Source organism: Condylura cristata, unplaced genomic scaffold (genome assembly GCF_000260355.1).
Source record: "Condylura cristata isolate star-nosed mole 26May11 unplaced genomic scaffold, ConCri1.0 scaffold00004, whole genome shotgun sequence".
NCBI classification, from domain to species: Eukaryota; Metazoa; Chordata; class Mammalia; order Eulipotyphla; family Talpidae; genus Condylura; species Condylura cristata.
This window is the reverse complement of record NW_004567105.1, coordinates 61,776,372-61,838,747: the sequence shown is the minus strand read 5'-3', so window position 1 is coordinate 61,838,747 and position 62,376 is coordinate 61,776,372. Positions and strand designations below refer to the sequence as shown.

The 62,376-nt window shown below is 46.0% G+C and overlaps 3 protein-coding genes across 4 annotated transcripts in view; all 3 read right to left on the bottom strand.

Annotated features, from left to right (window-relative positions):
- Positions 1–2,412: 2,412 nt before the first annotated feature.
- NCKIPSD (NCK interacting protein with SH3 domain) lies at positions 2,413–13,203 on the bottom strand. The gene is made up of 13 exons (XM_004676198.2): positions 12,915–13,203; positions 10,228–10,337; positions 9,805–10,009; positions 9,523–9,613; positions 8,786–9,276; positions 7,441–7,611; positions 7,198–7,284; positions 6,975–7,113; positions 6,797–6,877; positions 6,479–6,607; positions 6,287–6,379; positions 5,984–6,156; positions 2,413–3,324 (listed from the first exon to the last, which is right to left on the bottom strand). The coding sequence occupies exons 1-13, from the start codon at positions 13,083–13,085 to the stop codon at positions 3,121–3,123; spliced, it is 2,145 nt and encodes a 714-aa protein (XP_004676255.1). The 5' UTR covers positions 13,086–13,203; the 3' UTR covers positions 2,413–3,120.
- Positions 13,204–15,124: 1,921 nt separating this feature from the next.
- On the bottom strand, positions 15,125–39,907 carry IP6K2 (inositol hexakisphosphate kinase 2). Of its 2 annotated transcripts, XM_004676196.1 has the most exons (6): positions 39,792–39,907; positions 21,874–22,210; positions 19,738–19,960; positions 18,293–18,468; positions 16,320–16,495; positions 15,125–15,898 (listed from the first exon to the last, which is right to left on the bottom strand). In XM_004676196.1, the coding sequence occupies exons 2-6, from the start codon at positions 22,073–22,075 to the stop codon at positions 15,398–15,400; spliced, it is 1,278 nt and encodes a 425-aa protein (XP_004676253.1). In that variant the 5' UTR covers positions 22,076–22,210; positions 39,792–39,907; the 3' UTR covers positions 15,125–15,397. The 2 variants fall into 2 exon arrangements, with proteins under 2 accessions (XP_004676253.1, XP_012576032.1); XM_012720578.1 differs by lacking the exons at positions 15,125–15,898; positions 16,320–16,495; positions 18,293–18,468; positions 19,738–19,960; positions 39,792–39,907 and adding an exon at positions 19,968–21,037 and having other exon boundaries at positions 21,874–22,172.
- Positions 39,908–50,352: 10,445 nt separating this feature from the next.
- The window catches only part of PRKAR2A (protein kinase, cAMP-dependent, regulatory, type II, alpha), a 63,746-nt gene continuing 51,722 nt past the window's right edge, over positions 50,353–62,376 (bottom strand). The window contains exons 7-11 of the mRNA XM_004676194.2: positions 60,337–60,438; positions 60,097–60,171; positions 58,532–58,597; positions 55,449–55,590; positions 50,353–54,181 (exon numbers count right to left, since the gene is read on the bottom strand). Coding sequence (XP_004676251.1) covers positions 54,048–54,181; positions 55,449–55,590; positions 58,532–58,597; positions 60,097–60,171; positions 60,337–60,438 — 519 coding nt within the window. The 3' untranslated portion in view covers positions 50,353–54,047. The remainder of the gene's footprint in view (positions 54,182–55,448; positions 55,591–58,531; positions 58,598–60,096; positions 60,172–60,336; positions 60,439–62,376) is intronic.

Below are 62,376 nucleotides of genomic sequence, written 5' to 3'. Positions count from 1 at the left end.
ATGGTGGTTATGGTAGGATACACAGGACAATGGAACAAAATGGAGATGGGCCTAGCTGTGTAGAGTTGCATTTTGCTAAAGGAGGGTCTTAAAAATTAGCTTGAGGAGGCCCTCCCTGGTGGCGCAGCGGGTTAAAGCACAGCACTGAGAATCTAAAGCCGCTTCCGCATGAGTTCGATTCCCGCCTGCCCCGGAGGTGACCACATGGCGCAGCAGACCTCTCCTGACCCGCCCGCTGCTCCCCTCAGCAGTGTACTTCGTCGATCTGCCTGTTCTGTTCTCCACTCTGTCTCTGGTGAAGCCTCTCGCCGTCCCTGAGCCTCTGGCCTGTACCCCAGTTCTGTATGCACAAATAAATAAAATCTTAAAAAAAAAAAATTAGCTTGAGGAAAGGGTAAGCTTTTCAATAAATGGTGATGGGTCACAGTTGGATATCCAAGTAGAAAAAAATCAAATGAAACCCCAACTTTATACTCCTGCATAATTCGTTCCAGATAAGTTTGATATCTGAATATGAAAGGAAAGACAATATGGTTTTTAGATGAGAATACAGATCTTCATGACTAAAGACTCTTGGATAGGACACTAAATGCGCTAACCATAGAAGAAAATACTGAAAAGCAAGATTTTACAATTAAGAACTTCTTTTCATCAAAAGACATTAAAGCCATCCCTGGTGGCACAGCAGGTTAAAGTGTAGCACAGTGAAGCTAGTCAAAGCTACTTCAGCACGAGTTCAATCCCTGACCTGGCAGGTGACCCACAGGGCACAGCAGACCTCTTCTGATCGGCCCACGGCTCCCCTCAGCAGTGTACTTTGTTGATCTGCCTATTCTTCCCACTCTGTCTTTGGTAAAGCCTCTCACCACCCCTGTACCTCTGGTCTGTCCCCCAGTTCTGTATGCACAAATAAATAAATCTTTAAAAGAAAAAAAAAAGAGGTAAATAAAACTAGCTGGAGCCTTTGTATGGATCTTTTGATAACTGAGCAGGCAAATGAGCTTCATCCGACCCTACTCCAGTGGCTCTATGTATGAGCAGCCTGTGATCACTAATGCACGTCTTAAACATGGTGCCGGCACTGCTAAGCACCCATTTCTAGCCCAGAGGTTAACCCAAACCCCCAACCTTAACTGCCCTCAAAATGAGTTTTTTTTCCTCTTAAATACTCTTCCCTGTTTGAGTGACTATTCTAGCTCCCACCCTCCCCCTTCTCCTACCTAGCCACACCCTGTGTCTATCATCCTTCTAAGCAACCTCTAAGAAAACAGGTGTTCCCTTGAATACAATTCCTTACCTGAGTTCTCTGGCTAATCATTGTTTCTGGTGGCTGGGGGGGGAGGGGCCTTCATCAAGGTGTCCTAGCATCCAAGAGTCTCTCAAAGTGTCTGTGTGATGGCCAGTATTTCACTCTGTCAGCTGGAGCACCTGCCTCCCTTATAAACACATGCCAAGGGCCTTGGAATATCCTGCAATAGAGGTAGGTGCTTCTGATCCTCCATCAGGCCACACTTGTTTTTCTTCGGTCCCAGCACTGAGACAAATTACACAGTACAGCCCTGCTCTTCCCATGAGGTCAGCAAGTGTTAAAAACACAGAACAGAGCAAGGCATAGAAACAAAGGTTCCTGCCTCAGCTTCCTGAGAATCTGTGCTTTTCACTGTTATACCATTTCGAAGAACAGTTCTCTGTTTCTGTAGTCCACTGAGAAAGGAAAATCAAGACTGGAAATCATAGTATCAGTGACTAGATGTGTGGAATCTAGCTGGATAAGAACTATCTTGAGTAAAAAATGAAAGGAATTGATGAAAACCACTCAGACCAGTTACTGACTCTCCTCTCCTCCTCACGGTGACAAGCTTGGTTAACGTGGGAGCCCACAAGGAATATTTTGTGCACACATCGGCCCCTGACTGCCCTCAAAGAGTACTAATAATCTGTCCCGTTTGTTGAGACACTCTTTTTGCCCTACTATAATTACCAAATTTCTGCTGAGGCTACCAAGTGGGGGAATCTTGGCCCAGTGACAAATGGGGAAGGGAAACAGAACCAGGCAGGGCCTAGCTGCATAGGGAGCCCAGGGCTAAGGGTGGGTCTACTTCATGCAGAACAGCTACTGAAGGATGAGAACATTTCAGTAGAGAGATAACATTCAAGGCAGAGGCAAAGAGGTGAGTGACACCTGGAGTGCATTTACTACAACACCACAGGGCTCTCCTGGCTCTGACTGTGGCCCAGGAAAGTGGGAACTCAGGGAAGGGAAGCTAGAGCAGGGCTCAAGGGCCCTTGAGGGACAAGCTCATCAGGAACCATTACGTCCTCAGGCCGGAGAGGGCAGGCCAAGCCAGTGATGAGCTGAGGCTCCAGTGCCTGCCTGCCTTTCCCACCACCACCTACGAGCAAAGGGAAGCCTGTTTCCAGATGCCTGTGATTTATTTCCAAAGGTGAAGTTGCAGCACATAGGAAAATACACATGGCTTGTCAGTCTACATTTTTACAGAGAAAATAGATTCTGTCATTGGCTTTCTGAGTGCCATCACCCCACTCTATGAGGCTCCAGGGTGGACAATCTAGCTCCAAGATCCTGCTTTCAAAGCAGGAGCTTGGCCAAGGTCCCTGGGGGTGGGAACAAGGGGCAGCGCATCCTCCCACCATGGGTGCGGGTGGGGGGCACATGAGCAGCACTCACTGCAAAGCTAAGGCAAAGAACAGAGCTGTTGGGAGGTGCCTCCCTCGCCCCAGGGACATGGCTTGCTGAAGCCCAGGACACAGACCAGGCAAGGGTGGGGATGGGGCCTCTGGCCCCGCCTGGCGCAGCAGCAGGACTCTATGCGCACGTGTGTATGGCAGGGGAGAAGGGGCATGCTGAAGAGGCAGCCTACGGGGAGGTGGTGGGGCCTCAGCTCACATAGTCTCTTTGCCCCAACACAGCTCCCAGGGCGTGGTCCCCAATCCTACACTTGGCCCCTCGAATTAACTCTATTTCAGGTAGGGAGGTCCAGCTCAGGTGCCTTCCACTACCACCTCCCCTCACACTGTCAGTGCAAAACATTCTTAGGGCCCAGCCTCCAAGTCCCTGCACCCTGCCCAGGGCTACAGGGAAGGGAGGAAAGGAAGGTGCTAGCTGGGGGCCTCGCCCAACAGTGGGAATTCTTTGCACATCTCCCGGACAATCATGCGGTCCATCTGGCACTGTGGTGAGGCTTCCTCCTCCATCAGGATGCGCCGCAGTGTGGCCTGCAGGTCTGGTAGCCGGTGGCGGTGCTGCAGGTAGGGTGTGGAGCGGACCACGGCATGCATCAGAGAGAGGTACTCCATGCGCAGCTGTGGGGAGAGCAGGCAAGCTCAGGGATCTCAGAAAGGCACTGCAACTGCTACCAGAGGGGCCATGACTGCCTCATGGGAGCCACATGGACTCCTGGACTATGGACCAGCTCACATCAGTGATCAGGGCTGCATCCCAGCACCCAAAATGCACCTGACATGGAACTGGCCTTTGATCGTTGTTGAATAAGTGAATGAATGAATCACTGCAGTCACAGATAGTTCCAGAATGTGGCTGACCCAAGGTGTGCTGACTTAGATTTGGCAAGAAGCAGTGCAGGGTGCCTACCCTTTAATGCTGGGCCCACATGGGGCTGCTGCCAGTGGGCCAGAGGCCCTCTGCTGCTCACCTTATCCTCTTCCTTGGAAGGTCTTATTCACACCCACAGCTTCAAATAGTGACTTCAAATAGTAAGTAGCTGTGAATATTCTAAATATTCACACCTACTTATAGCTCTCGCCTAGACCTCTCCAGGTGAAAATAGCCAAATGCTCACTTGATATCTCCTGCGTATCTCAGAGACCTCAAATCCGTATCTCCATCATCAAATTTATGACTATCCCCATCTTCCCAAAGGTGATTTCTTATGTTCTTTATCTTAATAAAGAACTGCTGTCCATTCAAATGCACAGGAAAAATAGAGAAGGGCGCCTATGAGCCTTCTTCCCTGCACCCCAAAACCAATCCATCTCTAGGACCCAGCCCTTAATCCACTTCCAGCAGCCCCACCCCCAACCCAGCCTTTCAGCACCTCGGGTGTTAAACAAGCTTCTACAAGACTCTCCAATTTGACACCTAACCCAGCAAGTTTTCTGTGTCAAATACTTTAGTCTGTGTCTGCCCTCATCACCATCCATTATTTCTCTCCTTATGTTTGACTACAGGAGTCAACACCAATTCTGTTAGCTGGCACCACCCTGTTAACAGTCAACCAAAACACCAGCAAATCCAATCCCAGTGTCTGCAGTAGTGACCCAAAGAAACTCACATGCCCCAACCTCAAAGGGACATGTGGCACTGTCTGGGACCCCCACCACTTTTGCCACTGTGAATGTTCCCTTAAAAGACCACTGCGACCTGCTGTAGGTGTCTAAACCCAAATTGCCTGGTTCCTGGCCTTGTGCTTCATGGAGAAAACAAGCAGTCTTTCAGAAACTCCTCTTCCCCGCTCAGCTGTGTGTCCTGCTGCTCCAGCTCACTGGGCCATCCCTCCCCACGGGCCTGGACCTGCTCATTTTCTTCACTGCTGCAATGGTCCATTCTCCCCAAACATGGACCATTTCTCTGTACATACTGGATCATTCCTTCTGGCTCAGACATATGAGGTGGTGGCATCTTCAGCCTTTACACACTTTCTCTGACCCATACCTACCTCCAGTAAATCCTTTTCTCTGTACCCTTCACAAAAAAATTCACAAATATTATCTCCATGCTGGCTTTCAACTTCTTCCTCATTTCCACTGCTTTCCAACTTAAACTCTTTCTTAAACTTCCCACTCAGGTCTCTCCCCTCCACTGACACTGCTTGTCAATCACCACTGACCTCTGTGTGGCAAATTCTGCCAAGTATCAGCTCTCATCTTACTCGGGGCCCTAACATGTAACAAACATGTGGCTCTGGTGGTTTTCCTCATGGGTTCCTCATGCTTGCCCCTGCTGTGCCCAGGCCGAGACCTGCACTTCCTCCTGCCCTGTGCATCTCACTCCCTAGATGAGTACCCAGTCACAGGCTTCCCATCACAGCTGTGTCCAGACAACTCTGCTCTCTCCAGTCCAAACTTGCAGCACACTGTCTCCCTGGTGTCCTGTTACAAGGGCGTCTATCAATACCTCCTTAATACTGACACAGCAAAACACAATGGTACTGTCCCCATAAATGTTCTTCCCAAGCCTCTCTGGTGGCACAAGGGATTAAATCTCAGCACTATGTAGCTATCCGCAGCCATGGCAGCATGAGTTTGATGCCCAGCCAGTGAGGTGACCCACATGGCGCAGCAGATGTCTCTTGACCTGCCCACTGCTCCCCTCAGCAGTGTACTTCAGTAGATCCATCTTCTGTGCTCCCCATTCTGACTCTGATGAATCCTCTCACCACTACCCTCCCCACTTTGGCCTGCACCTCAGTTCTTGTATGCATGCATGCACGCATGCATAAACAAACAAATGAACGAATGAATGAATGTCTTTCCCACTTCAGCAATCAGTACTGCGTCGACATAGTTGCTCCAGCTTCCTGCTGGAGCCACTTCTAACATGCCCCTAGCCTGACTCCATTTCCCATGGCCACGGCCTCTCCCCACCCCACCCGGCCACCTGCACAGCTGCACGCTGCAGCGGGCTCCTCCGCTCACTCGCAGACTGCATTCCACTTGGAATGCACTTCCTTTCCTCTGAGAAGAGAGCACAACCTCCCGGAGCTACTGCCAAGGCTTTGCATGAACTGTACTTCCCTTTCCTCACCCCCTCCACTCCACACAGCTCTCCTCCAGATCACCTCAAGGTTGGCTTCTTTGGTCTTGGCATGCCTGTCATCAGGGAGAAGTGCCCCACACTCATCTGTCTCCAGCAGCACCCCATCCCTCCTGTCTCTCCCCTGCCCTCCAATTTTGTTTCTCTTTCCATACTGCAACCACCCCTGCTGCAGCCACCTCCAGGCACCTTGTCTCCAGGTGACAGGTCCGCGATGTGCCGCACAGTGATGTCAATGAGCGCCATCATGTCTGTGTGGTAGAAGATGGCAGCTGTGGCAGAGCTGGCAAACACATCCTGCAGGAACTTGAGGATGGAGTGCGGCGGCTGTGGCTCGTGTTTGAAGATGCGCACGGGGTCATCTACAAAGCAGGGGAGAAGGGGTCAGAGTGTGAACTGTCTTGGATGTCCAGAGGCACCCCAGGGAATTTTATGGGAGTCATGGCGTCACGGGACACTGAAGTGGCAGAGCACAGACCCCTGGGTCCTTACCTCCTCTGTTCAGGAGCAGCAGCAGCTTCTCAGAGAAGATCTTGACATTGGCGTGTTTGCTCAGGGCAGCCATGATAACATTCTGGTCAGGAGCTAAGGAAGGATGTGGTGTAGAACAAGAGCAGAGGCTGGCTCTTTTTCTAGAGGGCTCCCAAGCTGGCTAGCTACCCCCTGCCAGGGTCCTGCCCCTACCTTGCAGGTGTAAGTTGAGAGCCAGAAGCAGGTTCATGCAGAGATCCGGTAGCTGCTCTGTGGTGTCCAAGGGCAGCCCATCCTCGACAATACTCAGCAGGAACTGGGCGAAGGGTGTGCCCAGGTGCTCTGGGAGGGAGGTACACAGAAGTCTGCAGCCCTGTCCCTTGTTCCCCCGCACCACCTAGTCTCCCTGGATTTTTGTGAGCCCTAGGACACCCTACCCTACCCATGGCCGGTGGGTCCCCAGGTCCTCAGGTCATGGGTCCCAGATGAGGGGTTTTCTGCAGCCAGCTGGTCAGTGACCTGCCTTCTTACCATAGTGTGCATAGGGCACTGCCTCCCCCATGGAGAACACCATGGCCAGGATGAGGGCAGAGTAACAGAGTTTCTGGTGATCTGGGAAAGCAAGGCAGGCAGTGAGAGCTCCTACAGACGGCAGGATCTCCCTCTCCCCACCAAATGGCAGGGCGCTCCCCCACCCCCCTCGCCTCACCCTGTGTGTCTGTCTGCATGTCCCGGGCCAGCTCCACAGGGAGAACAGACGACACCAGGGTGGAGATGATGGCTGCATCCAGGCTGCACATGGCACCGAAGCACTTGAGGAGCAGCAGCCGCAATGACACCCGGTGCTCCTGACAGGGAAGCCTGTGAGCTCAGTGCCCGGAATCCCAACCTGTACAGGTCCCTCCACAACACCTCCCCTGTGTCTCACACACCATTTGGTAATAGGCCACCAAGGCCAGGACAGACTCGAACTCATTTCTCTTGCACATTTTCTTGCAAACTTCAGGGTCTGCATCAGTCTGCAGGGAGAAGGAAGTACGGCAGTCACTGAGTGAGCGCTGAGACTACATGTGAGCGAGCTGAGTACTGTACAGGGGAGACTCATGAGCACTGGAAAGGGATGGAGGGGTGTCACTGCTCCTCATACTGGAAGACACACAGGCCCGCACCCGTACCAGAATATGCAGCAGCTCCTCCAGGTAGCAGCGGATGACACTCTCATCCTCGTACAGGGCCCAGCTGCGCTGCTGGGCATCGTCCTTCCGCCGAGCCAGGTCTGCAAAGATTACTTCCAGGCGCTGCTGGTCATGGCAGACCTGCCCTGAAGGCAAGGCAGTGCTCAGGTCCTGGGGGGAGAGGCAAGGCATAGCTGAGCACACTCCCTGCCCACCACCACCTCCACAGTCCCCAGGACCTGCAGCCCAATCCAGAGCCCAAGGCCAGGGCATGAGCTCCAGGCCAATGTCAGGCATTGGTCCTCCTAGGGCCTATGAGACAGACCCTGGCTTTCTCCCCCTCCCCCTCGAGCTCTCACAGAAGACCTGTTCCTATGGCTCATCCCTCAACTAAAAGGCCCTCAGTGACACTGGCCAGGTTCTACTCTCCCTTCTCCCAGTAACTCCAGTGAAGCCTGATCCTGATAACCGCCTGAGCCAGGTGTGTACATGAAACACATCTGTGGGGTGCTTTCTAACACCTGGCCTCTCAGCCCAGACCTGGACAAACATCTCCCATGAGGACACTCACTGTCACTGACTGGGTTTGCCCAACCTCCATTCCATTAAGTAGCAGCAGGCCTGTCATCTACCCAGCTCCTGTGTTTCCCTTAAACCTCACCAGCTTGGCCCACCACAGCCATCACAGGCAACACCACTGACCTGCTGCTGCCCCTACCCCCAACCAGCGCTGAGGGAGACGCAGAGCCCGAAGGAGAAACCTCTCTGCATCTGGCCCCCATGTATAGACTGGGCTCACAGCCCTCCAACTCTGCTCTCTGACCCAAATGTCCCAACCTTAGCAAAGAATTCCACCCACCCCATGATGCCAACACACTTCATTCACATCTGAGTCAGCATTTAAGCATCCGCCATAGATTTCAAAGCATCTACTTCTCTCCACTGCCAAGGCCAGCAGAGCACAGTCCTCACTCACTTCCTATGTGATTCCTTCCCTGCAGCTGGACAGAACTCCCAGCCACCCACCGCTGGTCTCACCTTCCCCATACTACATGGCCCCTCCCTTCCAGCCATGCTGGCCTTGTTCCCCTTCTTCCTGTGAGCCAAGCTCAGCCTGTCTCATGGCTCTCGTTCTGGCTGAGCCTCTCCCTGGAATGCTCTTCCTCCCTTTCTCTTTCAAAAATCAGCTCAAATGTCCCTAAAACCAGCACAATAAAGGTCCAGAGCTAAAGCTTAACAAATATTTGCAGGTAAAGCTGGACACAAGTGTGAGGGTGGGAATGGGGCAGGGGTGGCAGGGCGGCCTGAGAATGGGGACGCCCCTGGCCCTGCTGCCCACCCTCACCTTGCCCTCTACCAGCGAGAGGAGGACCTGCTCCATGACAGGCGAGCTGGCTGGCACGGAGGCCTGGATGTGGCCCACCACGACGCCAATGGCCACACGGCACAGCTCATGGCTCAGGCCAGTGTTTCTCCGCACGAGCTCCATCAGCTCTGCCCCGATGGTCTTGGGCACGGCCGTCTCAGCCACCGCCTTCTCCTCTGTGGTCCCCAGGCTCAGCGCACCCAGGGACTCCAGCTCATCGGGGACTGAGGTTGCATCAACTGCCACCTCCTCTGTAGGGGGCTTTGGGGCTGGTGCCTTGGAGGGAGGAGGCTGAGTCTGCGATACAGTGGTATGGGTGCCTCGGCGGGGCACGGGTGGGGGCGTGGGTGAGCAGCTGGGGCCCGGCTCAGATGAGCTGGAGCCAGTATAGAGCGTGTCAAGAGAGGTGCTGCTGACTGAGGAGCCGCTGGACACAGAACTGCCCCCCGAGGGCGTGGTGTTGCGGCCGCCTGTGGGCAGAGAGTGGAGGCTGTGCTGGGGCAGCCTCTGGAGCCCTTACCCCTCCAAGCCCAGGGCTTCTGTCCCCCGGTACAGGGCCCAGTTTCTCTGTCAGACCCTCCCCACCAAGCCCAAAGCCCCCAACTGCTCCAACACGTGCCCTGTTTCCCCCCGAGCCTGGAGCCCCTACCTTCCTGACAGGAGAGCAACCACTCCAAGCACAGGGTGACCCCAAGTCCCCCACCCTGCTTTCTCACCGCTCCCTGAGACCACCAGGGCCTCACGGTCTCGACGCTTCACAGGTGGAGGTGGCGTTGCAGGTGCTGCTCGGCGAGGTTGTGGTGGGATCTGGGAGGACAGAAATGGGACTGGGGAAACAGGCTGCCACCTGGGCCAGGAGCCTGGCTAGGGCCCTGAGCTCCTGGCCTAGGCAAGGCTATGGCTCTGGGCTGCTTTACTGATGCAAGGGGACCCTTCGAGCCTCTGGATGAAGTCTCATGCCCCACCCACCTCCCTTCTCCAGGATGTTCTCCATGTACCTGGTAGAGGCCTCCATCTGCCCCAAGATACTCAGAACTGGGCAGGCTGTGTTGCCGCTCGAACCCAGCTCGACACACCCCATTGGGCTGCCTGGCAGCAGCGGCATCCAAATGGTGGTCGCTGGTGGATGGTGTCATAGCTGCTGGGCTGGAGGCCGAGGGGCCCCTGCGAGACAGGGTCTCCTTCCGGTGGTGGATCAGCTTCCTGACAGAGGGGAAGATGAGTAGGGTGGCGGTGGAGGGGTTACCTCACGACTCCCAAAATTCTCACATGTTCCCTGTGGGATGCTGGCCCTCACAGCCCAGCCTTTCCCACCTCCCACAACTCAGTACCGCCCCAACCCGGCCTTCACACACCCCTAGTACTCACTGAAGGTCACAGCCTACCCCACGCTCACTGGGAAACCCCTTTTCCCCACTCACTGGAGGACTCCGCGCTGTTCCAAGCTGTACTTGCCGCCATCCCGCATGGCTGCATTGTGCACAGCCTCAATGGCCCGGTCAATGGCTTGGAGGACATCCTGCTCCAGGCCCTAGGTGGGGGGTGGGGCGGCAAGAGGCCAATTAGACCTAGGGTCCAAGTGGGGGTACTCAGCCCAGGGTGGAACCTGAGGCAGACAGAGAGCGACAGATGAGGCCTGAAATACTAGCTGTGAGTACAGAAAGCTGAACCGGAACATGAAATGAGGCTCTCAAACTGCATCCCAGAGCCCGAGTATGAACGGCCCCATGTTGCCGCTTCACATTTGGGGGTTCCGCTGGTATATGCTATGTCAGCGATGTCCTCAGCTAAGATGTCGCTGAAAACCAGGGGTCTAGAGCAAAAACATAGCCCAGGGATCACTAGCCTAAGGCCAGGAATACACGCTTCGTCTGTTCCCAGGCACAGGCTGAGATGCAAAACAGGGAGCCTCTAGTGTCTGGAACCCTTAAAAAATCACTTTGGATCTTGTAGGTCCTTCACAAAACCAAGGTCATGCTCCAGAATAGCCTTGTTCTCACAGAGCCTTCGCAGGCCCTGGAAGTTGAGGACCAGCTGAAAGGATTTCCTTTGTTGCCGGCCCTCATCCTCCCCCAAACTGTTCTAGGATTCTTCCAGCCCTGCCCTGTGAAACAGCAGTTTTGGGTTTGTGGCAAAAGACGGAAATGAAAGAGGGTCCTTGTCTCTGTCCCAGTTTCTGGGTTGCCATCCGCAGCAATTCTGGGGGTCCAATTTACCTTGTCTGTTTGGCAAGCGATTAGGATTGGGGGTGGCAGCCATGAGACCAGCTACCTCCATCCCTCCCCACCACTGGCACACATGGTCTGTCAGGCTACACAGAAGCCTCAGAATTGATGTGACATCACTCCAGAGCCGGTTTGAGAAGCTGACAGAAGGACACAGAAGTCAGCAAAGGCCCCCAGGTAGTATGGAGAATGCCAGAGTGCTGGGAGACAGGGGACAGAAAAGGGAGCTAAAGAGAAAGATTGAGACAAATACAGAAATTTAGGAAGACAGGCACAGGGGGGAGGGGAAGACAGGCTGAGGGAAACGACGCAGAAAGAAATGAGAGCCAAAGACAGAAGGGGAGAGAATGAGTGAAAAAAAGACACACACATGTGGAGAGTTGGGTTGACACAGAGTGGTTAAGGAAACAGACAGAGATAAACAGAGAAACCCAGGGACAGAGAGGATGGCAGCCTTTCTGTTCTCCCAAACATCCAGCCCCACGCAACTTGGCTAGAGAAGGCAGCCTTGCAGGTCCCTGGCAAGCGACAGACGGGACTTTCCCCAGAGGACTCCAACAAGCCCCCAGCCCCAGGAAGGAGGAATCTGACACACTCAGTCTAGGCACTCCTCTGACAGCTTCAGAGCACCCAGCACCCAGGGCTCGTTCCTTCTAGTAAGAGCAGATGACATCTCCAAATTTACCCTGCTATTTCTGTTCTGAACTTGGGATGTTTCCTAAAGGTTTCCTAAAGGATGGGGTGGAGGTGTCTGTCAGGAGGCTCCAATCCCTCCTTCCCACTGTGGTCTGACTAGAACAGCGGGAGCACTGCACCCCAGCCCCCACACCAGGGCTATTCTTGGGGAACAGGAACTGGAGCTGCCTCCACTGGAAGGAAATGGCCATAGTCAGACCAGAGGAGTCATGGAAAGACCTCACTTCCTCACCAGGGGAACAGCTCCCCTCCAGGCTAAGGATTCCAGTACTTTCAGAGAAAGACTGGAAGTCAGGGTCTGAGGCTTGAGAGAAGGAGGGGAGAATGGTATCAGGGCATGTCAGCAGGGACTGGAATCCTACACTCAAGAGTTGTGGGTGGGAATGGGGTCTAGACAAGCTTAGGGTGTGACTAAATACAGGAAGGTGAGAGACATGGAGATTTCAGGGCTTGGGGGGTCACCTAGGAAATGGGGGTGTCTAGGGATCCACAGTCCAAGTTGGAGAGGGGTGAGGACATGGATGATGGTTGGGAAAACAGGTGGCGTCTAAGGCGGCTGGATTTCCGTGGTGGAGGCAATGGCCTAGCTAAGGAGCTGAGCCCCACATCCCAGGACCCTCTACCAGAGTCCATGTTTGCCAACAGACCAGATTTGCTATGGAGTGACGTCACCTTAGCTCTGAAGCTTCCATGAAGCCTCATGGACCATGTGTGTCAGTGACAGGAGAAGGTTGGGGGTGGGTGGCCCTACAGTTGCCAACTCCTACTCTCCAGCCCCATGCCACGCAGACTGGGCAGTATGAGCCCTGAGTTGCTGGAGGTGGCAGGGCAGAAACTGGGCAAGTGAGCTGGACGCAGGGACAGGGTGGCAGGAACTGGTTAGAATTCGACGGGTCGGGAACCTCACAGCTGACTCCTGGATTCTACAGATATACTGGGTTCCAGTGGATCTGGGGTCGCGAGGAGTCTCAGTGTTTGGAAAGATTGGAGTCATCAGAGTTGGCTGTCATGGGCCTGCTCTGTGGGGGTGTTGGTTCTTGGGGTACCAGTCCGCATAGGCTGGGGTTTCAACTCCTTATCTTTTGGAGGTCCCGACGGGCTTAGGGTTTCGCGCTCGCGCCGACTGACCTGTAGTGGGATCCGGAACTAGCGACCACTGAGGTCGGGCCGGGGAGGGGCACACTCACCTGCAGGCGGTGCAGGTAGGCGGGCGGCACGTAGCCAGTCTCGCCACTGCGCGCCCGCGCCGCCAGCCACCAGTGCGCGCTGCTGCGTTCCAGCACCAGGAAGGTTTCCCCCGCGGCGAAAGCCAGCGCATTGGGCTCCGCCGAGCGGAACGCGTACAGCGCGCGGTACATGGAGACAGGACAGACCGGGCCGGGCAGGGTGGGCAACCGGGTCTGCGGAACCAGAGCGCCAGGCCGGGAGCGCGTCGCCGCGCTCGCCCCGCCCCGTAACACACTGCGCGTGCGCGCGCGCGCCTGGCGTGGCCCCGCCCCTGGGGCGTATCTGCCCACGCACGTGAGCGCAGCGCCCCCTCGTGGTCTCCCAGGCGGCGCGGTTCGGGAGTCCGCTGCCGTTTCAGCCCGCGCGGTACCTGCGACTGCAGGCCTCCTTGGAGCCCATTCACCTTCTCCCGCCCTCCATTCGCTTTCCCTGATGCAGCCGGGAGTGCTGCGGCCCGTCCTGCCTTTGGTAGGAGGGTTCCACACACAGCCCCAAAACACAGCCAGTGTCCCCACTTTGAAATCGACCCCATCAGAGTACTCCCATTGTTGGATCTCACCTGCGGGGATTTGGTCTCCAAGTCTCTGCTCTAACCACACGGTGCTGGAGTAGGCAATAGGGAGGAAGAGAAGGGGGCACTTAAAAACAGGAACCATAGCCCTGCTTGGTGGCGCAGTAGGTTAAAGCGCAGCACTATGAGGTATCCGCAGTTCCATTCCCTGGCCAGGGAGCTGACCCACATGGTGCAGCAGACCTCTCCTGTCCGGCCCACTGCTCCCCTCAATAGTGTTTCAGTTGATCTGCCTGTCCTGCTCCCCACTCTGGTGAATCCTCTCACACACCTCCCCCCCACCCACCCACACACACCTCTGATTGGTACCCCAGTTCTTGTATGCGTAAATAAATCTTTAAAAAAAAACAAAAAAACATGCATGAACCCAACTGGCTCACTCCCTGTTCCAAAGATTTTGAACATTCTCACTTTCTACCAGATCCCACCTCCTCTCTTCAACCACCAGCCTCTCCAGCCTAAGGTTGCCTGTTTCCTCTGCCTAGGTAACTCCCCTTCACTACAGCATTAAGGTCCTCCTGCCCCATCAGTCACTATACATCACTGCCCTTATAGGACAACCCCAAATGGAATTGACTCCCATCTAAGAGCAGACAGGCAAGCTGCAAAAGGATGAGGAGTGGGGGGCCGTTTGACCATGACAGCTCGTTTGACCCTTTCATCTTTTCAGTAAGCCCTGACCTCACGTCTTTGAAGCTCCTCAAGGCCTGGGGTTGCATGATGGGGCTGTAAAGCAGGGCCATTAACCCAGGGGAGAGGCAAACTCCTTTGGAGTTTCCCATTCCTGTCCAGGGTGTAGTCTAGTCACATCTCCCATTGCAAGTCTGAGCTCAGGGAGCCAGGTACGGGCACAACCAGGCCGTATATACAGGTAGTCGACTTGCCCACAGTAAATACTGAGCCTTAGAGAGGAGGACCTGGGCAGTTCCACTGCAGGTGGATTTGCTGCAGCTGGACACCCAGATTCTGCTTCTTGGAACGGGGTCTGTGCTCTTTTCCCTGCAGAGTGCAGTTCAAGACCTCCTGCCATTACCTCTTTCTCCCAGAAGCCCTCCTAGTATAGTTCCCTTAGGGTTTCGGCTAGAGCTGTGTGAAAGACTGATAAGGTTGTAGTGGTGACCAGAGCTGGAAAGGAGTGCAGACAAGAGGACCACCCAGACTAAAACATCCCCTTCCCGTTGAGCCCCACGAGCCCCACTTCCTGGGACTCTACTGCAGAGCTCGTAGTTGCCAACAGGCAAGAATCTGATTACCTGAGGTCTCAGTATTGATTCCAGGACACCCAACATCACAAAGTTTGCCAATCATCTGCTGCCAGTGGTGCCAAGGTTTGGCATGCCTCCTGCCCAACTTCAGCTTAAGCTGCACGAGGCTGGACAGAAACTAGACCAGTATATATATTCCAAAGGAATCTGGTATGTTATGTGTTGGAGTTCTTTTTGTGTGACCTTGGAAGTATTGATAGGGGATGAGGACAAAGCTAAGAAGCTCAGTCCATGGGGTAATAGCAGTGGCAAGAATGCTAATGCACAACAGCAGTCACATAGCATGTACAGTGAGGGTTCTAAGAGACAGCTTTAACAAGAATGACAGTAGCACTATATACAATTAACAAAAAGATCTGTATTAGAACATTTCACTCAGGGAAGAAAGAGGTATCTGCATCATCAAATGTGGAATGTTGAAGAAATAGTTAAAATAAATATACTCCGGGCGTGGTAGGGCTGGCTCAGGCTGGGACTCAGCGAGGCCTCTACACATCAGCTCCAGGCTGAGGGCCCACCACCTGGCCATACTGGCCTCCTTCCCGACGACGCAGCACAGCTGTGCCTGGGACACAGAGTCTCTCAGATGCTAGTGCAGCCAGCAAGCTCACTCCCCACTTTCCTCACTTATCTCTGTGACAATGTCTATCAGGCTTTGCAGCCCAAAGATATAGCCAGCATCCTGGCCCTCATGTACCACACTGTCCTCGCCATACAGCCTGCAGGTGGTGTGCGCGAAGTCGATCATACGCACATCCACTGAGCTGGTGCCAATAGGCTTGTAGGCATAGGCACCAGCGGACTCGTCAGCTGACTCCTCTGACAGGTCCTCTAAGTCCTCAGCATCTGAGTCCAGGGCCACCTCAGGCCACTCCTTGCCATCATAGATGACCAAGAGGGAGCTTGAGTAGAAGCGGTAGGACTCCTGTCTTTCCAACACCGCCTTGAGCTCAGTCAGCTTCTTAAGCACAGGGCCCAGGAGCTCACGGCGCAGGTACCGCCCATTGTGGAAGAACTGGAAAAGCGCCTCCTTGAAGCCTTGCACTGACAACTTCCGTCCGTGGTATTTGTTCATAAACATGAGCTGCCCACTGCCTGCCTGGTACACCTGTGGGAGCAAGACCAGCAGGTTAGATGCTGCAGCCATTCCAGACCCTAGACCCTGGGGTGTGGCAGCGATATGACAGCCTGAATCAGATCCTTGACTTTAAGTACACCAGATACCAACCTCTTGAAGCAACACCCACTCAGGATACAGCCCTCTGCTCTGGGTGCTGTCCCCAGCCCTGCCCAGTGGAAGGCCTAACCCTTTTGTTTTCCTCTACCTCCTGTCCATGGACTCTGGATTCAGCCACGCAGGCTAGCCCCTGAGGGGGACACCCAGGCATCCATGTTTTCTTTTCTAACTACAAAAGAAAGTTACTCAAGTCAAATCTGGACTCTTCTGAGAAAATAAGACTATGCCTAGGTGAAGGAGCGGCAGCTAACAGAGACACGTCAGCCCACACCATGGACAGCACGCCCCTCACCTGCATGCCACACACACGCACACCGATGACTGCAGACGTGCTCTGCTGGCATTTGCGGATCTGGTTGGCTGCCTTCTCCTCTGAAGCATCGTCACCATGCTGGCGTGTACCCATCTTGAGGTCCAGGACACAAGGCACCTCATAGCGGGAAGTCAGGTTCTCCAGTAAGATGAATTCTGAGTGATTAAGGAAGACTCTTCTACAGAGAAAGACTCCTGCATGGGCCTTGGCATCTAGTGCATACAGTGCTCCCAGAAGGCCTGTCAGTCCTGCTATGGCCCTTGAGAGAGTCCAAGCCTTTTTTTAGGCTGGAGGACATCTTTAATTCATGTCAGGAAACTGGCCTGAGAATGGCCTGGGTCCATAATGAACAGAGACCTAGGGGCCAGAGCATATTGTCCCTAAATTACAAACAACATTGAGTAAATTCAGTAGCTCCTAGGTGGCTTTTACTATGGAACTAATTTAAATAACAGTATGAACTCGTGAAAAGTTTTTCGTGCTGGGATAGGTGAACTATGGCTCACTGCTTGTTGCTATGCAACCTACAAGTTAGGAATGGTTCACTTGTATGTGTGTAAAAAAATTATTTTATTTACTTTTGCACAGAAGAACTGGGGTGTGGAGGGTGAGAAGATTCACCAGAGACACAGTGGGGAGCAGAACAGGTGGATTTACTGAAATATACTGCTGAGGGGAGCAGCAGGTGAGACAGGAGAGGTCTGCTGTGCCATACATGGGTCCTCTCCCTGGCTGGGGATCAAACTCAGGCTGTATGTAGAGGTGACAGTGATGATACTTAACCACAGGCCACCAGGGAGGCCCCTCTTACATTTTTAAAAGGTCAAAATATACATAATACTTCATGACTCAATAAAAATCAAACTCAGATCTGTGATCACAGCTTTACTGGAACACAGTTAACATGTTCATTTATACTGTTGTCTACGGCAGCTTTCATGCTACAACGGCAGAGTTGTGATACAATTTATGCCTTGTAAAGCCTAAAGCATTTGGCTCTATACTGAAAAGATTTATAAACTCTGCCTTAGTGAAATTCACATCTGGACTAGGAAACATTGGATTCACATCTGGACTAGGAAACATTCACATCCAGATGGCCTTGGCCCATCTTTTCACCCTGGAAAGATAACTATCATAGACTACTGTGATAGTGTCAAAATGATTTAGGAGCCTTGCCAAACATGTGACAACTTATCAGTAATGATAACTGGAATAGACAAAAATGTCAAATACACTTGAACTCATGGACTCCTAATGATATTGGTATTCATGTTTTAAAGTAACCCCATCTTTGAAAGATATGTGCAGAGGTGTAGACAGATGGAATGATACAGCTGGGAGTTGTTTCAAAGATCCCACTGTGGCATCTTGGGTATACAGACAGTCATCACCCAAGATTGAGAAGAGTGGCTCAACTGTAGAACCTAGGTCAACTGGTATTCAGAGATTCAATGTGCCATTCTATATTTAATGTTTAAAAGTTTCCCTACCAAAAAGTTAAAGACAAAAACATGCTCAATTCTGAGCAATTTTCCTCCATAAGGTTAAAAAAGGAATCAATGAAGCATAGCTTAACAGCTTAAAGAGGGAGGAGGGGAGTAGAAAGGACCCCACTGCTTTCACCATGTGCCAGTCTGGTGAAACAAGATTGAAAGACTGGTCTTTTATTCACCCCACTCATCCTGGCAGGTAGGCACTCTTTGGGGACTTCCACAGAAACCTGAAAACAAACCAGCTCTTGGTACTCTCAAGACCCCCTGATGAGGTTGGTCCCTTCAACCCTTCTTCCCCACCACCCACACTCCTACCCAATCCTTGGCCCAGGGAAGTGCTATTTGCCTACAATGATCACAGAGGGTATCCTGGCACAACCCTTCTCTTCAAACTCCAAGGGTCTTTTCCTCTCCCTCAAAGTCTCCAAGACAGAGATGCCCTGTGAAAAAGGATACTGTACTGGTTCCGATGTTTTGCATTCTCTTTCATTCTCTGTAACTGTTGTTGGTGACACTTCATGCTCCAAGGGTTATAGTGTTTAAGTTGGGAACTTACATTCCCCTTTTTCTCTACACTGTAGTACAAGACTTCGGATTTCTTCAGCCACTCAAATTCTTCTTCTAACTTATGGCTATAAAGAGACAAGGAACCAATAAATCATGATGTCTTATCAAAATTCAGGACCAAAGAGCCAAGAAAAAACTTTCAGGAATGATGGGAAGTTTATTATCTTGATGTGTTGGTGATTTCAGTGCACACATTAAATGCTTCAAATGAATACATTATGTAAAAAAGGTGACTGAAAAACAAACTAAGGGGGCTGCTGTTTCTTACAAGGAAGAGAACTCAAGATACAAAAATAGTTTCTGGCTCCACCCAGACATCCAAAGGCCCCCTTCACTGTCATCTGTCAAGATATTACCACCCCTGGCTTCTGGTATATCCCGGCTCCTTGATTCCAGATACTGAAGACTAGGGAAATTGGAGTTGAAATTCCATAGGAATAAGTCAACCTACTTAGCAACATTATTTATACTTTATATATATACATATGTGTGTGTATTTATATATATATATAAAATGTTCTTGCAAGCTCTACCAAGGTGTAGCACTTGGAAGGCCCTGCTGAGAGTCCTTCTCTCTGGTGCCTCAAGTTTCATGGATGCTCAACCGATCATTTTGTCTCTCATTACCAGAGGGCAACCTGAAGTGACAGGATGACTACTGTCTTGGTCACTGGGACACCCCTTGGAGCAGCACAGGGCCTGACACAGGCAGTTGCAGAAGTGACTGCTTATCAAGAATCTCTTTAAAAATTTTTACAGCTGACACCACAGGTGCTAAAATAGCAAGATCTAGGCAGGTTTTCTGCCTGCCTGTGACTATGCAGGTGCTTCACTTTTTCTTTTTCCTTTTCTTAATAAGTGTGTCCTCATAGCAGGATGGTTTCACTCATTGCAGGAGTATAAGGACCAAGAGAGAAAATGATAATAATGAACAGCTATATACCAGAGACATTTTATAGGGGTAGAGTGGGGAATGGGATCAAAAATTGGTGGGGGGGAGGGGTAGTGCACTGGACTACAGTGATTTGGTGGTCAGAAGCCCACGGGGATTACAATTGAGATGGAAAAGGCACAAAATGATGTAAAAATAAACTATTATATAATATATATATATATATTTTTAAATGTGTCCTTTTAGAATATTTTTTTAAAAAGCATGATCTAACCCAGAGTCTAATAGCAGCTGGATGTGTCGCAGGGGAACTGGCCACCGAGTGGAACCTAATAACTTTAGTGTATGAATTCTTAGCTTCAAGGGGTTGGGCTGTAATAACTAAGATCCTCCGACAACTTCCCCTCCACAGAATCCAGGGATTTCCTCAGTTTATACCCACCTCTTCATCTTCTCCTCTTTCCGATGCTGCCGCACCCAGTCCTTGGGGGTCTTTTCCGTTTCTAGGACATGATGTTTTTTGTTTGTCCACCTTAGCAGCTTACTTTTTGGTTCACAGTCTGAACTGTCTACATTGTCCACCGTTCCATGGTCCCCTTTTAATGGATATGCTATTAAACACAAGTTTCTGTCTTCATCTTCTTCAAAGCACACAGATACTACACCTGGGAGGGGATGAGGAGCAGAAAGGACTTTTAATTCTACAAGCATATGTGTTATAAGTAACATGATTGTAACATTTGTTTTTTTCTTACCCTGTTCCTTAGTCTCTATGTTGCCAGAGGCCCAAACTCATCTGCAAACCTAACAAATATCAAAACAGCTAGAAAAGATGACACCACACAAGACAAGCGATTAGGGAGCAAACATGGCTGAGAGTCTTCCTCTCTGATGTACTCAACAAGGCAAGAGCCAAAGAATTACAAGACACATTTTTCCATCATTGAAAACGTTTATTAATTTTTATGTAACTCTTCTAATCCTAAAATGTAAAAACATTTGCTGCTGTTTTATCTTGTAGGCATTTTTAATGCCCTAAAGTGAAACTCTTGACAGCCTGAAGACTTGCTTTAAAGCAGAGCCTGAACACAGGGAACACAAGTTTGCCTGAGGGGTATGACGCATTCAAGGGTAAGGTAGAACTAGGTAAGCAAAACAAAATAAAGGAGCAAACAAAACAAACTACACAGCACAACAGACACCTAGCAGAGGCTTCTTGCAGCACCCCACATGGGTGGACGCTCCAAGCCTTTTGTCCTTCTCAAGTGTTACTTTATTGGTCTTTGTAGTCTCATGTCACAAGAGAACAAAATGAACACAAGGCAAACAGGGTTGGGCCTGGAGCACAGATGCATGGTGGCTTTCAAAGCAGCTCCCCCTTGAGTCTCTAGAACCTGCCACGTGTAACTGGCCAGTCTTTGAGGAGGGGGCTGTCAGGTGTGAGCGTTTCAGCAAATGCCGACGAGCGCCTTACAACCGACTGGCTGAACACCTTTCCTCCCAGGCCTCTCCGGCCCTGGGTTCACTCAATTTGCTCAGTCCTTTGCTGCCCGCCCGCTCGCTCGCTCGCTCGCTCTCTTGCTGCAGGGGAATAGCGTGCTCAGAGAGAGACGACACACTTCTGATTTGGTCCCCGGCTCTGAGAATTCAGGGGACCACACTTCCCTGTGGCCACAGGGGAAAGGCCCAGGGGAAACAAGGGGACAAGGGCAGCCAGCTAACAAGGGGCCTTTGGCTTTGTCCTGGAAAAAAACAACAGAGAAGGACCAAGTGAGGGCCCCCAATTCCCCCACCCCCCACCCCAACACACATGCATATTCAGGGTACAGAGAAGCGCCCAGTACATTCTATCTTTAAAGAGCATGTTTCAACAATACCAGAAAAACCTAAGTTGTTCAAGAGTCTTTTGTATAACCAGGCAATGCAAAATTAAAATTAATTTCTTTAATGGGTTCTTCTCCGATTTGCAAACAATCCCACCTCCCCAGGAAAATCCACACCATGCTGGTGGCTCCCCAAATGCATTACAAAAAGGAGAAAAATCACCATGTATGAATCAAATGGTTGCCTTAATATAGCAATTTTGGGGACATTCCATTATAACAAAGGGCTTCAGCTAATCAGCATAGGCCTCCCACTCCTGCATTCCATCTGACTCAACCCTGCTCCCAGCCTACCCAATCACCCGGACTTTTGGTTTCCTGGAGGACAAAAAGCAGGCGGCAAGTATTTTGTGTAAAATTCTCTCAAAGCCTTCCCCCGCTGTCCCCTCATGGGGGACTATGGGTTACTGTGACCAAGAGAGACCTGAACATAAAACACAACTACACTTCCACTGAAAGTAAACTCAAAACAAACATCCACAGAACAAAAACAGAATTAAGCAATCTTACCAGGACTTGAAAACTGAGGGTGTGAGGTGCTGGGCTGAGGGCCAAGGGGAGGAGGAGGGGGGAAAACACAGTGCGCACCGGAGGGGATGAGGGCCCCCTGGATGGTTGCCTGGGCCACCACTCGTGGCCAGGATTTCTCCAATCTCACCAGGCTCTGGCTAACCCTACTGCAGCTGGGGGCTCACCTTTGTATTGGGGGGTGAATTTGCGCATCTCAGCAGGGAGGGTCTCGTAGAACTGGTGCTCCCTTGGGACCAGGGGCTTGCACAAGGTTGTCTCGTTGAAGCGGAGCACGCAGGAGTGACCCCCGACCTGGTGGACAAAGGGCTCCAGGAGGATGCCCTTGGTGCGGGGCTCCACGTCCATGGCCCTGAAGGCTGGGCTCATCCTCCAGGCGCAGGCAGCCGGGAGAAGGGGGAGGCGGCAGGGTCCAGCGGCCAGTGCGTCCTCCGTCTGTTGTCTATCCGTGCGTGTGTCCCCTCTATCAGGCTTCAGGTCCTCAGTTGTGCGGGGCAGGACGCTCTGTGGAGCAAACAGTGAAATGAGAGTTGGAAGCGGCCTGGGAACCACTCCAGCGTCAGTCACCGGCCCTCCAGCGGAAAGACAACAGCCGAGCTCACACGGCCCCGCCCACTCCAGCCCGCCCACTCCCTCAGAAACAAACAGCCGAGTCAAGCCGGGCAGGGTGCGGCTGGGCAGCATAGATGGCCACAGGCAGGGACTGGCGATAGGTGCTCCCTGACAGGGGCGTTACAAAGCCACAGCAGTCAAAACACAAAGCCATCATAAGGTAAAAATCTCAATTTCAACTTGTTATTTAGATTAAATCTTAACATCATCTTTCTTATAAAAGATTTATTTATGCACTTATGCATACAAGAACTGGGATACAGGCCAGAGGTGTGGGGGTGAGAGGATTCACCAGAACAGAGTGGGGAGCAGAGCTGGCAGATCGTCTGAAATACACTGCTGAGTGGAGCAGCAGGTCGAGACAGAAGAGATCTGCTGAGCCATGTGGGGTCACCTTGCTGGCCAGGGATCCAACTCCAGGTGAAGCAGTTGCCGCTACCTCTATCTACAGTGCTGGACTCCAACCCACTGTGCCACCAGGGAGGGCCCTAAATTTTATCATTCTGATAAAACTGTTAAAATGATTAATTTGAATCTCTCTGTTAGTTACAATTTTTAATAGACTTTTTTTTTTTAAGTAATTTTAGGTTCCCAGGAAAATAGTGAGGAATACAAAAAGATTTCCCATTTGCCCCCACCCCCAGGCAACAGCCTCCCCTTTTTTCAGTATCTCCCAAGAGACTGGTTACAAATGAGGAGGAAACAACACTGATATATCATCACAGTTTACATTAGAAATCACGCTTACATTTTATAAAACACATTTAAAGAGGCAACCTGCTTACACATCCTGCTTCCCCAAAGTCCCGTAAGCACCGCCCTGCCCAAGGCCAAACATGTGCCCCATTAACCTTATTAGCAGTGGAGCCAGGCCTAGCTTTAATGATTAACGTCTGTATCTAAAAACAACTGATCAAGGCTGACAAACCCCATTTAACAAGATACACAGTGTTCTAGGTCACTGACTATTTTTATCAGTTCTACCCTGATCTCCAAAAGCTGGGGCATACCTTTAAATCAAAGCTGTGATCCTGGGGCCATTTTGAGGGCCATCATCCACCAAGTTAGATCTAATTTGGAATATGAGGCTACACATCACATCTCAGCAAAATACAACTCCTGTGTGCTCTGTTAATCATTTCACAAAATTCTGAGCTAATTCTGTTTCCTGTCTATAATTTACAGACTACCCAATCTTCACGAGCATTACTTAGAGGGGTTGAGCTATATACTTCAGTATCTGTACAGGGTTACTACTGAAGACTCCTCTAGTTCCTATGACTCCAAATGTGGCACAATGGGTCTGAAGAGGATAGGCCAAGTGTCCTGAGTATGAGAAAAACACCTACTACATTCGTTACAGGAATTTATTTAACTCGGACAAGGTATTATCAGTGAGGCAGGCACTACCCTCCTTCAATGCGAACGGAAGCTGATTAGGGAAGTGAGGAAACTCATGCTGGGGGGACAATAAGCCACGGCTCACTGCCCTCGCACCTGCCTCAAGGCCCCCCACCCCAGGACTTCTCCCTTAGAATAGTACACTAGTGTACAAGGGACATTTAGTTTGTGCCATGAGAATGCACTCAGTATATAATTAATTTTCTATTTATAAAGTAGCCTTTTTTAAAGCATTGAAGCTCGTGTTAATCTCTTCCTTTTAAAGAGTGGACCCCAACTGGATTCAAGGGTTAGGAATCAATAAGTTTTCCTATATGTAAAAAGTAGAAAACCAGAGGTTCTGATTCTCATCCTTTACTACCCCTCATCTTCAAATGCGGCCTCAGAGGGCATGTGTGGAGAAGAGATCCAAGACAACACAGGCAACCAGCACTAGGGATGTTTACATGCCAGCCACTCCTTACTCTCCGGAGAAGGTGGCACCCTGGCACACCTGGCCTCACTGTAAGCATCTATACAGACCAGTTCACTAGTCTACGAAAAGCAAAGTACCAAAGGAAAGCTACTGCTCTGTGTGCCAGTATCAGAGATGGAACCAGATACCATACTTATCAAACTGTAAAGCACAAGACACTTCCTATGGGCCAGAATTTAGAAACACAATCCAAACCTTTTGTAAGTCTAAAATGGTTTTTGTTATCAAAGTAATGCTATCTATTAACAATGGCAATCCCGCTCCAACTTTGTTCAAGAATTCTTAAATATATTCAATTAAGTGAAAAACCTCTGGCTTCTCTCTTACTCACCCCACCTCCAATGAAAAATCGAAAACAAACAAAAACCAGTCTTTCGCAGCAACTCTAAAGTACGATTTATGGGTGCTGCCAAAGCTGGGAAGGCCAGATGCGGGTTCCCGCCTCACCTCCTCTTACCGTCATGGTGTGTTCATGAGTTGCTGGGTATGACATGGCACCTCGCCACACACCCTCCCTGGTCCCTGCCAATACCTTTGGCAGTCCACAGCACACTGCTCCCAGGAGAAGCATCATCATGGGTAGAGGGGCAAGAAAAATAAGGCCCATTTTCACTGAGCCAAGTCTGATGACAGAAAAAAACTCCCAGATGTGAAGCAGAATTAGGGAGATAATTGATTATCCAGTAGTTAGGTGGAGCCATAGTCTAGCCCCAGTTCTGCCATTCAGTTACTTAGGAAGATTCCAAATCCCTGGCTCCCTTTGGGTTCCAGCTTTCTGGTTGATAAAATGGAGAAGAGAGGCTTCGAGTAGATCTCTACTGTGGAGACTGTGTCATCAAATTAGTGAGTGGTAATCAGTATTTTGTTAATTTGTCTGGATAAAATAGGAAAACACAGTAAATATATGTGCACCGCACATAGTAAGTCCTGTTTTGTGAGTCTTATTTAAATTATGTTCATTCTCTCGAAATGACCATACATATGGTTTTAATGCACAATATATTTCTCATATTTGGGGTTGCAGACATAGAAGCAGAGGCTCTATTCCACTATCTCCCAGACTCTAGCACTGTGGGAAAATAGAGGATCAAGTGTCACCTTCCTCTCTAATAGCCTCAACCTGGCAAGAAAGAAGTATCCAAAGCACCTTTCTCAGTTTCACCTGCTACTTTCTCTGTTCCACATGTAGTTTGAGCAGTGGGATTTCTTAATGGCTCTTAAGCATAAGGGGTCTAAGGCTCAGTTTCCCAGGAATCCTTGAGTAGTAACTGGGAAGTCCATGAGAAGTGTGGACCCTCTACCTAGGGAGACAGGAAATAACTGTAAAATATTGGCTTTAGATTTTAACTTCTAAATTGCTTCATGTTTATTCATGAAACAATGCAGAACACAGGACATGACTCATCCTAGGCCAGGGCAAAGCCACCTAAACCTACCAAAATGATTTAAGGATCTGCTGGAAACAATACTTTAATATTTTTGACTTTTTAAAGTACTGCAAATAAAACAACTATGACTCATAAAAGTCCCTGGGCCCTTAGCTCATACAACCAGAATTAAATAAAGTTACAAATAGGATCTTCTGGGCCCACTTACTCTGCTTAAAAGCCCCAGAGCCAGGTAGTCACATGGGATGGTGTGAAGCACACTAGGCTGGTAGTGGAAAAACAACCCTTACCGCCAGCAAATCCTCTTCAAGCCCCAAAGCCACCCTCCACCTGGCATGTGTACACATTCATACACAGCCCACAACTACACCACCACAGATGGTCATCAGAACTCTCAAACATTTCTGGTAGGAATGCAAAAAGGTACAACCACTTTGGAAAAACAGTTTGGCAGTTTCTTATTAAGTTAAAGAATATACTTGTTAAATGACCCAGCAATCCTACTCATAAGTATTTACCTAAGAGAAATTAAAACAGGAAGTCCACACAAAGACTTGCATTTGAGTATTCCATAACAACATTATTCACAATAACAAAAGACAGAAATAGCCTAGATGGGTGAAGGAATAAACAAACTAGTGTACCCATATTTTTGATATTTATTCAGCAATAAAAGGAATGTACTGATACATGCAATAACAAAAATGGATCACAAAAATGTGTTAAGTGAAAAAAGCCAATCACACTATATATTTTCATACACATGAAATTCCAGAAAAAGTCTAATTACAGTAGCAGAATAGGTAAGCAGTGTCCGGGGGGAATAAGTAGGGGAACTTACTTTGTACAAAGAGGTCAGAGTACTTTTAAGTAATGAAAATGTTCTATACGTAATGAAAATGTTCTATTCGGTGACTGGGAGAGTGATTAGATAAACTTGTCAATGCTTATCAAGTTACAGACTTAAAATTGATGAATTTTATTGTAGTAAATTCAAGGGCTTACATGTCTCTTACACACTTTTGAATGAACAGAATTTTCACAATACATATTTAAGGTCACGTTAGCTGTTAATTAGCTTCTACCTGCAAATGCATTGGGTGAAGTGTACTTCCTGTCTATTCTAATGCGGTTCACTGACCTCACACTAAGCATCCTGAGTCCTCATACCAAGTTTAGCTTAGGTTGCTTTCTTGGTTAAGGATTTCTTTTTTACTGTGAAGACATCTCCACCTTCCCCCACCAAGACTTTCCCCCTCCCAAGACTTTCAACACAACCATTTCCCTCCTTGTGTATCCATGACAACAAGCCATCTCATTCTAAAAGTCTAATTATTATCAGGGTCAGAATGTTAGCAGACTTCTATTAACTACATGGTTATTCTTTCCAGTTCTTGTCAAATAAAAACAAAAGTATACTTTAGAAACAAAATTAAAAAGCATCCTTTATACATCCTTTTGTATAACAGAAGCATAAGAGTTTGATAATATTTTCTGTAGGACTCTAATAAGGAAAGAAAAATCACTATATAAAATTTGCTCCAATTACTACAGCTTTCTTGTTATTTTTCAAACATGCTTGGCATATACCTACCTCAGGGCCTTTTGTACCTTCCATTCCTTCTGCTTAGTACACTCTTCCCCAGATATCTGACTTACTATTCTCTTACTTCCTTCTGCTCTTCATGCAAATGTCAAGTGTTTAATGGGGTCTTCCTTAGCCACCCCTCTAAAAGAACCACTCCCTATACCGTCCTCCTTTCTTTTCTTCTTGGAACTTGTAACCATCTAGCAGACAGTTTTCCTACTTGTCTTATTTTCTGTCTTCCCTACCTTGCCACCACTGAAAAACAAAATCATTAAAAAGTCAGAGACTTTTGACAATTCTGTTCACTGCTGAATCTCTAGTGTAGAAAAGCACCAGGAGAGCAGGCACGCCCTAGATGATTTAGGCTGTGCCCTAAATCACTACTGCGTCCCCAGCACCTGCTGCACAGATCAACAAAGGATTCCAAGGCACCCACTGCAGTGATCTGAACCCACACCAATCATACAGTGAGTACAATGATTAAAACACTTTATAAAATGCTTTCTGAGCACTGACTGCTGTTTATTTTCCTTATATCATCTCCTACCTTACCAAATCTGCTTTAACTGGGAAGTATAAATTAATGATGCTACAGCTGAACACTTACCTAGGGCCCGCTGGTATGGAAACATTAATGTAAACAAAGCATGGACGTTTAGTGTAAGGACAAACAACCTCTTGGAAAATTCTCTCCTGTAGAAAATCGGGCAAGGACAGTCACTAAAGAATAAACCTTTAAAAATGTGGTTACAAGATTAAAATGCTTTCATATACAACTCATATATAGACATTCTGTATTTATATCGAGTTTATATATCAAAGACCTAAGGTCTGCAGGTTGCTAAATCATCACTGACAGATAATTACCCCAATCTTCTTGCAGGCAGAGCAAATAAAGGCCAAGGGCTGGTGCTGAGAATTCATGGAAGGCCTCTTCAGCAATGCTGGTGTCTCAGGCAAGATGACATGGAAGGAAAAGTCATTTCCTCCGTGACCTGAACTTCCAGTAAAGTTGTGCATCAAATAAGGCACAATTACTGGATACAAAATGAATATAGAATTTTAGCAGAACAAAGGCTTCCGAAAGAAAAGGAAAGTTGTCAATGTTTGCTTTGAGGGAGGTACTAAGGACAGTGACTGACCAGACTGACACATCTGGGTACCTGGCATCAAACTACAGCCAATCGCAGGAAAATTATCACCACTGCTCAATTAAAAAAAAAAAAATCAAGTACCAGCTGAACATATCTACTCTGGCATCATGTATGCAGCCACCTCCAACAACAGGACTTCTTAGCAGATACTAGTAAAAGTTTGCTTACCAAATATTTCAGTTTTTAAAAAAGATTTATTTATGCATATAAGAACTGGGGTGTAGGCCAGAATATGGGGGAATGAGAGGATCCACTAGATCCTCTCATTCAATCCCCAGTTGGCCAGGGAGGTGTGGGGAGGAAAATAGGCAGATCCACTGAAATACACTGCTGAGGGGAGCAGCGGGGGAGACAGGAGAGGGCTGCCACGCCATGTGGGTCAGCTCTCTGCCACTACAGACAGCTGCACAGTGCTGTGCTTCAGCCCCTGAGCCACCAGGGAGGCCCTCCAATACTTCATCTTTTAACAGTAAGATAAAATGCTTCTGATATACTCTTCAAGTGAAGGAAGCCAAGATACAAAATTGTATACTTCATTATTTTCTGGACAACGTTTAAAGAGTTAGAGGAAAAGACTGGCAAAAACAGCAGTTATGCCCTGACCTGTACACTTAAAAATGGTTAAAACAGTGAATTATATATTATGTATATATTTTACCACATACAGAAAATTAAAACCAAAGTTTTTAACTACTACTCTTCATGGCTATCTATCTACTACTTTCCACAGCCTAGTGTCACTGCATAGAAAAATGCAGTACCTTGGAACCCCTCCCTGGTGGCGCAAGGGATTAAAGCACAGCACTATGAAGCTATCCACAGCCATTGCAGCAGTTGTTCAATCCCCAATTAGCCAGGGAGCTGACCCACACGGCACAGCAGACCTCGCCCGTCTCACATGCTGCTCCCCTCAGAAGTGCATTCAGTCCATCTGCCTGTTCTGCTCCCCACTCTGTCTCTAGTGAATCCTCTCATCCCACCTCCCAACCCCGGTACCTCTAACCTGTGACCCAATTCTTGTAAGCACAAATATTCTTAAAATAAAAAAAACACAGTGCCTTGCACGCCTTGAAGTCTCAAGCTGGCGTATGAAAGAAATGTTAGTTTCCCAAATCTGACAACAATCCTAAAAATTTATGTAACGAATTATGTAGTGGGGGGGAACTTCTAAACTGTCAAAAACAGAAAGTAAATGGAGATCCTTCCCTAGAGGAGTGACAGTGTACCTTTCTATAAAAAAAAGTTGACAAGGCTATCATAAAAAGACAGTCAAAAAGGCTGCCCCAACATGTAGAGGAGAATGTAACTCTTTTGTCCACTTTTGGTGATTTCTTTTTCTTTTTCTTTTCTTTTCTTATTCATTCATTCATTTTAATAATATAACAGTTTATTTTTACATCATTTTTGGTGATTTCTTTTTCAATCTAAATATTCACTTTCTTATCCAATTGTTTTCATAATTGTAAATCATTTTTGCATGAAGATGGCATTTATAATTACTTTTTAATTACGAATTTTATTATATATATGTAAATTATATAAATTTCAGACACCACAGAACTTGAATATTTCTGTACTAAGTGGTAAGATTGCCACTCACTTCTCTTTGGTCTTCTGAATGTTCCAAACATCTTGAAATATTCTCAAACTCAGAGCATTATGTTACATTCACAATTGGAAAAAAAGTACAAGGGGGGGAAATAAAAAAAATATAAGAATTCACTGAAGCCAAAATAGGAAAACCCAGATGGCTCTCAGCACTTGAAAGTTTTTAACTTATCCATAAGAACACACTGGTCTGAACTATACTGCACATTCAAGAGCTCCGTCCCATGATGGAGACTCTGGGACATGGGTCACCTGGGAACAAGTGTGGGTTAACAACCTCAGTGCACCCTGTGTTCTGAAGGCAACAGGATCAGAGGAAGAAGGGACCGATTCCTCAGCCTTCAATGAAAACAGGCTACAGCTATGCCCGAAACAAGCGCTGCCTTTATTGAACTCTACTCTGTAACTCCTTCACTCTCACAACAGCCCTCGAGTACAGATGGGTGGAACCAAGGCACTTTGAGGTTATCACATTCCTGAGGTATCATGACGGAACACAGCCTGTACCTACGCTGAGAACACGAGCATGCTCGTCATCCTAAGGCTCAAAGGACCACAGCTGACTGGCTGGAGAGTCACCTCCCTGTTACAGGCCCAGAGGCCAAATGCTGATGTCCCACCGCAGCCTGAATTGATGTCCTCAGTCCCACACTAGGTGTGCCATTTTCTTTTTCACTTTTCATTATCATTTTATTCTAGTTGTGGAAAGGAGAAAGTTGAAAGGGGAATTATTTCAAGAAAGTCATAGCAACATACATTATCACCACCCAACCCTCCCATGCTAAGGGAAAAATAAAAGTTAGTTCTGTTCCAAAAATCTGGACAAGCTTTTCTGTAAGAGAAATAGTAGCCCCTCAAATGCTTCACTGTCCTGGAAACGTCTGCCCCATCTCTTTGCCTATCAGACTAGATTCCTGGAATGACAGGCCGGATGGTGCCAAGATGGAGGGGGACAGGAAGAAGGAGCATTTAACCCATTTAGAAATATATTCATCTGAACTACACTGCTAGAATTAGTATTTTAAATTAAAAAAAAAGTTCAGATTTTTTAGAACTGCAGCTTTTTCTAACTGAAACTGTAGCAAAACACCTTCAAGGAAATGCTAATGGTTCTACAGCCCCATATCCTCTTTACCAAATTTTCTTAAAAACAGCTGAATGTATTCCACAGCCCTGTCACACCATGAATTTTCAATCCTCTTATGCTCCACATCCTCTTTTGAGGGCAATGTGTGTCCAGCCTCTCTTACTCCTCCTCTTCAATGCAGACTATGACACCCACCACTCTGGGCACCCACCACCCCCATACTCACTAGGGACAGTTAGATGTGACCCCCTCAGACTAAGGCCAAAGTTACTGTGAAGTCCTGATCTATGGAGGACTTTGCTGCCTGACTTACAGTTCACTCATGTGCTGGAAAGTAATGGTCCCCTGGCTACAGGTAAAATTATATGCTCCCTGCCTGTGGTCACAGTTTACTCCTGCCTAGCTCTCAGCTTGTTCCCAAACCAAGATGACAAATGAACTCATCATCTCAAACAAATATGCTAAAAATAATTCAGTCCTCATGGGCAGCCACAGAACTCAGCAGTCTGGATCTGGCCAGGCCAGCAGCCTGAGGAGTGTACCTGGTGGTGAAGGGACAGGTGAGTGTGACAAAGGGGCACAATTTTCTCAGGTCCTCAAAATACCTCACTTAGATAAATATCCCTCCACCCTGCACCAAGAGTCTGCAAAAATGTCCCAGGTTCATAGCACCAATCCTGGCAACTTTTATCACCCAACCACACTGTCTGAGTACAGTCAGCACTCCACAAACAGCCAGGACAAGAATGAGATAGGGGCTCTGACACTGAACAGAGCCACTTGCCAGTCATCTTCCATGAATACTGAGATTTCGTTTCAAAATAAGACACAGCAAAATAGTAAACACTTCTTTTGGAGAAGTAAAGTTTAACCATATCTATATTTCTATTTTTTAAAAAGATTTTTATTTATTTATGCATATAAGAACTGAAGTATAGGCCAGATGTGATGGGGATGAGAGGCTTCACCAGAGACAGAGTGGGGAGCAGAGCAGGCAGAAGGACTGAAGGACACTGCCGACAGCAGGCAGACCAGGACAGGTCTGCTGCGCCATGTGCGTCAGGACCATGGCTGTGGATCAAACTCATGCTACAGTGGCTGGCAATAGCTTGATAGCGCTGACTTTAATTCCTTCCCCACCAGGGAGACCCCACATACATGTCTCTTAAGCAAATCCACACTAACCTTTTGGAGTCACCTGGCTTGGGTGAAGGGCAAAGAATTCAATCAAGAGTAGGCCAGGCACCACGACTTTCGTCACCTTACCAGTCTGTTTTCTTTCTTTGGCTCTGCTCTGAGCCAATGGTATTTTCAAAGTAAATACATTTTTTGAGAGTAAGATAAATCATTCCTGGGAGAGGGGTGGCCTGTTCTCCCTTCCCAGCCCTCACCTGCCCCAAACCTGCTGGCCACACCCATCATTTCTTCAGGGCCCAGAATCTGTCAGCTGCTAGCTGGCACTTCTGCAAGTCCATTCTTCCCAATGTCCCTGAACCTCAGGTTTACACTCTTCCTATGACATCCCAATGTAGGTGTGGCATCCCAATCAACCATTTAGGTGCTGCAGCCCTGGGAAGGGGTTACTGCGTCTATCCCATAATGTCCAGCACAGGTTCTATGTAGGCAAGGGCCAGCTCTAAGGACCTATATTCCCACACTCATGTTAAGGACACAAAGAAAAAAAAAATTCAAACTCAGCATAGGGTCAGCAACCAACTCAGCTGTTTCGCCTCCATATGCACATAGCCTGAAGGACACACACATATTTCATTACCTTACATGTAAAAACCTCTATTCATAATAGCAGAAAAACTGGAAAGATTCACTAGAATTGATTCACTAGAAAGAGGATAATCTCAGCAACATGCAAGTAGGTAATTTAAGAGTTATTGGTGTATGTTTTTTTGCCTGTCAGATCACTTATTCATAAAAATATACATTCTTTGGTGTACTATACTATACTATACTATACTATACTATACTATACTATACTATACTATACTATACTATACTATACTATACTATACTATACTATACCCATCCTACTTCCTTTGTTTTGGTAATTCTCAAGAGTCAAAGAAACAGGATTCTGTTAAGCATTAGCGCCAACAAAAGTTCTGGGCTCACCTCAACAGGAAAGCCTGTAAAAGCAACTAAACTGCCAACTCAGAGACAATTTAACATCATCTGAGAAGGGAAGGATGAGGTGAAGGCACAGTCCACACAGACTAAGCTCAAAGCACATCTAAATGAACGCGCATCAGGGCCCTCCCCGGTGGTTCAGTGGGTTTAAGCACAGCACTATGAAGCTATCTCAGCCACTGCAGCATGAGTTGGATCCTGGGCCAGGGAAGTGACCCACGTGATGTGACAGACCTCTCCTGACCTGCCCGCTGCTCCCCTCAGCAGTGTATTTCAGTCAATCTGCTTGGTCTGTTCCCCACTCTGCTTTGGTGAATCCTCTCATCAAACTCCCACCCCAGTTCTGTATGCATAAAAATAAATAAAATCTTTGTAAATAAAGAAATAAATGCACATCACAGTAAAGGCTGGCAGAGGGGGTGCTAGGTTGACCCAAGGACAAATGCTACCACAGCATAACCCTGAATCTGTACAGACCTGGGATCTTTCCATCAGATGGAAAGATGGGAAGGAGGTTATGGCAAAAATGGGTTTTATACATGGGTTGTTTTAAAAATGGGTTTTAAAACAAAATAATTGATTATTTGAGCACTGAAAGGGATGCAAGAGCTCTGTATTTTCCAAGAAAGTAAAATGAACTTCACAATGTCCATGGAGCACCTCTCTTCTGTGCAGCTGTGGACAGGAAAGGCCACTGCCCTGGAGTAGCCCAAACTACCAACAAGGCTTAAGGCAAGGAGAATGATGGGCTCTTCTGACAAGGTGGGGTTAAGATAAACTAATGTGGCCCACAGCACTTGGGGCAAGGCAGCAGCCACCACAAACAGCCTGTGAGAGCCAGCCCAGGTGGAGAGTGGGCACATTTTCAGAGCTAAGAGCAGAAACACCAATACTTGAGTCCAGTGTTCAGCTTCCCGGTCTCTTAGCACATCTTCCATTAAAAGAAATTATATTGGCGGGGCCTTCCTGAGGTTTAACAAGGGGTTAAATCTCAGCACTATCACACTATCCATAGCCACTGCAGCAAAAATTCAACCATCTGCCAGGGAGCTGACGCATAAGGCACAGCAGACCTCTAGTGCCTTGCCCGCTGCTCCCCTCAGCAGTGTATTTCAGTCAACCTGCCTGTTCTGCTTCCCACTCTGTCTCTGCTAAATCTCTCACCCCTACCCCACCCGAAACACACCTTGTATGTATAAATAAATAAAACAAATCTTTTTTTAAAAAATGAAATGGTATTGGACATCTTCCTTAGAGTTGGCCATCCAATTTCTAAGAGTTCTGCAGTGTCTCCATTAAGATACATGAATGAATACATGGGAAAAACAAACACGAAGTGAACGTCTATTTTGACCAATTATGAATTTCAGTTAAGTACATTCATAAGAGTTTAAATATATAAGAAAAATTCTCTACAACACAAAGCAAGGAGAGGAACTGTGACAACACCTACTGGAATTCCATCTTTAAGTACAGGGTTTTAAGAAAATTCAAAGACTACATTTTTCCATCCACATTAGGATGAGACTTCTGATCACCTCACAGAGTGGCCAGGAACAACAACAACAACAAAAAAAACACAGGTGAAAGACCAAACACAGTGAGAGTCCGCTGAAAAGTAGCTATAGCTGGTACTTTTTTGTGGCCAGAGTGGTACAGATAGAAACCAACCAGATCACTTCAGCAATGCTACATTTCACAGCATTTAGAATTAAATCATGGCATGTGCTTATTTCTGCTACCTGTGTTGACCTGAAGACCACCATCCTCCCAACCACTGAAGTCTTTAACTACATCACATCTCAGTGACATAAAGAACAAAAATCTTTCTTGTTACTAGATTAACTTTTGGCCACTATGTACCTATAATGCTGTGGCCTCAGTGGCAGTGTTATTATCTATTTGTGGTAGTTTAATCCTTACTTGTAGACTGAATTAGCATAACTTCAATTGGAAAAGAGCGCTATTAATGAAAATTTACCTTAAGAGCAAACATAAACTCTAAAAGACTAGAGACATACATACATAGAAATATACATATATATATATAAACAATGAATTCAAGGTGCACCTGAGCAGGATGTAGGGCCACGATCAGGGCCAACTGGCTGCGTAAGTATTAAGTGCCAACCTTCCCTCTAACTGCCCATGCGGAAAATGCCAAAACACATCCCTCCTGCCCACCAGGCCCTCGGGAATACCACCTCATCTGACAGCAGGAATAGCTCGGAGACACTGATTTGCTTCCTCCCTTCATCCCCAGGGTTTCACTTCTTTAAAACACACCAGGGTACCCTCCCTAAGGTTAAAACACAGCACTAGGAAGCTGCCTGCAGGCATGCAGCACAAGTTTGATTCCTGGCCAGGGAGGTGACCCACAGACCTCTCCTGTCTCACCTGCTGCTCCCCTCCACGTGTATTTCAGTCCATCTGCCTGTTTTGCTCCCCACTCTGTCTCTGGTGAATCCTCTTGCCCACTGCACATTTGGCCTATACTCCAGTTCTTGTGTGCATTTTTTTTTAAATGTACCATTTAAAATATTTTGGCTTATATAGTGACATTAAGTACATTCACAACATTGTACAACTATCACCACCACCCATCTCCAGAATTTTTCATCTTCAGTACACCCATGAAATGGTAACTTCCCCATCTTTCTACCTCCCAGTCCCCGGCAATTACTATTCGTTATCTGTCTACTTTTAGTACCTCATATAAGTAGAATCATTCAAAAATCTGTGCTCTGTATTGCTGTTTTTCCTTTAGTAAACTACACCTTTTTCCCTTCTGTGTCTCTTATCTGATTCCCTCTAAGGTCTGTATAGAAAGAAATAGAAGTGCCCTACGATAGCAGGCGTTTGCTCCCATGCCAGGGAGCTGACCCACATGGCGCAGCAGACCTCTCCTGACCTGCCCGCTGCTCCCCTCAGCCCGCTGCTCCCCTCAGCAGTGTATTTCAGTATATCCGCCTGTTCTGTTTCCCACTCTGTTTCTGGTGAATCCTTTCACCCCACCCCATACCTCTGGCCTGTACCCTAGTTCTGTATGCATAAATATATAAATCTTTTAAAAAAAAAGTAAAAGAAAAATATCAGACGGTCTCACTTATATGAGGAATATAGAGAAACTGAACAAAGTGCCAAAAAACCACGGAACTGGCAAACCACCGACCTGAGGCATATAGCAGGGGAGAGAGGAGTTAGCGGGGTCAGCAGGGGAGGGAAGAACACGCTGGACTATGGTGATGGCTCATGGGTGATGTGGTGATAGATGTATGGGGGGGGGAATTAAAAATACTGTACAGAAATGAACAATGTAAGAAAAGGGTTTTTTGTTTTTGTTTTTGTTTTTAATCAGGCCTCCCTGGTGGTACAGGCATTAGAGGAAAGAGGCCTGATAGTCCTCAGCCCTCTACTGCTACTGCTTCCAGACACTCAGCCCAGCTGGAATGCCCTCTTTAATGCCACCTCCCTACTCAGTGGCATTCTTCTGCCTTCTCCATCCAGGGCAGCTGGATGCCCTGCAAAAGTCCACAAAGGAGAACTGAGGAAGGAAAGAGGGAGGGTAAAGAAAGAGGGCTTGGACGATGACTAGGTACAGCACGCTTTTTAGCTCTTGAGAAGGGGATATCTGTTGTCCTCTCTCCTAAAAAACACATACTCTTACTCAATTCCAAAACAATCTGGAGAGTGGGAAACCGTAGACCCTATTCCTCAGAGCCCCTGATACAGAGATCAAATCAGAAGGCTAAATCAGATATTGAGCCTTTACAAGTTTTGTTCCAAGTCAGGCAGAGCGGAGAAAATAGTAAACTGAGCTGTACACATTTACATAAAAGGGGGTGGTCAAGCATTCTAGAGAGGTGGAAGCAGTGGGACTGGAGCATGAATGAACTCAACTTGCAATGGATTTGGAAATTACCGACAAATGAATGACAAAACATACCCCAAAAATAATGTGTAAAGAAAGAAGAACACTGGCTCAAGGCCCCCATAATTGTGAACTGCATGAAAGCAGAGAATACAACAGCAATGAGAGAGGAAGAGGGCTACAGAAAGGAGACAAGAGAATCTACACCCTCCTGGAAGCCAAGGAGGCCAAGGGTAAAGCTTTCCTCCCCACTTTCCTCCTGGATAGCCTAGGGTTCATACTTCCTGGGCCACAGGACACACAGGTGTTAAGGTCCCTGACAGTACTTACAAATTAATATGAAGCTCATTTCCTAAGTGAGTGCTGTCAATTGTTTCAATTTGTCACTGAAAAGTTATATAAGAGTGACCCCTTCAAATCCAGTCACCAGAGTCAAAAGGTGTCTCAAGCACAGGGAGTGCTCAGAGAAAGCACGTGGGAGTCCCTCTGGGACAAATGACAGTTGCTTCAACAGATCAGATGCAACGCACAGACTTTATCATTTATCCTGATTTGAACAAACCAACTATTACAAAAAAGAGACAGGGACATGGAACACAAGTGGATGGCTAAAAAACAACTGAGGAATTACTGTTTCTAAGGCAGAATAATGGTATTGTAGATAGCATGGGTAGCTCCTTATCTCTCCAATACACACAATCAAATACATGAGGATAAAATACATTTTTGGGATATGCTTTTTAAAATTTTTCAGTTTTTTTTTTTTTTTAAGGTGGAAGAAGAGAACAGACCAAACAAGACTGACTAGGAGTTGTAACTGTGGAGCTGGTCATCTTAGAAGGCTGTCACTCCCCCAAACACTGAGGCAGCCTCTACTTTCAATTTGGGAAGAAAAGGGCCTTTACTTGCCACCTACGTTGCAAAATACTAGTATCACTTATTACTTTTATTACTCAGATGCAAATAGGGAAATATGTAGTTTATTTAAAAAACAAAAAATGTTTCAAAATGCAATCACATGAAGAGTATGAGAGTAATCATCTCCCTATTTTCTATTTACTAAAAATATGTTCATTTTGTCTAAGGTGATTATTCCACTAAGTAACATAACTTCACTGAAAGGGAAAATTCTTCCCCAGAGCATCCTCTTTACGAGACAAACAATGGAAAATTTTTACCTCTGAGCTGGCCTCAGGGAGGCTCATGCTCTTCCGTTGCCTAGATACGGGAGATTTCTCTGATGCTCATGGAAGGCTCTGGCACCCCTCTGCAAGGGACACTGACTGAGGAGTGGCTGCTCCTTCCGCACACATTCCACTGCTCATGCAGGTACAGGGCTGATGAAATACAATGTACTTACAAGCAAAGCCTCCAAGCACAAAAGTCTGTTTTATCTGCTAAATGGGTTTTTTTTTTTTTTTAACAATGACATCAACTCTAGTCCTCCTCCTCCTCAACTTGATTTCTAACAATTTCTGTGAACTCTATTAATATAAAGTCACAAAGCATGTAAAACAACTGAAGTATCAGCATATCAGCAGTTCACTTAAGTTTTTCTGCCAGAAAAAGACAAGAAGCAATCAGCTGAACTATTATGTCAACCATGATAAAATATTCATTTTGCTCTTTTTAATCCTGATGCTGGCTAAAGTTAAAACAACAAACCACTCTAAAGCTTCTCTCTAAAAACTTAACACCAGGTTACAGAAGGCAATTATACAAATTTCACAGAAGCAACCTATGTAAATAATCACCTTAGATCACTAAAATGTTACTCTGCTAAAAGTGCAAATACAGCATTTTAAATTTATCCAAATTACTGTAATCGTCGTTTATAAAAATACATAACTGGACATTTGCAATCCACTTTGCAAAAGTTTCAGTACTTTCTCTTGTAACTATTCTTCATATGACTTTATTCCAGTTCAATGTATGTTTTGCTACAGAAATGTTTTATTCCAAGCAGAGACCTCGATCTTATTTTTTCTCATTTCCACAACATTGGATCTAATTTCTCTGCTAAAGCAGCTTTCTTAATATGAGACCAAAGAAAATCCTAGAATGAAACAAATCATGATGCAAAAGACAAAAGCAGTCCGTAATCAAATGTGAAAGACATGAACGCTCCATCCACCTTGGACAGGCATATCACTCCCGAGAAGGCATCCTATGATCCATTTTAAGACTCCGGTTGGATAATAAGGTTGGGTGTGCAGATTCCCCCACCAGACATCAGCTGACAGGCCCAACTGGCACTCTACCTCAAAATGGCTGCACAGCTGCGGGCCCCAGGTAACAGTACCTGAGGCGCTGGGTGGACTTCTCCACCCAAACACCCAGGGAGCGCCCCCTAACTCGGAAATTATGGATGCCAATATCCTGGGGAGACCCCCCCCCCAAAACCCAACAGACCATTCCTCTCAAGATCCGGGAAAACCTCAATAACCGTGGGATATTCGGCACCCCCAAGATACCCGAGACCCCTCCCCCCCAATGACCAGGGTAGATTCTGACCCTCAAACCAGGCAAGATCTCGCTCCTACGACCCGAAGAAATAAAGCCTCTCAAATGACAAGAGGAAATCCGGTCCCACCAAGACCCTAAAAGCCCTCCTCCCACCCCCTGGAAGTGCCTCTCCCCAAATAACGCTGGGGACGTCGCTCATGGAAGGACGCCTCGCCCCCCAACAGCCCAGAGAAGTCCGGCTCCCAAGCTACCAGGGTGGCACACACCTAGCAGCCCGGGGAGGCGGGCGTTACCTGCGGCCTCGGCCCGGTTCCGCGGTGCTTCCGTCCTATTGTTTCTCTCACACCAAGATGGCTGCGGCCGCGCCGAGCCCCGCCCCCCGCGCCTCGCTCCCGGCGCTTCTTGCTATTGGCTCGTCCCGGGAACCCCACTCCCGGACTGGGCAGCCCGAAAAGCGCTGTTGCTAGGGTGCGGCGGCTCGCAGCGGCGGCTTCCGGTTGAGGAGGAATACGGCGCGGGGCGAACCCGGGCCTCGGCTGGGGAGGGTGGCCCCGCCGGTCAGGGAAAGCTGGGGGGCCCGATGGATGGCTGCGAACTGGTGAACCAGCCAACTGTCACTTTTTTTCCGGGTGCAAGGGGTTTACCTGGATGTGGGACTTTCAGTGCTAACATAAAGACAGTTCAAGCAGTTGGTCAGCCTAGCAGACAGGTGGACCAAAGACTGGATGTGGACGCATGGAAAGCCGGACAAAAGAGTTAGATGGTGGACAGACGACTGCACAGGTGGACAGATGACTGGATGTGAAGGGGTAGACAGTTGACAGAGAGGAATGGACAGAGTAATGGCTGCCATGGCCTCTGTGAACTGTGAATGACCCAGTGCTCAACCGATTCCTCAGGGCCTCCAGCTGTAGTACTTACCTGTGGCTCATTTATCCTGGGCCCTTATTGGCCAGAAGGGTGTCCACCTGAGTGAAGGTCAGTGCAGCTAGGAAAGGCCAGGGAGAGGCAAATGCTACTGAAAGTGGCAAATGTCCTTACCTGTCATTAATTCTCTCTATAAATGTGGCATTCTTGCAACCCTGTGTGTTGGGCATTCGTAGAGCTGTGAATTCAAGCAACGCGCGTTCAGCAACTATTTTATTAAGCACCTGTGTTATGTGCTGGAAATAAGGCAGTGAGCAAAAACAGGTGAGAGAGAGGAAAAAAAAAATAGAATGTCTGCCCTTAGGATTGGACAGGAGAGACTTTCTGTGACCAAGTGATCTCTGTTCTCTTGGAAACACCTTCCCTGTGTGGCTACCAAGACTCCATGCCCTCGTGGTTTCCTCTGATCTCACTGGTTCCTCCTCTTTGCCTCTTCTCACTCTGTCCATACTGTCTCCCTCATAATCCTATCTACTTCAAATTCCTCTTACATGTCAACCATTCCAGATCAGACCCTCCCTGAGTGCTAGACACAATGTTCAGATCTGCACTGCGGCATCTGCACTCTGACGTCCACTTTGCTTCTCAAACTCCACTTGTGTCACCCTAGGTCTGGTTCATTGCCCCATACCCATGCCACCCCATCTCCCCAGCTCAAGAGCTCAAGGAGTAGGCTCAGGCAAATGCCTCAGAGTACCTCTTGACTACTTTATCTTGCACTTAATTGCAGTGCACCAGGAAGTCCTGTTGCTTCCATCACACCATCTACCCAGAATGAGACCACATCTTGCCAGGTCCACATCTAGTCTGAATCCACACCAGTCCTCTCCAGGGAAATGTCATAGCAACCCCCAGTCTCCTGCTGCCACCCTTGCCATCTGCAGTGTGTTCTACACAACTCAGCCTGTGAATATGTCAGATCCCTTCGCAGTATTCTCAGAACCCTGAGCAATAGCACCTCCCCAAGGAAAAGCCAGAGTGGCCCCATGATTCTCCCTTGCCTCTCTGAATCTGTGCTGTATGGCCTCCAACTCCACTGGTCAGTCTCCCAAAGTGTGTATGTGTGTGTGTGTGTGTTACAGGAACATTTACACACGCCATGAAGGAAATGACCAGTGACATTCCATGTGCCATCTACCACAGTGTGCTGAAATATATTTTTTGTGGAGCCCAGCTCCACACCTGGGACTTGCCACACAAGCGCCCTCTACAGAGTATCTCTAGGGGTAGTAAGGTGGAGATACATTGAAGATGGTGGCCCCCTCTCCCCTCTGCCTGTGCTGCTTCTCTGTGCTGTTGCTGGGGCCCTAATGGATATGTGTGTATGGGAGATTACCACCCTTGGGAGCAGTAAGGGGATTGTTCTCAGAATGGGGCCTCTTTTGGGGGCTTTGCGGGAAGCTGCTTATGGGTATGGTCCGTCCAAGCACCTTGTTTTAAAGGGAGTGGGGTGTGAGTTAGCAAGTAAAGCGTCGCCAGAGCTGATCAAGAACTTTTTCTTGTTTTCAAGCCATCAAGTCTCCAGTTCACATTGGAATGAAGTGAGTTTTTTTTTTTTAAGTGAGTTTTTAAAAGAAAAAAAAAAACACTCCATCTGCCTTGTACTCCAATTCAGCTGGTTAGTAAAAGCCCTGGGCACATGCAGGATTTGAACCTTTCAAAGCTTTTTTAATCAGCACTCCTGATTTTATAAACAATGAAACCCATCAACCCCATTCCTTTTCAAATCTCCAGGTAACTTGGATATGGCGAATTTCATGGGGATCCAAACATTTTCAATAAGTATCTTGGCACAGGGCTGAAGGCTCAAGCCATTCTATTCTACATAGCCAACAAGTGGGAAAGGTTCAGTTTTTCATTTCTGTATAATATTCCATTAAATGATTATACCACAAATTATTGGTCCATTCTATTTTTGATAAACATCTAGGTTGATTCCAGATTTTGGCTACCACAAATGTAGCATGTATAGATGTTTCTTTACTTGCTTTTTTGGTGGATATAGTTATTCCTTTCTGCTAAACACAGGTTTTTGGGGTCCTTCCACCCTCCACTTTGGCATTTTGGCTTTGTCTCCATGCTTGTGGCTCCAGCATTGAAGATAGCTGTAGTATCTCCAGATATCATGTAGTATTCAAATCAGGAAGAAGGTCGGCATGAGTCACAAACTTTTGCAGAATTTCTAGCAAACTTCTGTTTATTTCTTAGTGTTTAAAACTGGGTCATCTGTAGCCAGGAGACTAGGAACAAGGAACAAGGAGACTAAAACACTAGGGAATGAGGTAACAAGGAGACAAAAACACTAGGGAATGAGGTAAAGATTTGCCTATCACTTGAGAGTAGATATCTGCCACTGAGTAAAATTTGGGCTAGCAAAGTTAAAAGGGGAAAAATGTTGTAGAGGCAACCAACAGAACCTCACAAAATGAAAAGATTCTCAAACTCATTAGAAGGTTAAGAACTGCAAATCAAAGTGGAAAATGTAGCAATGGCAAAATCATGGAGAGTAAAAAGGTCAGTAGTTACCAGGTATTTGATGGGGAAGGAGGGATCAATTCGTGAAACACAAGAGATTTTTTTAGTGCTGTGAAACTATTCTGTGTGATACTACCATGATCATTAGACATTTGTAAAATTCATAGAATCTCAAGACACAAATAGTGAATTCGATGTAAACTGTGGACTTTGGTTGATGATGTGTCAACATTGGTTCACTGTAACAAAAAATGTGGGATGTTGATAATGAGGGAGGTTGTATGTTGGAAGGAAGGAGACCAGGGAATTCTGTACTTTATGCTCAATTTTGCTGTGAATATCAAATTGCTCTAAACAATCTATTATTAAGAAAAAAGAATAACACTGAGAGGTAAAGTCACTTTATATCCAGTGATCTAGCAAAAGTTAAAAGGAGTGGCAATAATTCTTATTTTTAGGGAAGTGAGGAAAAGGATTCCTTTAAATGTTGTTGACAACAATAAGACTGATTACTACCTTTTGGAAAGCAATTTGGCAAACTCCAATAAAATAAAAATGCATATATTTTTGATCCCTATAATCTCAATTTTGGGATTTTCTTTTATAGAAATAAAAGCTCTGGGAAGATCAGGGATCTTCATTTTGCTACATTGTGTGTAGTGGAAAAATTCCTGCAAAACTAAATGATGACCCTTTTACAGGGGCATGGTTGGGTGCATTTTGTACTGCCTCATTGTTCTGGTTGCAGGATTCAGTGGAGGTGCTCTTCTCTGCTGCATTGGTCTGAGCAGCTTGAAAGCCAGGAGTGGAATTACCAGAAGGCGTATCACTTAAAGGCTAGCATTTGATGCAGGCTATCAGTCAAAACATCTGCTGGGGCTGGACCATCCACATGTGGTGTCTCCATGTGGCTGGGCTTCCTCACAACATGGTGGCTAGATTTGAAGGGTTGTTGGAGAAAAAGTTAGAGGGAAATTGAATGACCTTTTCCAACCTAGATTCCAAAGTCACAGTATTCTTTCTGCCTTGTTCTATTCATCAGAAGCAGACTCATGAGGCCAGGGTTATATCCAAGGAAGGGGAAAATTACACTCCATCTTTTGTGTAGCCAGGTTTTAGGTAACCACCAAAAAGAAGGCCCTGGCATAATATCAGTTGATTTGGAGGGTCTGCCATAAAGTTGGGATGAGTTTGAAAAGATACAGAGATACAACAAAGACAGGCCACTCTGTGTAAGTGTAGGCATATGTGTAGGTTATATACAGCATATATTATATACATATATGTATGACATATATTATATACACATTTATTTTGATTATGCAAATAGAAATACAGGGACCATGTATCTGATAGCCAAGGATTTCAGGGAATGAAGGTGATAGAAGAGAGTATCAGGAGTAAACAAACAAGAAAAAGATGAAAGACTGCTAAAACCCAACAGTTAGGATGGGTTCTTCCTTATATATTTAATTAGAGGTATAGTCCCTCCCTGGTGGCACACACAGGTTAGATAGAGCACAGCACTATGAAGCTATCCGCAGCCACTGCAGCACAGGTTTGATCCCCCGCCAGGGAGGTGACTCATATGGCATGGCAGACCTTACCTGTCTCCCTGGCTGCTCCCCTCAGTGGGGTGTTTCAGTCTATCTGCCTGTTCTGCTCCCCACTCTTGTTTCTGGTGAATCCTCTCACCGCCCCTGCACCTCTGCACCCAGTTCTATATGCATAAATAAGTCTTTAAAAAAAAATCACTCTCCATATGGTTAAACATATACTTCTAATTATTTTTTAAATGTTTATTTATGTGTATAGAACTGGGGTGCAGGCCAGAGGTGTAGGGGTGATGAGAGGATTCACCAGAGACAGAGTGGAGAGCAGAACAGGCAGATTGACGAAGTACACCGTTGAGGGGAGCAGCAGGTGGGTCAGGAGAGGTCTGCTGTCCTCCAGGACTGGGGAGTGAACTCACTGCAGTGCTGTGCTCCAACCTGCAATGCTAGGGAGGACCCTGTGATTTTTTTTTTTTTAAAGATTTATTTATTTGTAAAAAAAAAAAAAAAAAAAAAAAGATTTATTTATTTGTGTATACAGAACTGGGGTACAGACCAGAAGCTCAGGGGCAGAGAGAGGCTTCACCAGAGACAGAGTGGGGAACAGGACAGGCAGATCCATGAAGTACACTGCTGAGGAGAGCAGTGGGTGGGTCAGGAGAGGTCTGCCACACTATGTGGTCACCTCCAGGGCAGGCAGGAATCGAACTCATGCGGAAGCGGCTTTAGATTCTCAGTGCTGAGCTTTAACCCGCTGCGCCACCAGGGAGGGCCGATTTTTTTTTTAAGAGTGATTTTGAGAAAGGTATGCTTTGATCAAGAAAATTAGTAATGATCACCTTATCCTAAAGCTCAGGAAAGAGCAGGGAGGGGTTATTGGTAGGCCAAGAGGGACTGCAGGGCACTGACAGTGTTCTTCATCTGGACTGCATTTTGCGAATGTTTGACCTGTGAGAAATCATTGAACAGAATGTCTTTGCTTTAGGCCCCTTTCTGTATTTGGTATTTCACACTTAAAACAAGGTAAAATAAAAAATGCAAAGCATGCTTTCCAGAAGGTTCCCAGTTGGCAGAGTGAAGGGGTGGGAGAGGATACCATCTCCTATCACTGGAAACAGGTTAGCAGAGTGTCTCCCAGAAGAGGTGTGAATATGGAGTGAGTAGCATGGAGATAAGTTCCGAAGCCATGCTGTTCCTGACAAAAATCTCACAATAAGGAAAGAAAGGAGAATCCACATGGAGCCCTGGACCATTCCAAAATTTAACTATAGTCTGGGTTAATTGGCAACTGAGGTGGGAAGAAAACCAGGAGAACTGAGATTTGTGAGAAGGTGGTCCTTGAAGCAAGAGGGAGGACTCCACCATGAATTCGACTGAGACTGCAGACGGTCACAAGTGCATGGGCTCTGCCTGTGGAAGTCACTGGGTGTCGTGTCGGGCAACACCACAATGATAAAGAAACGGGAGTGGTGGAGCAACTACATAATGCAGGATGCTGCTCAAGAGCAAGATCCTGGCCTCTTTATTGGTAACCAGTCATACAGCATTAGTCATATGGGGAAGCAGAAAAGGAGATGGGGAAGAAGAGGGGAAGGGTGGAACTGCACTTCTCATCTGCTGATAGCTTGGTACCATAGATCAAACCCTGACTCCCTGGTCAGGATTTCAATCTTACCAACAAGGCAGTCCATTGGTCAGCTTCTGGGGTCCTTCGTTAAAACATCAGTCAACAGCTCCCTGGGCGTTCCCAGTCATACCTCATGAAGTATAAGTCAGGAGTAAGTTTATGCAACTGTCATCTGCCCCGCGCGTTCCTGGTCATACCTCGTGATGCACATGAGGTGATCTAGCTTTATGCTCTTAATTGATGTGAAAGGTACCTCATAAGGTTGGGCTCCCATAACCAAGCAGTTTTGACCATGATTTAGGAATACAGAACTGTAGCTAACAAAATGGAGGCTAGATAGGCCATTTAGGATTAGCAGACCTACAGCTGGGGGCTACTGGGGTGGGCTGTGGCTAGAGCAGGAGGTGAACAGGCACAGTGGGCAAATCTTAAGGACTTTGTCATGAAGGAGAACAACAGGGTAGGCGCTAGAGGAAGAGCCCTGAGCTTCTATTTTCTCCCTAAAAACAAGGTGAGGCTATTATTGAAAGGAGCAGGGATGTAAGAAGCTAAAGGATGAGGCTGAGGGCCAGGCAGCAAGCTTATGAGACCCGAGATGCAGGATGGCACGGGGTGGGCTGGGCAGAGACGTGCCTCAGGGTTGTAACTACTCAGGTCCCAGGGCAGAGGCTGCCCTTTTGTAGGAGACGGTGCTGGGAAGTCCAGGGAACGTGTGTGGGAGCTACTGCTCCCCTGCTACACTCTCCACGCAGCCCTGGTCTAGCACTGAGGAAGTATTCCTTTCCTAGGGCCTGGGACAGGGGAGGTGGGGCTGAGACTGTAGTGGGTCCAGATGTGCTGGGATCAGACATCCAAGAGAACCCCCTTCCTGCGTGTTCTTTACGCAAGCAGTCCACCACCCACGTCTAGCCCAGGGTTGGACATGCAACTCAGAACAGGGAACAAGATGTTCTTACCCAGGCAGAGACAGGACTCAGGTTCCCTAAAAACCACACCCAGAGTCCTGGTCCCCAGAGCCCTGGTGCTGGGAGGAGCTGGTTACAAATCATTCTGAAGAATTTTTCTCCACTGCAGAACAAAAGGCAGGAAAGTTCCCAAGAAATGATCCTGCAGGGTCTAGGTAGAGTCAGCTCCCAGCATGCCTGGATATGCATACTCGGTCCCTGGTGCATCCAGAGCGCAAACAGCTCAGCGGGGCACTCAGAAATTTCCATTGTGCTGGAAGTTAGCCCACTCTCAGCAGGTGCCACTCTCACACTCAAAGCACCTTGCCTGCATGTTGTAAACCGTCATTCAAACGGTTCTGGGGCACAAGGCCAGCCTTCCCAGGTTATAAAACTATAAAACTAGCTTTATTCATTTATTGTGAGCCAGCTATCAAAGAGTAGATGCTGCTTCTGCTGTGTGCCCAAGATGATGGCTTCAAGTGACACCACACCTGTACTGGGCCCATGCCCTTTTGTTGGGCCTTGACCCCGCCCACACAGGTGTGGGGCCTATGCTGGATCCTGCTGGGTTAGTGGCTGTGGGCAAAGCCAAGCAGGGTGGTGGATTCCCTGCTGTAAGCCTGCTTCCTTCTTTACAGAGGAGCCATGTGAAGCCCTGGACAAGAGTTCCAACTCATCCACTGCTAGTCAGCCAGTGGAACCATACTAAATTTTACTGTAGGGTCGGTACCCAAGTATGTGTTCTTCATTTCCCAGCTCCATCCTGGTAGGGAAGTTCTTTGGCTTCCAGGGCTACGAAGGGAAAGCAGCTGAGTCAGCTCCCAGGAGATGTGAGCCTGCATACAGCAGCTTCCCCCTCAAGTATGGGGCCAGCTGCACAACTCTAGGTCAGGATGCCAGGGGTCCAAGTGGCTGATCCGCAGTGCTGACAACACCAGCACTGACAAACATCTGTCCGAGAATCTGTCCATTTTGGGGGTCAAGGCTGTTTCAGGTCTCTGTCTCCTCAGCTCAGGCTGGGCTCACAGGAGGCATGGAAGTGTGTATTGGAGGTATTCCTTCATCCCAGATCTTTCATTTTCAGAATGAAAATGTCTACTCCGCTTGGATAGCATGTTGGAAAGTGCTCATTTACTTACCTGGTGGATCTGGACTTCAGCTTTTTTTTTTACTAGAAAAAAAACTAACAGCACATCCCAGTTTCTTCATTCCAGGGGTTGGACGACCTAGCTAGAAAGGATATTGCTGGATCCTGGCTTCCAGCATTGTACACAGTGACTTCTGACCCTTGGTTTAGTGCAATTCTATCCTATGACTGGCCATTCTGTGATAGGGCATCTGTCTGTAGAGGATGGTTTTGTAAGCAAGCAAAATTAGACTTAACACCTTGTGAAACAATTCCAGTTTCCTTAACCACATTACAAGCCAAACTGTTTTCTGTTGTTAAAAAGTTGAAAAGCTGGGCAGTGGTGCAGAGGTTAAGTCTTAGCAGTATCAAGCTATCACCAGCCACTGTGACAAGAGTTTAATCCCTGGCCAGGGAGCTGACCCACATGGCACAGCAGACCTCCCCTGTCTCAGCCACTGCTCCCCTCAGCAGTTATTTCAGTAGATCTGCCTGTTCTGCTCTCCATGCTGTCTCTGGTAAATCCTCTCACCACATACCTCTGGACTATACCCCAGTTCTTGTATGCATAAATAAGTAAGTCTTTTTAAAAACCATAGAAATGACTACCACATAAGCAGTTCTCATATGATTGAGTCTAGAAAATATCATCTTGAAATGGGGAAAAAAAACCTAAAGTGGTAGCACATGTATATAATTTACATTTTATTTTCTCCCAGAGAACTGTTTTTTCCTTCAGTCCTTAAGGACTAAGCTCCTTTGACAGAAGTCATTGGGCAGCCACATGGTGAGGGTATTCCATTCTTCCAGACTTCAGAATTCCCAGCTACCTTGCTATGAATGGCACAACTCATCAACAATGTAATTTCATATACAGTACTGGAAGCACATAGGGATGAAGATGCTTGCTTTGGTTACATCCCTAATGATTGTGGCCTCCAGTTCTGAGTGATAAACTTCTTAATAGACTTGTCCTTGGACACGTATGGAATGCAGTTGGTATACCAAAGAGGCTGTATGTGTCCTGCCTGCCACCTCTTAACTTTACGTGGCAAAATCACCAAACCCAAAAGATCAAACCAGATTTAACTTTTTTTTTTTTAAAGATTTATTTATTTATTCGTACAGAACTGGAGTACAGGCCAGAGATGCGGAGGGTGAGAGGCTTCACCAGAGACAGAGTGGGGAGCAGAACAGACAGATCGATGAAGTACACTGCTGAGGGAAGCAGCGGTCAGGCGGGTCAGGAGAGGTCTGCCACGCCATGTGGTCGCCTCCGGGGCAGGCGGGGATCGAACTCTTGCGGAAGTGGTTTTAGTTTCTTAGTGCAGTGCTTTAACCCGCTGAGCCACCAGGGAGGGCCCCAGATTTAACTTTTAAAGCCTTAAAACACTGTCAGGTGCCTCCCTGGTGGCTCAAGGGGTTAAAGCACAGCACTACGATGCTTTCCACAACCACTAAAGCCCGAGTTCAATTTCTGGCCAGGGAGGTGACCCACATGGCCCAAGAGACCTCTGTCTCGCCCGCTGTTCCCCTCAGCAATGTACTTCAGTCATTCTGCCTGTTCTGTTCCTCACTGTCTCTGCTGAATCCTTTCATCCCTTCCCCACCTCCCTGCCTCTAGCCTATACCTCAGTTCTTGTATGCATAAATAAAGTCTTTTTAAAAAAAGAGAAAAATAAATAAATCATTGTCAGCTTGGTTTTGAGAGGATTTTTTTGCTCCCTTTTTGAGTCCTGTGTAGATTTTTTTAATGCTCACTGAGTACTTGGTTCTCATATTGCCAAGCGCCCCTACCTAGATGAAAGCAAGATCAAGCTAGAAGACGGTTTTGATGTACAGTGAGTTTTGCTGGTTACTTGGAAAGAAACTGTATGTACATCAGGCTATCCAGTCATAGTTTTGACTACAGACGGGTTACAGAAAAGGAAATAATGTAATTAAGCCAGAATCAAGATGTTTTCTGCTGGGCCTCAATGGTAATCCCCAACAATTCAAATACCACACTGTGATGGCTACTCTTATATCAAATTTACTGGGCCACAAGGAGCCCAATATTTGGTCAACCATTGTTCTGGCATTTCCGTGATGACATTTTAAGAGTTCATACCATAATTCCAACAATTTATCTGCCACACGAATGCCATGATGGTTGGGAATCCTGAGAGGACAAACACACACTACAAGGTTGCACTGGGAAGTTAGACATAATTTGTCAGCCTTTATTAACCAAGAGCAAAGCCGAGCCCTAGAGTTTCCTTTAAAAAACCCCAACCTTATTTATAGCAACAATTTAATTACATATTCAATACTACAGAGCAAGAATTGATCACTTTCCAATCACTTCTGAGATTAAAATACAAGTGTAAAATGGATTAAAATAAAATTCTCCCCAATGATTTAAAAACATAATTTTAACTGAAAGACATTTCAAACACCATGTATAGAACTCAGGACCAAAACCCCCCCCAAAAAGAAAAAAAAAAACAAAACCTTAAGATTTTTACCCTTGAGGTAGCACAATAATGCTGAATTAGATTTATTTTATTACAATGATCTTAAGAAAACAATGAAGAATCTACATTTTGCTCAAGGTGGGCTAAATGGTTTTCTGCAAATCCCACGTGAGGTTAATGACAGTGTTCTTTTTTTTTTTTCTTTTTTCTTTTTTTAAGTATAAAGATAGCCCTGCATTGTGTAAAAGGAAACCCACAGGAAGGCTGCTTCTCATAAAATAGACATCAGAATCATTAAAGGACGTCAGCAGTCAAGACAGGAGGAACAAGAGGTAATTTTAGTGAAAAAACCAAAACAACTTGTATCTTGGCAAGACTGGTTTATAAGTGCATGTCAAGAACAAAAATTCCAACATCAGCCAACTGAAAACAAAAGATAAAAGATGATATTCACGGGTCTTTTTCCTTCCTCTGAGCAAAAATGCTCTTTCAATGATTTTAAATTAGAGGGGACTGTTTGTACGAACTGACATGACAGGGAAATGGTGTGTCCCCCAGGCTGCTGCTGTACACCAGTGGCGCCTCTCACCGACTACTTTATCACAAGCAAAGAATCTGGGCAATAAAATGATGAACATCTTCTCCTGGCCGGAGAACCATTTCTTCCTACTTGGCTGCCAAATTTGATCATTAAACAGCTCAAAAAAAGCTCCACCCGATTTCTGAGAATCTGTAGCAATTACATGAGATTATCAGTTAAGAGAACAGACCACATGAACCCTTCCTTCAAAGAACACAACCAATAAAGAGAGTGAGTATAATAAACCGGGGGCCAAAAGGAAAGATAATACTGCAGATTGGACCTCAAGGCTCTCAGGAATATTCTCCACTATCCTAAATCAACAGCAAACTAGAAAAGAGGGTGTGAAGCTCTAAACCAAAGAAGCAATCTATAATAATTTTAAAAAAAGATCTCTCCCCAACATACATTCTTCTTGAAGCTCAACCATAAATTCAGGGCATGCCTGGCAAAGTGTGAATAACTCAGCCCTGAGCTAAACTTCGTCTTCCATCTTTATTCTCCATGCTGCAAAGAGACTTGAATGCTGTCAGACTCCTGGCCTGTTGGTAATGGCTGTGCCCTATTTCACTGAAAAGTCTCCTTTTCTCAAACGAGGCTTTAAGGGACACAGTATGTATTACTATTATGGACTGATGACCCATATGTAGTTAGAACAGGAGGACATAAACTTGATGAATTCTACTCCGTAAAATTGCTACCATCAATGACTTGGGGTGTCAAAAGAGACCTCTGAGATGAAGAAGACTGAACTGGGATATGCAGGAGGGCAGAACAAGTGGGCCCATTCCCTGCGGCCTGCAGGAGTGTGAGCAAAGCTCACAGCCTTAACTAGTGCTGGTGGTGGGGTGAGAAGTGCGCAGGAGGCTATGCTCAGCGTTCAGAGTCCTCACACAGCCAGGGGCTATAGCTCTATAGATAAGTCCAATGTACCTGTTACCTTTGCAAGAAACATATTTCTTGTCTGCTTATGTGCAAAATGTGCTTTCTTTATTTAATAATAAAGGAACATCATAGAAAAAAAAGAACCTTGGAAAATCATGGGTAAACCCGAGGCTTTCCCAGTACTAGCTGCCTGTTTCGGAGTATTAGTTCCAACCGTTCACAATTCTGAAAGGTGCAATTCAGGCTACACAGGGCATTCTGAAAAGCATCCTTCTGTTTTACTTCACAGACATAAGAAAAAGGGAGAACTGACCAAGGCTGTGGTGGGTCACCACTCTGGAACTCTCTTGACCACAATGTCATTGGCAAAAATACCTGGCTTATGTGAACAATGGAAGATAATTATGTGGGGGCACTATCATTTCCTACAGTGGGAATGACTCAAGCCCCAGCCTATAATCTTTTTGGGATTCAGTAAGTTATATGAGTTTTTAAAAAGATGATATTGGGAAGGATCTCTTTATTTAATATAAACTGGGCTATCACATTCAAATTTATATTTATGCAAAATTTCCACTGTTCTTTAGCTCTTTTATGACACCTGATTCTAAGTCATTCGGAAGAAGAAAACAAAATCTCATTCTGAAATATAGCAATCAGGGCAATTCATCAAAATTCTACTTGATGTAATTAAAAGGTTGAAAAGTTTTAAAATACAAGCTAAATGATTTCCTCTGGAACTTTCTAGTTCCAAAGGAACAAATGAAACAGCAAATAGTCCAACATCTTAACTATAAAGTACAAATTCTATGAAAATGTAACTGATGCTAATTTTTGAAAACTAACAAGAGTTGAAGTTTAGGATGAATGCCTGGATCAGCTGAAAAACTCCACATATATGAATATGGCCAAGGGGCATTCCCTAAATGGAGAAAGTATTCTTTTAATTTGAAAACACAGCCATTTTTTCTTTAAAGACTTAAAAAAAAATTTATGGTTCAACAGCAAAGCTATGCCACAAATCTGGTGTACAAGGAAAGGGTTCTCTTCGTAGTACAGTATGCTGTCAACAGCTGGTAGGGACAAGTGGAAACAAGAGATGGCAAAAGTTGTCCAGAAAAGTGTTGGGTCCGATAAGGTAATAAGCCTCTAGACCCCGGCTCCATATAAAGGGACAGCAATTCATTCATGCAAATTGCACAGTAATCAAATAAAACAAAAACAAAAAAGATAAAACTTCCCAACCCAAAAAAATCTTCTGGTTCTCTTCTAGCTCAAGAACGTGCTGAAGCGCAATTTCCTGCTTTTACATGGGTCCCAGTGACTGATCAGTGTGCTTGGGATGCTGATCTGCTGCATCCAAACGTCACTGTGATGCTTGAAACCACTGTGGCGTGTGCAGCTGCCAGCACATGGTACAACGCCACAGGACCACAGACCTCCATCAGATCTACCACCATTTCCCACAGTAAAGCCAAAGACTACAATTGTGAACAAATGTACACTTTCTCAAAGGACAAATGAGGGGATCAAAGGTTACACCATTTCCTCCCTTGAGAAAGGTTGGGAGAGGATGTCTACAGTTATACAATGGTATAGACCTGTGGTAACTTCCAAAAGCAATAGTTAGCAGCAAGAGAGGAAAGTAAGATGTTTACACTTTGGACTTTTTATCAGGCACTTAAATTGTTGGAGAGACATGCCATTTTGAACCAAAGATGTAAAAATTGGGTTGAGTAATCATTACAAGTGGTCTAATAATGGGCTTTCAGGAGCAAAGTGGAGGTGTGGGTGGAACCTCTACCCATCCTTTAGTGCTGACTTTCAAGTTTTATAAATGCCCACAGCCATAGCAATGGCAGTGGTGATGGCAACAGCAGGAACAGTTCTGTCGTGTCTGTTTTCTGTGTGTGTTGTGTGGCTGACCGGAAGGTTTTGGTGTCACACTGAGAAGGCGCTGGGGTGCAGCACACCTACTGCCCGGGATCAATCAGATCCATACTGGAGCCAAACATCTTCACCAGCTGTTCTTCATAATGTGAAATGTTCCGCTTCATGATGTCCATGCAGGGCCCCAGAAGCCTCTCAAATGCTTGTACATCCATAACTGCAATGTTAAAAAGAGACATCATTTCCATTATACAAACCTAAACCTTTAAAAAAAAAAAAGATTTATTTATTTATGCATACAGGAACTGGGGTACAGGCCAGAGGTGTTGGGGGCGGGGGCAGAGTGAGAGGATTCACCAGAGACAGAGTGGGGCAGAACAGATAGAGCCACTGAAATATACTGCGGAGGGGAGCACAGGTCAGGAGAGGTCTGCTGGACCATGTGGGTCACCTCCCTGGCCGGGTTGGAACTTGTGCTGCAGTGGCTGTGGATAGCTTCACAGTGCTGTGCTTTGACCCCTTACGTCACAAGGGAGGGCCTTATGCAAACCTTTTCATAATTATGTCCACATATTCATGTTATAGGAGATTAGATTTTAGGGTACTGGGCACTTTCCTGGAGCTAAGACCCTGGTGAGACCCCATCACCCCTGTCATAGGAAGATCTTTTTCCTTCTGGGGTAGCTTTTCACTCTTGAAGTACATACTGACTGAGATGGTGTGTATGCTGCCAAGATACAGCTGGCAGTTACAATAATTGGAATTAAGCTCAAGCAAAACATTTTTCTTTATTTTAAATTAATTATTTTCTTACATCGTGTTCATTTTTGTACAGTTTTGATTTTTCCTCTCTTGTGTAGTCCTAACATGTCTTACCACCATGGCACCTGTGACCATCACCAAAGTCCTTAGTGTTCTTCTCTCCCTCCCCTGTTGTGACTTCTTCCCCTCCCTTTCCCTGCTTTATGCCTCAGATCTATGATCTGCCTGTCATGGTTTATCTTCTTCCTGATCTTTTGCTTGATTTTCCTATGTTCCCCTATAAATGAGATCATATGAGATTTTTCTTTTTCCTTTTTTTTTTTGCATAATTCCTTCCAGTTCCATTCATGTTGCTGAAAATTATGAATTTATTGGAAGGAGGTTTTCATATGAACACAGCAAGACTGTGTCACCCAAGTTTGAGACTCGGTAGAATACAGCAGCATCAGTTCTCCCTATACCCACACAGTTCTGGAAACCTGCCTTCATTATTAGTTTTATTTTACATGGCCAAGAGGTCATGCCGGTTTTGCTCCCAGGCTATAATCAGTGTTTAAAAATATTTGCTAAAAGAATACATTCACCTATTTCTGGCTGGTTACACAAAGTGTCATGCCTAGAAGTGACCAGCAAAAGCTGGTAGAAGAAATCAAGACTTTCTAATGGGAAAAAATACTACATATCAGAAAAACAAATACTAATGCATAAAATCTTTTTCTTACCTAAGCATTTGACATCTCCCACTGCATAAGCCGAAGCAGCTCTGGGCTTATTGGTGACCAGTGCAAGCTCTCCAAAGTATTGCCCCTTATGACAGCGGGCAATCTCGACCTCCTGGTTCCCACCATCTTTGTTCGCTTTAGTCTAGAGCAGGTAGAGAACATGATGAGGGCTGATTCCAGAATCGCAGCTAGGCGTGATCAGCTGCATAAGATTGCATTCTTTTCTTAGTGTGTCTAACACGATTATTGAGAGATTCACTCAGCACATTTTCTCATTGTTCCATGATAAACTGCATGAACTAATCTCAGCGGTCTGGTTCAATCAAAGGAGCTGGCTTTTACCTGGGAGGCTTCATCTGAGGTAAGGTGCAGACTGTTTATTTGGAGAGATTTATATATGTGTATATACAACATATTCATATTATATATACACATATAAAAATTATAGTTATAACAGATTGTAGATCAGAATGTTTATGTAAGTTTCCAAATGTTTTACAAACTTTAAACATAAGCTGCTTTTCAAAAAAGATATCAAAACTTTAGATTTCTCAGCTTAATGATATACTAATATATTGCTACATGAAAGTATCTTCAAATATGGGTTAAATGACTCCATTATTTTTTTAATAAAGATTTTATTTATTATGCATATAGAAATGGGGTACAGGCCAGAGGTGCAGGGACAGCAAGAGGATACACCAAAAACGCAAATCTACAAAATACACTGCTGAGGGGAGCAGCAGGTGAGACAGGAGAGGTCTGCTGCTCCATGTGGATCACCTCTGCGGTGGGGATCAAACGTGCACTGAAGCGGCCACAGCTTGGCTTAGTTTTGAGGTACAGAGCTCCAACCCAATGCACCACCAGTAATGGCCCTCCACTAGTTTGTTTTTTAATCCATATATTCATATATATTATTGTGGTTAACAGGTTTACAACATGGTATGTAATTCAGAGGCATAGGGTCACCATCTCACATGTATGTCTCCACACCATACCCACTACTGATATTACATGTTAACATACATGTTAATACAACATTATATGTATGTTTCTCCCATTTTGTAGAGGTTGACTTTTCTCTCTTTTTTTAAAGGTTTATTTATGCACAAGAACTGGGGTGCAGGCTACAAATGTGGGTGATAAGAGGATTCACCAGAGACAGAGTAGGGAGCAGAATACACAGATTGACCCAAATATACTGCTGAGGGGGACAGTGGGCAGGACAGGACAGGGCCCGTAAGTAGCTTTTTTTTAATAACCTTTTAATTTGGTGGTTTAACTCTGTTTAAGAAATCAAGCAGGTTATAACTTGTGCTTATTCAGTTATCAAAGATAATGTACAGTATAGTATTAAATATCTAGTTCCCTTTTTACTTATTTTTAAAAGATTTATTTACTTATGCATACAAGAACTGGAGTATAGGCCAGAGGTGTGGGGGGTGAGAGGGTTCACTAGAGACGGAGTTGATAACAGAACAGACAGATCTATTGAAATACACTGCTGACAGGAGCAGCAGGTGGGACAGGTGAGGTCTGCTACACCAAGTGGGTCTCCTCCCTGGCTGAGGATCTAACTCTTGCTGCAGTGACTTCAGACAGCTTCATAGTGCTGTGCTTTAACCTCTGCACCACCAGGAGGGTCCCTAGTGTCCTTTTTTAAAATAAATTCAGGCCCTCCCTGGTGTCACAAGGGGTGAGAGCACAGCACTGTGAAGCTATCCTCAGCAACTGCAGGGAGTTCAATCCCTGGCCAGGGAGGTGACCCACATGGTGCAAAGACTTCTGTCTTGCCCATTGCTCCCCTCAGCAGTGTATTTCTGTCAATCTGCCTGTTCTGTTCCCAACTCTATCTCTAGTGAATCTTCTCACATTCCATACTTCTGGCCTATACCCCAGTTCTTGAATTCATAAATAAATAAATCTTAAAAAAAATAAAATAAACTCGTCTGCTAAGCTATACAACTTGAGTAAAAAATGATTTTAAATTTAATGGTAAGAATTAACTTTAATCCTGGCTGTCCCTAGTGGTGCAGTGGATTAGGACTCAGCATTGCAAGCTAGCTGCAGCTGCTTCAGTGTGAGTTCAATCCTGCCCCAGAGGCGACCCACATAGTGTGGCAGACCATTCCTGTCTTGCCCTCTGCTCCCCTCAGCAGTGTACTTCGTTGATCTTCCTACTCTGCTCTGTCTCTGGTGAATCCACTCACCACCCCTGCACCTCTGGCCTGTACCTCGGTTCTGTATGCATAAATAAATAATTCTTTAAAAAAAAAGAATTAACTTTAATCTCTTAACAACTATTTTATATTATGGGCAGATGATTTCTTGAAGGTTTATTTAGAAAAAGTACTAGTTCCCTGGAGTTTCTGTTACAATGTAGATCCTGATTTAGTAGGTCTAGCCAGAGTCCAGCACCACAATGCTGCTGGGTCCCACATATCCAACACTGCTGTGGTCAGTAGGTGTCAGTGAATATTTGGTTAATGCACAAACACTGTGAGTACTCCAAAAACTGTAAGATAACACAGAAGTTTCAAACAACTGTTTCATATAAAATAATGGGCCTATTTTTTAATAAGGAATCAAGCCACCTTTTAACAGTAATATTTTTTCTTTTACTCTCTAAAAAAACAAACTTACTTTTACTAGACAATCTATAAATAGATTATAAACTATATACTAAGTTGAGTTAGTATTATATATAACTAATTTTTTTTTTTAAAGATTTATTTATTCATTCATGCAGAACTGGTGTACAAGCCAGAGGTGCGAAGGCGGTGAAGAGGATTCACCAGAGACAGGGTGGGGAGCAGAACAGGCAGATTGACAAAGTACATTGCTGAGGGGCGCAGCGGACAGGTCAGGAGAGGTCTGCCACACAATGTGGGTCACATCCCTGGCCGGGGATCAAGCTCATGCTGCAGTGGCTTTCATAGCTTCATAGTGCTAAGTTTTAACCCCTTGCGCCACCAGGGAGGGCCCACATTAATGACGACTTTGGTACTCTAAACACATTCACATTATTTAAAGCAAAGTTACTTTCTATACATCCAACAAGCATAACTCACACAACTCACCTTGCTTCTAATCAAGATGCTTACTTCACCGGACTCTATAATGTAAAAGCTGTCAGCCTTGTCACCCTGAAAAAGAGTTGAAATCAGGTCAGATCCATATATATTAATTGAAGAGGGACATAGAAATAGATCAGTTTCTTGTCTGAGCTCTGATTTATATTAATTTTCCAACTCCACAAATTATTCAATGGCTAACAAACGAGCAAAATGAGAGGCTGCTGATCACCAAGGATGCCAGCCCAACTATGACTGACACACATCTGTCACTTTTCAATAGGAAATATTCACATTTCTCTACATGAACATGCTCAGGATGCCAACTATATAGAACATTGCTATTTCTTACTGCCCAATTTGGTCAGTCACTGAAATCTATGACAGAGGTTTGCTGTGCCCATGTGGATCACTTTCCTGGCTGGGGATTATATTTGTGCCACAGTGGCTGTGGATAGCTTCATCTTAACCCCTAGTACACCCAGGAAGACCCTAGGAACTTTTTTTTTTTTTTTGATGAGGGAATCTCTTGAACTGATGGAAATGCTAGATATACTATGATTGCAGGAGTAACTATAAAACCCCCAACACAAAAACTTAGTAATTTTATTGTATATGAAATATACCATATCAAAGCTGACCTAAACAAACAAAACAGCATAAAGCAAAGCTTCTGATTCTTGCAGGGAGCCCAAGAACTTACATTTCTAACAATTTCTAATATTCCTAGATGCTGCTGTTCTTGGGACCACAGAGAAACTTTGATCTAAAGATGCTGCAAAAAGGGGACTATAAATATTGATAATAAGATGGACATATCTTACTTTCTGTATACATTCTGTATCACTGATTAACATAATTATGATTAATGTGAATATCTAGAAAACAAAGGCAATTTAGGATGCCACTTAATATAGCCATGTTTTTGTTTGTTAGTCCTTTTTCTCTGGGAGCTTCTCTATGTCTAACTAGTCCCTTTGGTGCTGGTTGGGCCAGGGACATAACCAATCCAAACCAAACAGGTATCTTCCTAGTGCTTTTGCCAGAACTGTAGGCAGAGCACCTGATACCTAGTAAAGTCCTTAATATTCTCTACATATAAAACACAACACAGGAGACAAAGAAAATTACTACACAGTCCTCAATGACCTAGTCTGCTTGCTGTGTGCCCATCCTTACAGTACCCAAAAGTAACAAAAGACGAAAGTACAAAGCAAATATTAAAGACACCCTGAAATTTGGCCAATCATTAAGAACCAGGCTCTGGTTAGTGAATAAGCTGTGGGCTCCTTTGTACCAAACAGAAAGTAAAAGGACAACCTTTCGATTTTCCCCAGGTTTTAACAGCAACAGATGAAACTTTTATAGCTCAAAGGAAAATAATATTCAAAAGAACAAGCACCAGAAGACGAGGAAAGGCGATGGAAGCAACAGACCAGCATGTGTCAATGAGATGAACATGAACGATGCCAAGTGCCTTGTAATATACTCCCAAAAATGAAAAGAGAGATGCTGCACCACTCTTTCCTGAAGTGGCTTCCTGGAAAGGGGCAGTCAAGTCCCCCACTCACCTGAGTTATTATGCGCTCTCCATCTTTATAGATCTTTTCTCCTATGACATCAACAATCTTCATCCGTTCTGAAACCTGAAATAATGAACATAACTACAAGTTATAAGGAAAAGACCTTAATTAAAAGTCACAGGTAACATCTATAAAACACAGAAATGGGTTAGAATAGTACAATCTTAAAACCTAAAAAATAGAATACGTATAACTGAATTTCCAGACTTTTTTTCAAATAGACTTTACCTCCAGTGATTTAAGGAGGGGCACAGATTCAATAAAAGATTCAAACATCTTCCTCTTTTTTGCATTGTTTTTCACTATGATTCTTCTAAAAGTCACCCGGTCCTATAAGAACAAATAAGAAAATTCTGGTAAATGCCATAGAGAACGTTTATGGTTTAGTTACTGGATGGCAGTAAACATTAGGGGACTATGTAATGTACTGGGTCAACTAAGTAGGTAAGGATGTTTCAATTTGAGTCATCATTGGAAGAAAAAGACCAGCAGCCTGAAAGATGTTGCTTGCTATCACATACTCAAAGGGTGCCACCTATGGGTCATAATTAGAACACAAAATAAAAAACTTCCAATGTGACAGGATGCACCTTCCAAAAAGGGACCTTACAATATCAATGGGAAGTGAACACAAAATATAAAGGAATAAAAAATCTCTAGTTCAAGGCAGCAAATGAAATGTGCTAGGCAAACTAAGTGCCAGGAGAATTCTGAGGAAGGGGAGAGATCACACTAGGTTGGAACATCAGGTTATCTTTGTTGCAAAAATACAATTCTGTCTGGGACATGAAAGAGGGATAAAACTTAAATGTGGGCCCTCCCTGGTGGCGCAGCGGGTTAAAACACTGCACTAAGAAGCTAAAGCCACTTCCGCATGAGTTCGATTCCCGCCTGCCCCGGAGGCGACCACATGGCGTGGCAGACCTCTCCTGGCCCGCCCGCTGCTCCCCTCAGCAGTGTACTTCGTCGATCTGCCTGTTCTGCTCCCCACTCTGTCTCTGGTGAATTCTCTCACCCTCCGCATCTCTGGCCTATACCCCAGTTCTGTACAAATAAATAAATAAATCTTTAAAAAAAAAAAAAACTTAAATGTGATGGAAGGCAGATCTGTGGAAGATACTTTGACCTCAGCAAGTCACAGATTCAGCTGGGCAACTATTACCAAGAGCTAACACTTGGAACTTCTCAAACATGTGTATGCCTGCGTGGGAAGGGACACAGACAGCAGAATGTTATTAACTGCTTAGTTTCAGGCTCTGAAATGAACACCTAAATTAACTATACCTTTCTTACACCCGAGACTTTGAAGAATGGATTTTGAGGGAGAAAGTATAGTAATAACATCCTAGTGGCTGGTAAAATGAAAAACAGCAAGGGAATATGTGCATACCTAGCTGTGGGTTTACTATTTTAATATTTTTGATGATGGGGTAGGAGTGGGATAGAAAAAACAGGATGGGCCTCCCTAGTGGCACAGCAGTTAAAAGTCTTAGTGCTTTCCAGGGGTGATCTGGTGATGGGAAACCCGCGGGGATTACAATCGAGATGGAAAAAAAAAATGTGCAAAATGATGTAAAAAAAAACTTTTAAAAAAAAAAAAAAAAAAAAAGTCTTAGTGCTTTCAAGCTATCAGTAGCCACTGCAGCACGGTTTCAATTCCCGGCCAGGGAGCTGGCCCACATGGCATGGCAGATCTCCTCTGTCTTTCCTGCTGCTCCCCTCAGCAGTGTATTTCAGTAGATCTGCCTGTTCTGCTCCTTACTCTGTCTCTGGTGAATCCTCTCATGCCCTGCACTTCTGGCTAATATCCCAACTCTTTTATGCCTAAGTGAATAAAATAAATCTAAAAAAAAAAAAAGGAGGACAGCTCAGTTGAAACACCTAAATGGGTTTCACCAGCCCACATTTCATTAGTTGAAGAATTTCCAGGCCCTACCCCATGCCATGTCATCTTCCTTATAAGCCAAGTTGCTTACTGTACGTTTTACTCCCAGTGTGAGCAATGGCAGAACCAACCCTAAACTGCTGTGCAAATAGTGTCTGTGTGCTAGATTCTGCTCCGTTTCCTTCTCCATCTGCCTGCTTGAGAGGAGCCACTGAATTTCTGATTGCTCTAGTGGGTTGTATCACTTGTCCTTGTTTGAAGGAGTGACATCCCACGGGTACATCACAAGGGTATGGATGTATTATTCTAAATGTAACTGTTACACTTTAGAGTATTAATCCACAATCTTTAGAATTAATTTTCTATTATACATGCTTTCTAGG

What these genes read in the sequence shown, in the direction of transcription:
- NCKIPSD (XM_004676198.2), bottom strand. Translation starts at nt 13,085, where the DNA reads ATGTACCGCGCGCTGTACGCGTTCCGCTCGGCGGAGCCCAATGCGCTG. An exon ending in GAACAGCGCGGAGTCCTCCA is followed by an intron (nt 10,010 to 10,227) that starts GTGAGTGGGGAA and finishes CCCCTCTGTCAG; the next exon opens with GAAGCTGATCCACCACCGGA. An exon ending in AGGAGCTGCTGCATATTCTG is followed by an intron (nt 7,285 to 7,440) that starts GTACGGGTGCGG and finishes TTCTCCCTGCAG; the next exon opens with ACTGATGCAGACCCTGAAGT.
- IP6K2 (XM_004676196.1), bottom strand. Translation starts at nt 22,075, where the DNA reads ATGAGCCCAGCCTTCAGGGCCATGGACGTGGAGCCCCGCACCAAGGGC. An exon ending in ATTCACCCCCCAATACAAAG is followed by an intron (nt 19,961 to 21,873) that starts GTGAGCCCCCAG and finishes ATCCCCTCCCAG; the next exon opens with GTGTAGTATCTGTGTGCTTT. An exon ending in AAAGAGGAGAAGATGAAGAG is followed by an intron (nt 18,469 to 19,737) that starts GTGGGTATAAAC and finishes GTCTCTTTATAG; the next exon opens with CCATAAGTTAGAAGAAGAAT.